Raw genomic sequence first — 72089 nt, forward strand, 5'->3', positions numbered from 1 at the left:
AAAGACAGGAAAAAGTGACAGCCCTCACCCAAAGAGCTTATCATCTATTGAGGTGGATAGTGCATGCAGGATGTGTTGGGGTTTGAGAGGATATATTTACTGAGGTATGTTAGCTGTTGCGGGCTTGGTGAGAAGAGTGAGAGTTGAGGAGGGATTTGAATAAAGGGTGGAGGAGGTGTTGGACCAGGGAGAGAGCTCCAAACACAGAGGTGGCTACATAAAATGAGGAATAAACAAAAAAGAGAGTGAGTCTCCAGTGTTGCCACATTGTATAAACACCATAATGTGTGCAATACTGTATTATATCAATTCACAATTACACTGCAGGGTTCAAACAAGCTGATGGGACCCAAATTGTCTGACAACTGCATGAAATTATAAAGAGACTGAAATCTTTCACTCTGTGTATAGTATCAGAGGGGTAGCCGTGTTAGTCTGGTTCTGTAGAAGCAGCAAAGAATCCTGTGGCACCTTATAGACTAACAGACGTTTTGCAGCATGAGCTTTCGTGGATGAATACCCACTTCTTCGGGTGCAAGCAGTGGAAATTTCCAGGGGCAGGTGTGTATATATAAGCAAGCAAGAAGCAAGCTAGAGATAACGAGGTTAGATCAATCAGGGAGGATTAGGCCCTGTTCCAGCAGCTGAGGTGTGAAAACCAAGGGAGGAGAAACTGGTTCTGTAATTGGCAAGCCATTCACAGTCTTTGTTTAGTCCTAAGGTGATGGTGTTAAATTTGCAGATGAACTGGAGCTCAGCAGTTTCTCTTTGAAGTCTGGTCCTAAAGTTTTTTTTTGCTGTAGGATGGCCACCTTAAGATCTGCTATTGTGTGGCCAGGGAGGTTGAAGTGTTCTCCTACAGGTTTTTGTATATTGCCATTCCTAATGTCTGATTTGTGTCCATTTATCCTTTTCCTTAGAGACTGTCCAGTTTGGCCGATGTACATAGCAGAGGGGCATTGCTGGCATATGATGGCATATATTACATTGGTGGACGTACAGGTGAATGAACCGGTGATGGTGTGGCTGATCTGGTTAGGTCCTGTGATGGTGTTGCTGGTGTAGATATGTGGGCAGAGTTGGCATCGAGGTTTGTTGCATGGGTTGGTTCCTGAGCTAGAGTTACTATGGTGCGGTGTGCAGTTGTTGGTGAGAATATGCTTCAGGTTGGCAGGTTGTCTGTGGGTGAGGACTGGCCTGCCACCCAAGGCCTGTGAAAGTGTGGGATCATTGTCCAGGATGGGTTGTAGATCCCTGATGATGCGTTGGAGGGGTTTTAGCTGGGGACTGTATGTGATGGCCAGTGGAGTCCTATCTCTGGAAAATAAGGAGGTTTATCCTCCCACTTTTTGGTCCTTTCTGTCCAGCTCACATGAATTTATACCAGAAGCTGTTCCAGCTCGGATATCTGCTATTTGCAGTATAAGGATATAAAAGTTGCAATGGACGTCTCCTCAAGTAAAGCATATACATTAGTCGGGATCTTGCCGTGGGCAAGCCGAGTTGGGCTACAAGTATTGTCCCAGCTCTCAGAAGACAGCACATCCATCCATCTTCTAAACATTTTGGGTTCCATCTTCAATAACTTTGCCATTTAGGGTGATCTTGGCGTTCTGTTTGTTGTCGCTAGTTTCCTGATCAGTGCACTCTGGAAGTTCCAGATCATCATATCTTTTCCTATACACCACCCTTGAGATCAGTGTTATCAGAAACATTTCCATTATGAGGAGCTGTTGGTTCATATCTGGCAAAAAAAGAAATCCTGTCAGTACTGGGGAAGAAGAGAACAGTAGGTTTAACTCATCCCCATTTGCCCAAAGGGCATAGGCACTGACTTTTATTTTTCCCTGGGGGTGCTCCACCCCTGCTCTGCCCCAAGGCCCTGCCCCCACTCCACCCCTTCCCCTGAGGCCCCACCCTTGCTCCGCCTCTTCCCATCCCCGCTCCGCCCTCTCCCTGAGGCTCTGCCCTCGCTCTGCCTCTTCCCGCCCTCGCTTCAATCCCTCCCCTGGGGGCCCCCACCCACCTGCTGCTATCCGCCCTCCCCTGAGAGCCTCTCCACAGCCGCCAAACAGCTGATCAGTGGCGCCACTGGGTGTGGCTGGTGGGTGCTGAGCACCCACTATTTTTCCCCCAAGGATGCTTTAGCCCTGGAGCACTCAGGGAGTCAGCACCTATGCCAAGGGAAGCAGCTTCCTCCTAAGCCAGCAAGTGGCTGTTGTAGCCCAGGTGGGATTCACCCCTGCAGAGGGTAGCCAGGATTTGCAGGCTAAGCTGCTAAAGAGCCACAGACGCTCTATAGGCAAAAGTTGCCTTGGGATGGGTTGAATCAGCACATCTCCTGGATGCCCAGGCCTCCCCCGTCCCTAGCAAGTGTTGGCTTGGGGAGGGTTGGGGGAAGGTTCCTTGTTCTTGGCTCCTTCCAAGGATGAGACTGGTGCTACTGCCTCCCATTTCTGGGTGAGTTGCAGCTGGGAGCCCTGGTTCAGGGTTACAGTGCTGGGAGATGGGAGTGAAGGTCTAAAGCCTGGTTTACACTTAGGTTGACATAGCTATGGAGCTCAGGGATGTGAAAAATCCACAGCCCCAAGCGCCCTAGCTATGCCAACTTAGCCCCTGATGTAGATGCAGCCTTGTTGATGGAACAATTCTTCCATCGACCTAGCTATCACCACTGAGGCAGGTAGATGACCGACAGCAATAGAAAATCCTTTTCCATCACTGTAGGAAGCATCTACTTTACCTCCAGTAGATTTGTGGGTGTCCAGCTTCAGAAACCTTTGAAGGGGCCTAATTTTCAAAGGCTCGATGTTCAGTACTTTATGAGAGCAGACCCTTTAACACATCTCAAGTTAGACACTCAAAATCATGAGTCATTTTTCAAAACGTACAGTACTGCCAACCTCAAGTATTCAAAAATCATAAAATGGGCCCCAAAAAAACATGGGAAAGTTTTTTTTTTTAAAATCTCATGATTTTTAATCCTAATATGTGTTGGATTTTTTTTTCTTTGACATCTGGTTTCTGAGTCATTATCACTTATCTCTGTAACCAGGAGAGATAGAAAGGTTTTTCTGGGAAAACTGAAATGCTCATGTAACTGCAAGATGCCAGGAAACAGATGTTTAAGGGAAATGCCAAAATGTCACAAGGCACACATTAAAATCGAGAGTGTTGGCAACACCGATTTCCAGGCCTTTATACATTTAAAAAAATAACCCTTCCCCACTCTACCGCCCTCCAAAAGAACCTACATGCTCCTCTTGCTAAAGAAGCCAGAGGTGGTGCACAGGGAATAACTCCTAGCAGAGCCAGGATATTGATGATGGCTGCCTGGAGATGGCTCAGAATGAGGACAAACTGTGAGGAGAAACAAAGAAAAGGAGATTGATACTTCAGTACTACAGAAAGGTTGTATTTTAGCACTGTGATCTTGCTTTCATGAAGAATATAAAAATCCTCTTCCACCTTGTTTCTCTCCTCTCCTCATCTCCTTCCCCTGCCTCCCCTGCAGAATAAATCTTTTGGTGGAGGCGATATGGTGCACAGCTTGAAAATTAAAGCAAACTTCCTAGCTGTAAAATAGGCTTGACCTCAGCTCTTCGGTCCAAAGGTGCAATGTCTGTGAGGCTTCCATTTGGGGTATCAATCAATATTTACTGCTTCATATCAGAATAAAACATAAGAAAAATGGAGTCTTACCAGCACTGTAATTAATAATTTGTACCCACCTGTAACAAGGGGGCAAGATTCTTCTGTTGCACTACTCTAGTATGAGGTTTTGGAAAACACACACACAGAGCACGGAGATGCTGACTGATTCCTGCTAACTCACTGTGGCAGGGGTGAATTTTAAACCGTCCCCTAGTTAGAAGGGAAGTGGCTTTTGGTGCAGAAGAAACTAGATTCTAGGACAGAGATGTCTTTGCAGTGGAACTCTAGGAAAGTCAAGCTGGGGGAAGAAAGAGCGGGGTGGTGTGTGCGTGTTGTTGTTGTTGTTGTTTGAGTAACCAATAAAGCCAATACATTGGGAAGGGAGTAAATTTGGACTAAATTCTGGGGACCAGCTTTACAAAGCTTTATCAGATTCACAGACACGCCTAAACAGATTAGGGCCCAGATTTTTAAAGGTATTTAGGCACTGCTGTGCTCAATGTAAAAATCTAATTGATTTAGGAGCCTAGCTCTCATTTTCAAAAGGGATTTAGACACACACAAATCTAAATCCCATTGATAGTCAATGGGCAACACATTTAAAATCTGGGCCTTGGTGCCTAACTCCTATTGAAGCCATTGTAGGCACCTGGCCTGCTTAGGTGCTTCTGAAAATCCCATTAGGTGCCTATCTGCATCTTCATGCACCTAAATACCCTTGTAAATCTGGCCTTTTGTGTATAAATTCTTCTTAAAGCATGGTAGAAACACGGCCTGCTCCCTTGAACTTTTCTTGAACTGTTCCTGACCTGAGAACTCTCCCCCTGTACTAGTCAGCGTCGCACTAAGGAGTTCTTTCTGAGCCCATGTCTCTAGTTGGTGTGTGACCAGATCATTTTTTAAATCAGCCAGGAAAACTGAGCTTTGCATACATTTAGTGCAGAGCGTTCACTGTCTTAGCATGTTCTCAGCCCTGCCCACAAAGTAATCAGTAAACAGATGTAAAAATCAAGAAATTCTTTAAGGCCAGTGAGAACAGAATAGCGTTCAACTGCTTTCTTGGGAACTGATAAGTGTGGAGGAGGGAAAGAAAATCTGTGGTTCAAAATAACATTATAAAATCCATTGCATAGGTTAAAATGATCTGAACTCCCTCATGAATACATTTCCCATAAAAATGCAAAGACAAAAATGTTCTCATTCACCTCAGTTATTATTGTCTTTACTAGTTTAGTGCTGACAGTGTGCAGGACACAGAGAAAGACATAGTTCCCGTCCTAAGGCTTTTGTAATCTAAGGGCCTGAAGCACGTCATATGAGGTGTAATATTCACTTCTGTGAGTAGTGCCTTGAGTTTAATGGGACTCCTTGTGGTAGTAAGTCTGACTACTGGACGTAATGTGAAGGCCAGCTGTGATCATGCAGACCAGATTTCAGGTCCAGGTCATCAGGATGAATCACCCGATGAAGTAATGTTTAAAAACAAACAAATGTATGTGATCTCAGAATAGAGAGAGGTGCGACACCTCTTCGTCTGTGCTGGCCCTAGCCATATATCTTGGTGGGCATCCAAAATATTTACAGGATACATATGGAGTATCAGTGACTCACTCGCTTGAAACTGTGTTTAATTCTGTGTTGAAGGAAAGGTACAGGCTGACTTCAGTTAAATAGGGTTGGGGGAACTAGCTTTAAAACTATCAGACATAGATCTACACCTGAGAGCAAGATCCAGTGAAAATTACGTGCTGCTTTTGTACTGTGTTAGATGGTGCAAATCCTAAATACCAGAGTGAATTTAAAACTGTACTGGTCCCAGATCCCAAATAAACTGCCATCTCCACCCTGCCAGACAAACAGCAATATCTGACGTGTTGCTGGATGGCATCCAGCTGCTGCCTGCCTCCTACCTGTTCCTTCAGGTCATGTACTGACTACTTGTGAGTACCTCATGCACACAGGCTGCACCTCCTCATTGACAGCATGTGGCCAGAGAGACTATGCAGCCTGCTATACACTGGCCTAAGCCTTCTCTACACTGAGTGTATACCCCTAGCATAGACACACTGTACTAGTGCGTAACCCCTTTGGGGTTTAGAGAGAATGGCCCTTTTTAAATCTTTGTCCTGAGGGGAGGAAGTGCTGATTGTTCCAGGAAGAGGAAGTTCTGTTTTGAGGGAGTGGGCATGGAGAGAAGGGAAACGACAGGGTGTATGTGTGTCTGTAGCTCCAGACAGAAGGGCTGCAGCAAGCGGGACCTCACACAGTGAAGCAGCCTAAAGCCTGGGAGGGACAGAGCGGCCGATCGGGGACATGACACCCCAGGACAGGAGCCAGGAGGAGCCCTGTGCCAGGGTGGAATCACCTGAGAAACAGGAGCTGGACTCAGGATCACTGTTGCCCAGAGCTGTATGGCGCAGTGAGTACTGGATCTTGTGACTTTACATTGGGAATAAGGGGAGAGGCGGTAGCTAGCTAAGTGGGGAGGTTGCCACTCTGTCTGGGTTTGCAAAGAGTGACAGGAGAGGTCACTGGAGGGGTTTGTTGGGGAAAGTTCACTGATGCCCAAGATGACCAGGAGCACCCAAGACTCACTGCCCGACTGGAACTCTGCCCAGGACTCCTGAACTCTGAGTGCAGACGTAGTGCTCAGTGTCTGCTCTTTCAGACTGTGGTACCGCTGGGCCTGTGAGGCCTCGTGGTAGGTGTAACCTTGTTTTACCACTGCCCCATCTTCCCTCTTCTTGTTGTTCTCCATTCATCTCTCTGTAAATCAATATTTCCCTCTCCTGTATTCATTGTACTATTCCGGTGTGCATGTGTTCACAGCGGGGCGGGGAGGGGGGGAGTGGAACAACATACCCCTGGGGCGGACTTTCCCTGCTGCGTTCCTGCATGCGCCTTTTCTTAGCCAGAGCTGTCTACAGAGCAGGCTCCATCTTGGCCATTAGGGCACTAAAGTTACAACTTAGTGTGACTTGCACTAGGGCAACTTAGTGAGCTAAGCTGCCCAGGTGTGAGTCATGGTTTACAGTTCTGGCCATTGCATTTACACTAAGGTTTTTCGCCGATGGCTAAAACCTAACACAGACAAGGCCTTACAGCACCACCTCCTAGGGATGCCCACAGATGGCAGGACCCAAATAAAAGGATCCTGCCTCAGTCCTTTCCTGAGGATGGCGGTATCTTTCATGGGTTTCTTTAATATGGAAAATGGATAGAACTAAATCGGCCCCACTCTATTATTTAGTGGTTTCCTACCAATGTTTTTATTATTGTCTTATTCTCATTTGTAGACTGGCCAAGAAAAATAACTAACATCATAGAAACAGCAGCATGTTGCAACAATTGAAACAAGACCCCCCCCCCCTTACTCCCCTAGTTCCAGAACCCTTCCCATCTGTTAAAGTACACACTAGAATTTTAACATTGTATTACAGGATACACCATCTACTATATGAGGCTTCCTTTATGCTGAGAAAAGAAAGTTCAGCTATGTGCTATTTTTCCCCAGAGCCCAAGGAAGAATGGATTATAAACATTTCTCAATTCTCCAGCATTATATAAACACCAGATGCAAGTTAATACAAGCTGAGAATGAATAAGAACAACACTTCAAAGAGAAACTACATCTTTAACCAATCAAAGGGCGTGCCTTTGTACAGTAAGTTTTAAATTACAGTCTTTGAACTGAGAAGCAATAAGCTGTACCAAATTCTGCCCAGGACTTGGGTTATTCTATATCAACAGCAATGCAAATTCTGAACTGAAATGTAAAGATTCTCACCTGATAAAGTGCAAACTTAGGGACGATCTTCTTATAGTTAAGAAGAACTCGAACTTGTTGAAACATGATTCCAATTGGCCAAAGAGCAATGAATGTAAGGACAGCAACGAAGCAGTTAATCCATATTGCAGCTCCATTAGGAGATAACTAAAAAGCAAGTTGAACAGGCATATGGATAAGACTTGGCAACTGTGAAAACATGCAAAAAATAAAATGTTTGTTTCTATTTTTATGAAAGCTGAAATCAACAGCAGAGGCTACTGGGATTAGCACTGGAAACTGCTCTGAGGACACTGCCAACAGAAGGGATAATACAGAATGCAGTACTTGTTCAACAAGCAGCCAGTGACCTGCAAAACTGGTAGGACCTGGGAAGGTGACGAAAAGCTAAATTCTTCCAGGACCTGAGCACCGTCCCCCTCCCAACAACACCAAAGGGAATTGCAGGTGCTCAGCATGTTGCAGGATCAAGCCCAGAATGACTCACCAAAAGCTTCTTCTGAAAGCCAAATTGTCAGCAGCCTCAAAGATATTTTACAAAAAAAACCAAGGAGTCCGGTGGCACCTTAAAGACTAACAGATTTATTTGGGCATAAGCTTTCATGGGTAAAAAAAACCTCACTTCTTCAGATGCATGGAGTGAAAATTGCAGATCCAGAGAACCTCATGTGTCAGTATAATAATGCCTGCATCTGTAATTTTCACTCCATTCATCTGATGAAGTGGGTTTTTTACCCATGAAAGCTTATGCCCAAATAAGTCTGTTAGTCTTTAAGGTGCCACTGGACTCCTTGTTGCTTTTGTGGATACAGACTAACATGGCTACTCCCTGATACTTGACAAGATATTTTAAGTTATATTTCTATTGCTGTAAAATAAAACAAAAGGCTTTTTTATTACCACTCTGACTCGTGCATCATGTCATTTTTGAGGTGCAAACTTTTCAGTAGATGTAGCCATTTAGATTCCAGGCCAGTACTCAGCACCTACTGATCCTGTGACCAGGGAGCCCATCAAGTGAAGTACGGCTTACAGTGGCCATTCTTTTAACATATTTTGAGAGGCTCCTTATTTTGAAGTTTGCAGGGGACCCTTTGGGATAGTCCTGTTTGCAAAACTTTTCCCAGGTACCTCCTTTGCTGGAGTTTTCACCTACAAATAATTGCATTTTTGCTACAGTGGAAAGAGATAAAAATTTGGCTTGCAAACAGTCTTTTTGGTTTTTGTGAATGGGAGAGAACATGCTGAGTCCCTGGCTTTAGCAATGGTGTAATTGTCCAGAGATTTCTAGCCTTTTGGTTTTTACCAATCCATTCAAGTTTACAGGACAGAGCCAATACAACAGGCAATTCAGATTTACCTTTATTCATTTGCTTCTCAGCTTGGTGTTTTTACAGAGAACATTAAAATCAGTTCCTTCATTCAAGGAAGGCCAGGGGGATCTTACCACAGATGGGGTAATCCTCCAGGGTGCCACCAGACACTGGGAAGGAGAAGCAGGCAGTGGCCTATGTGGAGTGAGTTGCATGATGGGTGCCACAGAAATGTGTGAATGGAATCAGAGGAGGATTAAAGGGAAGGGAAGGTGGTTGTCTGATGATGATTTTGAATCCACAAGTGGAGCTGGCTGGCATTTTTCAAACTAAATCCCTTAGAAATCTGAACTTTTTACAAAAATAGAATGTTTCACAAATACTTTTTTTGTAATTTTCCATTTTTTAAAAAAAATTTCAGTGGAAATGTTTTATGAAAAAAAATAGTCCTTGAGGGGCAGCATTGTCTAGTGGGTAGGGCTGGAGTGTGAGGTAGGAAACCGGGGTTCTATTCCTGGTTCTGCCATTGACATGCTCTGTGACCTTGAACAAGTAATTTCTGCTTAGTATGCCTCAGTTTGCCTTCCTACCTCTGGTCTGCCCTATCTGTTTAGACTGTGAACTCTCCCAGTCAGGGACCATCTCTCACTATGTGTTTGTACAGTACCCAGCACCTGGGGCCCTGATCTTGGTTGTGGCTGCTAAAGGTACGTCTACACAGCAAGTGGCAGCCCAGAGCTGCAAGTCTACACAGACCTGAGCTTGTGCTACCATGCCAAAAATAACTGTGTAGACAGTGCTTTTTAGTTGTGACTCTAGCTGGAGCTTGGGCTCTGAAGCCCACCCCTCTCCCTAGGCTTTAGAGCCTGAACTCCAACCGGAGCTGCAACATCTACACGGCTACTTTTAGCACGGTAGTGCAAGCTCCTCAAGGCCAAGTCTGTTGACCTAGGCTCGGAAGCTTGCCACTGCGGGTTGTGTAGACATACCCTAAGTGCTATATAAGATAAATACATAATAGCCACTTGGTTAGTCGTCAGAATATTTGAGGGGCTTGAAGATCTTCTATTGCCAATTTGAAGTGATCAGATGAACCACGTGATGGGATTTTTCCAAAACTGAAAAATGAGAACATGAAAAATCTGATCATTGCAAAATACAATGGAATGGAAAACTCATTCGAATGTGCAGAACTTTCTAAGAGAGAGAGGTTGTATTTTTCACCCAGCTGTGAGATGATGTCTACCTCAAGCAGTGGGCCGCACTACAAAAAAGTTTGAGAAGCCTTGTTTGGGGCATGGTTAATGTGGACTCTACCATTTAAGTAAATTCTGTGACAGTGCTAGTGCTGTCTAAATGGTCCTGATTCTTGGTTCAACACATTTGTTTAAACACACTGAGCCCATTCTCTGTGGTCTTGCATCTTATGTACCGGTAATTATTATTGTAAGGAACTCAAAGAGCCTGTTCAGAGTTTGTAATTGAATTAGTATAGCTTGCCCCTTATTGGTCATTGCCCACCCGAGGCCGTCCATGCCAGCTGAATAGTACTCAGCGAGTGCCAGTCCGTGGCTGCACAATGCCATAGTCCCTGGCTCCTCACCTGCTAGGTACTGTGCTCTTAGAATAAAGCTGGACACTCCTTCAGCTAAACTTGAACCTGTTGTGAGCGTTATCTTGTTGCATGACAACCGGCAGCCATGCAAAGTGAATGTAAAATGCTACTTTACACTGAGTTCACACAAGTATAAATGACAGCACAATATGCAGCGGAATGATGACTTGGGTCTGCTGTTTATAGGATGCTGGTTGGTACATAAACCTGGCCTTTTAGATACTAATTGTCAAGCCAAAGCGTACAAGCTTGGTGAGCAATGGCTGATTAGAATATTTACTTACATCAGAAAGGTTGTAGTTTCCATTGGTCCAAAGCACTATTGACAGAAACATTAACACAGGTCGAAGAAAAGCAAGTTGAAAGGTCCCCAACTTCAGCAGAAACAGGGTTCGTCTGACAAGTCAAAAAAACCACCACTGCTCAATACCTTGGTAATAAGCTTAACAAAACTTCACTAGATATTGTTTAATGGTAGAGGCCCCACATTTTCCATATATACTGTACATGGGTGAAATCTGGCAAGGAACATCATCTAGAACCTAAATAGCTTGTCTAGAAGTCTCTACTTTTTCACAGCATATTGAAAGATGTAGACATGAACTTAGCAGAACAGGCGCAAAATAATGTTTTTTGCTCCATTGCTGGTTCTGCAGCAGCAGTTAAATAACTAATGGAGCTGTGCAAAAGGTGATGTATTAGGGTCTACTGGGGAGCCAATGGCAAAATAGCTAGCACCTGAAATATGCCATTAGCTTCTCCGCTGCAGCTATACTATCCCAACCTTCTGCTACAGTGGGCAAGTTGGTGCTTCACTACCAGCATTAAACTTAATGGCAAGTTACCATAGATCTTTAATCCTTGTCTAGAAAAACAGTGTCACATATGGTCTTCCTGATTAGCGAACCCCCAATCTTGCGGTAGTCCAGGAAAGCAGGGGTTTTGCAGGATCAGGAGAGAGGAGCAGCATTTTCCGGAGTATTCCTCCATGAACATTCTTCAACAGCCATCCACTTTTCCTCCTAGGTTAGAGGAAATCATCCACCTTTGATCACAACACTACCTAGCCTCAGCAGGACAGCTGGTGCACGCTTCCCTCTCTTCAGTGAGTCATAATCACAGGCCCAAAAAACAGCCTTCAGATTTTAATGCTGTTTTAAAAATACCATAAGGAAAGGGCGGGGGGAGGGAAGGGGAACAGTGGTGAGCTGGAGCCGGTTCCCACCGATTTGCGAGAACCGGTTGTTAAATTTAGAAACCCTTTCAGAACCGGTTGTAAAGGGCTTTTAAAATTTAACAAAAGCTCCAGCTGCTCCCTGCCCTGCCCTGCCCCCGGCCCCAGCTCACCTGGCTCCAGCCCTGCCTCTGCCTCCTCCTCTGAAGGCTCCCCCTCCAGGCTTCCCACCAATCAGCTGTTAGCGCAGGAAACCTGGGAGGGCTGAGAAGGAAGCAGCAGCTTCCTGCAGGTGAGCTGGGGTGGGGGGCACGAGGAGGGCTCTAGGTGCTGTGCGTCTCTGGCCCCGGCCCCAACTCCGGCTGGGTGGCGCGGCTCCAGGCCGGCCCCCGGCTCTGGCCTGGCCAGTGGCTCTGGGCCGGCCTCGACTCCGGGCCAGCCCCCAACTCCAGCCCCCAGCTCTGGGCTGGCCCCCGGTCCCGACTGCGGGCCGGCCCCCAATTTCAGGCTGGCCAGCGGCTCTGGCCCGGCCCCCAACTCCGGCCCGGCGCCAGCGGCTCCCAGCCTCAACTCTGGGTGGCGCAGCCCCCATCTCCAGGCAGTGCGGTTAGAGGGGCAGGGAACAGGGAGGAGGTGTTGGATAGAGGGCGGGGGGTAGATTAGGGTCAGGACTCGGGGTGGTTAGAGGGCAGGGAAATTGAATGGGGGCAAGAGTCCCGGGGGGCAATCAGGAAGGACCAGGGGTTGGATGGGGCAGTGGAAGGCAGTCAGGGGCAGGGGTTCCAGGGACAGTCGGGACAGAGAGAAGGGGTGGTTGAATGGGGAGGGGTCCCAGGAGGCCATCAGGAATAAGAGGAGGGGTTGGATGGGGCAGCAGGGGGCAGTTAGGGGACAGGGAAGGGGAGTGGATGGGGCAGGGGTCCTGGGGGTGGGGTGTCAAGGAACGTGGGAGGTTGGATGGGGCAGGAATCCTGGGGGGCGAGGCTGGAGTCCCGGGGGGTGGGGGAGGGCACGACCCCCGCATGGGGAGAGGAGGAGGGAACCGGTTGTTAATATTTTGGCAGCTCATCACTGAAGGGGAAGACACTTGCCACTCAGATACATGAAAGCTGGTATACCTGAACTATCTAAGTGCACACTGGGCAAGGTCCAGCCAGGGGAGGCTCTAGGCATTTTGCCGCCCCAAGCACGGCAGGCAGGCTGCCTTCAGCAGCTTGCCTGCGGGAGGTCCCCAGTCCTGCGAATTCAGCAGCAGCCTGCGGGAGGTCCGCCGAAGCTGCGGGACCAGTGGACCCTCCGTAGGCAAGCCGCCAAAGGCAACCTGCCTGCCGCCCTCGCAGCGACTGGCAGAGCGCCCCCCTGTGGCTTGGAGCGCTGGTGCCTGTAGCCTCCCCTGGGTCCAGCTCCTGCTCCCCTTTCCTTTGTTAACTTTATTATTCCTCATCTATTTCCCAGCTCTTGCTCTCTCTGGTTATTTCGGTCTTCGCTGTTGTGCCCTTGGCCTGTCAGACACGCTACCTAATGAAGGCTCCGTAGCCAGCCAGCTGCCATTTAATGTGTAATGTGATATATTAATGAACCTTGATTTATTATAATTGCTCAATTAATACAGCCATAATTACATCATTACAGTGGTAATTTTACTCCCGCAAATAATTACAGAACTATAAACGGTACAAACAAGTGTGAAATGGGCTGAGACAGGTCACCCGATTAGTGTATTTGCCCTTTCAAGCATTTGGAGAATTGTGTGACAACAGAGCAATTGTTGCTGATAGAAAGCTGTTACTGTACCTTCCTCTGTTCCTGACCCTTATCACTCTTATCTGCACTAGCCTGTCTTATCTATCATCCTTATTTGTTATTTAAAAAAAAAGGAAGTTCAACCAAACAAGAGACACCTGCAGGAGGGGCCAGAGGAGGATGACATTTTCAAGAAGTCATCCTCTGTACAGGAAGAAGCTTAGCGAGCTCAAGAGTAGGTAGAAGGCAAGGCCTCCCAACCCTAGGTACCGATGAGAAGGAGCCCAACACAGGTCTACAGAGCTAGGAGCAGGGGTGAAAGTAACTTAAAGGACTTACCGGTACACAGGAGTCCTGAGCGGGGGCGTGGCCTCAGCCGGAAGAGGCGGGGCCTTTTGAGATTTAAATCACCCGGAGCTATCAGCTGCAGAGGCGGCTGGGAGCCCCGGGGCTCAGGGGCGAATTAAAGGGCCCAGCACTCCAGCCGCCGCGGAGCTCCGGGCCCTTTAAATCACTGCGGGAGCCTGGCTGCTGGAGCTCCGGCAGCATTTCAAAGGGCCCGGGGCTTCCCGCGGTGGCAGGAGCCCTGGGCCCTTTAAATCACCGCTGCGGAAGCCAGTCCAGTCTGGCATGATGTACTGGCTCTTGCTGGCATGCCGGACCGGACCAGACTGGCTTACTTTCACCTCTGGGTAGGAGCCATCCTACAAAGACAGCCATCCTTCCACCCACTGGCAGCACGACTCCAGCAACAGCCTCACTTTCACTGAAAGGCTGAATGTCCACTGGGTTGACCAAGAATGATGCTACAGAGATTGTCTGGTCCCCAGCTCCAAGCCCTTGCACCCCAAAACAGTGGAGGATAGCCATATGGGGCAAGCTGAAAGAATAAATGTTGATGTGGCCCCATGATAATACACCTTAAAATAGCCAGCATGAGATACAGCGGTGACGCATTCAAAATGTGCCGGGTGCAAGTTTTCTCTGGAGCGGGAAGGCCCAGTATTGTATGTGTGGCTCTGCTAAGTTGCTGGTTTCTGACACCAGTACTCTAGCTGGGGAGCTCTAAAGCGAAACTCACCGAGTGATGTGTACGTAAGGGAGGCAAAGGCAACAGCAACAGCAAGGACCTGTGCTGATCTTGAAACGATCATTTGCAAATCTCCTGAGAAATAACTTTTGACCTCCACACTCTTTAATCATCATCAGCATGAACTTGTGGATCACAATGGCAAAAAAACTACAAGAGAAAAAATATCAGGTTAAACATACACAAAGTGCATGTGCTCTTTGTAAACCATCCCACTACAGGAATTTACAGTGCTGACATTTCCGAACGTCATTAATAGTAATATTTAGCGCTAACTGCACAGAAACATTACTTTATAAGGGCAGGCTGAGTTAAGCATTAATTTCATTTTACAGAGAAGGAAATCGAGACAGAGCAACTAACTAAGACCACGTAGCATGTAGATGGGAGAGTCAGCATCAGAATGCAGGAGCTCCTGGCTACCACCCTAGTGCTCTATCCATTAGACCAGTGGTTCTCAAAGCTGGTCCGCCGCTTGTTCAGGGAAAGCCCCTGGCGGGCCGGGCCGGTTTGTTTACCTGCCACATCCACAGGTTCAGCTGATCACGGCTCCCAACGTTGCTTCCTGCAGCCCCCATTGGCCTGGAGCAGCGAACCACGGCCAGTGGGAGCCGTGATCGGCCGAACCTGTGGACACGACAGGTAAACAAACCGGCCCAGCCCGGCCCGCCAGGGGCTTTCCCTGAACAAGCAGCGGACCAGTTTTGAGAAGCACTGCATTAGACTATGCTAGCCTATGATTGGCATTTGATTTGATGGGCAGGGATGCTGTCCCTAGTCTCTGTTGCCAGAAGCTGGGAATGAGTATCAGGGGATGGATCACTTGATGACTACCTGTTCTGTTCATTCCCTCTGGGGCACCTGGCATTGGCCACTGTCAGAAGACAGGATACTGGGCTAGATGGACCTTTGCTCTGACCCATGTCACAGAGTGTGGGGGAGTCAGGGCCTTGCACCCCCCACTTCCTGAGATTCACCGTGACTCTCAGCCAGCCAGTAAAACAGAAGGTTTATTAGACGACAGGAACACAGTCCAAAACAGAACTTGTAGGTACAGACAACAGGACCCCCTCAGTCAGGTCCATCTTGGGGGGGCAGGGAGCCTAGACCCCGGCCTTGGGTCTCCCTCCATTTTCCCAGCCAGCTCCAAACTGAAACCCCCTCCAGCCCATCCCCTGGCCTTTGTCTCTTCCCCAGGCCAGGAGGCCACCTGATCTCTTTGTTCTCCAACACCTGCAGTTGGCACTTGCAGGGGAGGGGCCCAGGCCATCAGTTGCCAGGAGACAGGGTGTCGGTCATTCTCTGTGCAGACAGCATCACCAGGGCCGGCTCCAGGCACCAGCTCAGCAAGCAGGTGCTTGGGGTGGCCAACGGAAAGGGGCGGCACGTCTGGCTCGGCGGCGGCAATTTGGCAGCGGGTCCCTCAGTCCCTCTCGGAGGGAAGGACCTTCCGCCGAATTGCCACTGAAGAATGAAGCAGTGGCAGGAGAGCTGCCGCCGAAGTGCCGCCGATCGCGGCTTTTTTTCCCCCCCCCCACCGCTTGGGGCGGCAAAAACGCTGGAGCCAGCCCTGAGCATCACACTGGTCTTCTTACCCTTATCCCACCACCTAGATATTAAGAAATGCATAGGGGAAACTGAGGCACCCACACAGTATTCAGAAAAAACATTAAGAACATTCCCACTTCATCACAACAAGTATCGCCATTCTTATGATTTTGTTTTCTTTTTATATGTATTTTTAGCATCACGCATACTTCTACAGTTAGACAAAGTTGGGAATCTAATAATATGACAGAGACTTGCATGGTTTTATCTCAGACACAGATTAAGCCAGTGAGAATTTGCATTTACCATCCAAATAAAAACAACTTAACTAATTAGCATTGCTCCATCTTGTTTTATTCCATCTCAGACTCTTAGTTAATGCATCCAGAAGTCACGAGGAGTTAAAGGGGAGATTTGCAAAAACATTTATGTGATTTAGGAGCACAAATCCCATTGACTTACCAATGGAACTTGTGCTCCTAAATCACTTAGACAGCTTTGAAAATCCCACATTGTAGCCTTCAACCTTTCAGCCTCTGCCTTAAAATTAGAGGGTTGCACCATTACCTCTAGGAAGCAGAGACCACAATTCTTCATCCTCCCCTTTACATGTCAGAGCTGTCAAACCCTCACACAAAGCTTTTATCAGGACATGTATGGAACATTTTCTCACTGATATACGCATTGAAGGTTCACTTGCCATCATTAATAAAAGGCCCATACAGTGTATCATTAATAAAAGCACAGTGAAAAGTCATAGGTCAGAGTCTCATTCTACCTGGCATTGAGAGAGATACAGGAATGACTCTACTACTTCAACGCTGCTGCCAATCAAAGGGATCAATTATTTTCTTTCATTCTGCAGTTCCCACACTAAGGGGGCTGTAATACTGGGAATTCATTTTTTTATTTTCCTCCCTCCCCACTAAAACAGCTGCCAAGAGATTTCATCTCAAACTAAAAATCCATTATTAAATTTACAAAATGACTATGTTTACCTAGTGCTAGAGGCTGTTTAAAGGTGGGAAATTCAGGGTTCAGAGAAACAAGAATACATACACTGCTGCAGTGAAATCTGTAAACATTGTTGAGCGAGGAATCCACATCCCGATGCATGATGTAGTAGCTATCACCTAGACAGAAAGACAGGAGGGTGTCAGAGGGGCAGAGATAAAAAGAGGTTTGTGCATTAACTACAGCATCTTTAGAGAAAGGGTCTTTTCGATATTCAGTTGAATTTCTTTCTCCCCCCTCTTACCGGAGCTGCTGCATTTATCCAAATAAAAATCGTCCTTTTAGAGGAGGGGGTTTTCCTGTAGATATAGAACACTTCCTCTACAAACACCAGGTTGGCTATTAGTGTCATTACAGTCAAGATGGCAAAGAGAAATATACCTGTTAGATCAAGGCCTGCAAAAAAAGAAAAGACATTTTATTTTAGGAGTGTAACATGTTCAATGTAAGAAAGTGCCTCAGAAAGAAGTTTGAGGTCCCACTCCTGCAAAGGCTTTCTTAACTTGACGCACTTACATTGACTTCAATGGGATGCCTCACAGTGCGTCAGGTTAAGCTCATGAGCAAGTCTTTGCAGGATCTGGGCCTCAGGCTTCATATTCATTTTAGTGCATACACAGGTAGCTCCAGCAGCAAAGTGTAGTGTTTAGGGCCCCATACATCCTAAGGACAGCCCTGTCCTTCTCTTCTCCCCTTCCCTCCACCAGGGGAAGAGTTAAAAAAAAATCTCAGGCAGCCCTTAGTTGGAATCAGCTGTAACTCCCTCTCAGCTGATCCTGACTGATCTCTGGTAACCCCTTCTCAGCTGAACCTGATTGACCTGTAGTCACCCAGCCCCAGTTTGAAAGGGAGGAGGGCCTTCAAACCTTCCAGAACTGCTTTTTACCCACCCCGTCTCCCTCCACAGCCGTTTGTCCTGAGTTTATCACAGTAGAAAGAATGTATCTCTGTTTTTGTGTGATATCTGCAAAAATCCCCTTAAGATTCCTGAACACAGACTTTGACATGCCTGCAATAGAGACATTCCTTGAGGATTAATCCATGCTGGTTCTCATGAAGGAAGGATCAGAAATGCATGTTGGGACAAGATTCTAGGACAAGTACTCTTGTATGAATCTAAATAAATAACATCAAATATTCTAGGAGATTTACTCACTCCAGCTGGCCCATAAGCAAAGCTGTTTTTATTCAGTATTAGTTCCTTACCTTAACAATGAGTTTAAGGGGCTATTCCTGCATGCCTTGGGCATTCAAAATTCCCATGGGTCTGTGTGGGAGTTTTATCTGCACAAGAAATGCATTAATCATAGATTCCCAGGGGCTGGGATACAACTGCCTCTTTCTGACCAGGTTAAATTATCATTGTGTTTCTCCTTCTCGGCACTGGGTATTGACATTAATATTTACCTCTGGCTCAGTGTAAGGCCCGGTCTATACTACTTGGTTAGGTCAACAAAAAGGCACTTTACGTCAACCTAGTTGTGCATGTGTCTACACTCATGTGTCTCCCGCCACTATGCTGAGATAGTAACACCACCTCCCTGAGCAGCGTAGAGTCACAGTGAATGTATTTAGGTCAATACAGGGTAAGTGTAGATACTGCATTACTTGTGTCGACCCTCCAGCAGCTGTCCCACAATAACCCACAGTGACAGTTCCACTGCCCAGGGGTCACAGAGCCCAAAAGCCCTCCTCTCCCTTTAAAACCCCACACATTTTTTAAATTCCTTTTCCTGATTGTCCAGCTTGGCAAGCACACCCAGCAGCTCTCCATTGCCCTGTGCAACTGCCCAGCTGACCCCGCTGGCTGCACGCTCCAGATGCGCCCCTGCCTGCCATAGACGGGAGATATTGGTCTGTGGGAAAAGAGGCTGTGAAGGCACAGATCCAATCCAGCCATAGAAACGCCGACATATGCGAGCAGATTGCTGGGGTGATGCAGGAGAAGGGCTACACCAGGGACCAGCAGCAGGGCCACGTGAAAGCCAACAAGCTGTGGCCAGTATACAAGAAGACCAGAGAGGCCAGCGATCTGGTGCCAAACCTCAGACCTGCCGCTTTTACAAAGAGCTGCATGCCTATCCTCGGCAGAGACCCCACTACCCCACCCCACAGCACTTTGTGGATACCTCCAAGAAGCCCGAATCATAAGCCCCTTCCATGAACAGCAGGGAGGAGGAGGAGCTGGTGGAAGAGGACAAGGAGGAGGAGGAGTATGGGGGACAGGTGACGGGGGATCCAGCTGCGCAGTGAGCCAGGATCCATTTTTAACTCCACTGCAGTCTAGCCAGTCCCACCAGTAGAGCAAGGGCAAGCACGATACAGGGGAAGGAACCTCAGGTAAGCGTGTAGATAAGTTTTCAATGACAGGCACGGCCCCCCAGAGTAGCAGGACACTTCTTTTGACTTTTCATCAATTTACTTGTGCTAGAAGAGGCAGTGACACAACTCTGCTTTTCAGACCCCTTTACAGTTAGGCAGGGGTGAAGTGTGGGGAGGATGGCATGCAGAGCAGTTTGTTTATGGACAAACAGGGATGTCCCTTAAATCCTCCTGAAAGATCTTGATGAAACTTTCATGGAGTTATTCTGCAATCCTTTGCCCATGGTTTTTAGGGAGGGCTGCTTTATTTCTTCTCCACAGTAGGACACTCCCACACCACTCAGCCATAACTTCAGCAAACCCCATTGCAGTACACAGGCTAGCAGCGTACAGGCCTGGGCGGCTTCGGGACACCAGCAGCAGCCTTTGAGACCTTCAGGAATGAGACATCAGCTAAAATCACCACTGCCTGTGGAAAATGGTGCCAGTATTCCTATACTTGCCCTATACTACTAGAATCATACGACCAAGCAATTCCTCCTCATTTCCCCTGCCCCTGGGGGGCAATACTCACCATGGCTGGTGCTGTGACTGGTGCCGTGCACAAGCAATCCCAAGCAGAAGTGAGAAGGTCGTGCTTAAAACTTGTGGGGAGCAAGGGGAGTGAGTTCAGCATCTTCAGTTTCTCATTCTGCAGTGAATATGCTGACAATGGTACCTCTGTGTGTGTCATCTTCAGCTGCTGCCACTGCAGCCTTCAGGTCTCCCCCTCTCCACCTGCTGACCACCTGAGCCAGATAAGGAGGAATGGCTCCTATGGTGCTCTGATCAGATTTTAGTTGGGTTTTGGAAAGCTGACAAACGAATTAGCAGAAAATGGCAATTCTACATGAATTAGCTTTTAAGATTCACTAAGAGACCAGTGCAGAACTTAATAAGATATATATTAAGGGAAGAAGGACAACTTAATTCAGATTGATTATAGACTTTGGTACAGACAGCTGGAGTTCAAATGAAACTGAAAAAGAACTTCTATACACTTCAAAGAATGCTAAGCAGATGTCTGAAATAATTATTGTAAGTTGCTTCTACACAATCCAAAAGCACCATAGCAATGAAATAGTAAACCATTGACACACCGCAGTGAAGACACTGTGGTAAGTAGATCTAAATACGTTGACTTCAACTATGTTATTCATGTAGCTGAAGTTGCGGAACTTAGATCGATCCCCCACGGTAGTGTAGCCCAGCCCTGTGATAACTCAGTTCAAGGGTAAATACTTCCTGCACCTTTACACTATAAAACACAGAGTATGGCCCTGAGTTCCCAGAAATAATTTTATCCCACATTGCAGGCACCTCTCAGCACAAACCCCTACATAACAGAACCATACAGTGACTACTTTACTGAAACAATCCCATCTTTGCCTTTTACAGTAAGGACTGCACCACTGCAGCACAGCTGCCTCTCAGCAGCAGTTGTACCAAAATGACTAATTGTTGAATACAGCAGACTTTTATAAATAGTGTATTCTCTTCCAGCTTCCCTTAGTTCAGAACAGAATCACTGTCAGAACAGGTCACTGATGTTTAATTCCAATAGCCTCTAAATATATATATATTACAAACTACTAAATTACATGCAATAATTCAGTGACACTTTAAGCTCACCGCGATACACAATATGGCTTTTTATTTATCAGAGTTTACTTATTTTTTTGCTCTGATGATAAAAATAGCACAACTAAGATTTAGCAAATTCTTTTAAGGAAGATCTTGCTTTTACCTCAGTTAGAGGAGGGATGCCCAGGGGACAAGGAGAGCAAATGGATACAGAAAGTCATTTAGTAGCAGCTGATAAGCAGTTCAATACACTTCTCACCTGAAGAGATCCGAGTTCAAATTCTGCTCAATTCACAAATAAAAAGGAAGACAATCTCTAGCGAACATGTCTCAGAAGTTAGCCACAATTGTCAGTCACTGCTTCAGAAAGACTGGACTAAGCAATGTGTGATGCAGGCTTGGCTGCCAAGTTGAGAAAACACTTACACGATGGGCATGTCTCTCTCTCACTGGTGCTCTTTCCTTCACAATTTCATAATCACAATTTTAATCATTTTTTAAATAAAAGAGTGCACAGTTTATTTCAGAAAACAAGAAAACCTGGATCGGTGCCAAAGGATGGGAGAAGGCAAAAGCAGACATGCATATGGTTGCGTTAATGGTTCTTAATTGGTTAGAGGCTAATATTCCAGCAACATTTTATTTATTTGGTTTTACCTAATGCCTGCTTGTATATAGTTTATTATATACGGTTTAATATAACACAAGTTGTACAAATAGCAGAGACAAAAGGCTTTAAAAGTAAACCTAAACTTTCCAAGGAATTTCTTTACATTAAGAATCTTAAAAACAGTATTTTGTATCCAATATACAAGTTTCCTGCTATAAAGATACTTAATTGAAATGTTTAAAAGTGAAGATGCAGCAGCTAAAACCAGTTTAAGAGGTCTTGATAGTTTTCAAAGTAAGTTCACCTACAGATAGGAAAGCACAGGATTTATCTGACTAAATAGGAAGTTCTGACCATAGTTTCACAGTTAGCTATCCTCAAGTTGCTCTCTCTATGAGCTGATAGAGGAGAACAAAGCACTCCTCAGAATGGAGTTACTTGAAAACAGGACTAAAGTGCAGCTCTCATTTTGGGTGTCCCTGCAAAGGAGGGCTGGGGCAAGCTCAGCACACAGATCCAGGAATGTGGCTTTGAGCATCTGAAAGTTCTGCCGCCACTGCTCATCATCCCATACCCGCATTATGATGCAATCCCACCACTCAGTGCTTGTTTCTCAGGCGGAGAAGTGGTGCTCCACCATGTGCAGCTGCTCCATGAATGCCAGCAACAACTTTGAAATGGCTCTTCCTATGTTCCACAGCACTCTGTCCTCCAAGAAATTGTTATGTTGCCCACTCATTCAATTCTTCCTGCAGCTCTGCAAACGCTCCAGGATCGTGTACCCTGTGCTTGCAATGCTCATGACAACAGTGCAGAGCTGTGCAGGCTCCTTGCTTCTGTCAGAGATGACAGATAGCAAGGAGGCCTGTGCGGGTTTGTGGGATTTTGAAAAAAAGGCACAAAAATGATGGGATACTGATAACATTATGGGATGGAGATAGTTGCAAACTCGGAAGTTGACCCCATATTCCCAGTCACCCTACACGACTTGTTTCAGTCCCATCATGCATTGCCAAAATTTCCAAAAACACAGTGCGCTGGACAGGGTCAAGTTGCACAATGGGATACCTAACCATAGTGCACTGCACTCTGCATTGACTCAAGCACTCCTGGTGAGTACATGCACTGCCAACACAAAGTGCCAAGTATGCATGCACACAAGCAAAGCACTAACTCTGGCAACTGTTTGCCAACGAACTTGAGTCAACATATGTAGCCCTGGCCTAAGAGATATACTCTCTCAAAGACAGGTGCTGCCTGAGATAGGTGAAAAAATTCAATGACACCACATCCCATTCAAATAGGAACCCATTCATCTATCAAGGCTCACTGGTACTGCTTTGCTCTAGGCTAGAGAATGTTTGAGAAGGTGTTAAATGGTGTCTACACAAGTGCTAAGGGGACTTCCCTGTCATTTTAAGATAGCTCAGCTGAAAAAAAAAAGTGCCTTTACTTTCTTGTGTAGATTGGGCTGTAGACTTAAGTGGAAATACTTTGAATCTACCCCAATGTGACTGGGATCAAAATTTAGGATTTGGGTCAAGGGAGCGAGGTGACGTTTATCAGGATTGCTTCACTTTCTCTCTCAGTAGTTGTCTCCCTTCCATTCTATGATCCAAACACCATCCTGGCTCCAAGCAGGCAGTAAGGAGTGACCATGCTGGCATCACGTCCTTCCCCCTCCCCAGGGGCGAGAGGCAGTAAAGCCAGCATCATGGCAACCAGTTTCATCAAGCCCAGGAGCCCATTGTCAGGCCTTCAACGAGGGCTGATTGGTTAGCAGCACTTGGCAAAGGACTGATTCTCTCACTCTGCCTCTTTACTACTGCAGGGAGTGAGATGTGCTGGACAGCACAGTGTCTCATATTCATTTCTGGACTGTATATTCAAAAGCTGCCAAGATTTTTTCTTCAAGCCTAGGACATTATTAGATTCGGACACTAGGAGCTTGAGTCTTTTCTCATGTGACGCCTGTAACTCAGTTGGAACAGCACTGAAGTCAGTCGAATGACACCAGTGCATTATTTAGTGCAACTGGAAAACAGCTAACACTCCCCATAACAGTTAGCAAAGTCTCACTTCCCTTTACACAGGACCCACTCTAGATGGGTGCTGAGCAGCCACAATTCCCCACACGTGTTAAAGGGAGCTGCAGCTCTCCTCAGAAGTTTGCTGACTGACTATCTGTGGTTTCTCCATTGGTAGGTAACATCTAGCCTTGTTTTCTGGTCTGTGAGGCAGCAGCAAAACTGTTTGCCATGGATAGGAAGCACTCAGTAATTAGTTTACAGTGTTTGAATGTTTTTGCACCAAACACCAATTTGTGAAACTCCTGCTTTTGCTGGTTTTACAGCATATGAGATAGCCTGACCTTTCGGCAGGGAACATTCACCTTGATTCAGTAAAACAAAAACTGTCTTTCTTGCCCCATAACTCCTTGTGTGTCAAAATATAACAATGGACAAAGGCTTTATTAAGCTTCATACACTGGAATTTATGTACAGTCGAACCCATTTATCTCGACCTCGGTTAACTTGCCAATCCTATTAAGTCGACGTTTTACAAGTGGAACCGCCAAACTCCCTCTTTGTCTTATGGGTTTCTCATCCGATTCGCCGAACCCTAATATCTCGAGCCCGGCTCCCCGCGTCCCCAACCCAACGTGTCCCCAGCCGCCCGCTCCCCGGCTCTCCAGCCGCGCGGTTCCCCAGCCGCCCGCTCCCCGCGTCCCCAGCCGCCCGGCTCCCCGCGTCCCCGACCCACCGTGTCCCCAGCCGCCCGGCCCCGCATACCCGGTCCCTGCCCGGCCCCGCCCGGCCCCGCATACCTGGTCCCCGCTTCGCCTGCCGCCCCCCCGCCCGGCTCCGCTTCGCCGGTCCCCGCTTCACCGCCCGTCCGCCCGGCTCCGCTTCGCCGGTCCCCGCTTCACCGCCCGTCCGCCCGGCTCCGCTTCGCCGGTCCCCGCTTCACCGCCCGCCCGTCCGCCCGGCTCCGCTTCGCCGCCCGCCCGGCCCCTCATACCTGGTCCCTGCCCGGCCCCGCCCGGCCCCGCATACCTGGTCCCCGCTTCGCCTGCCGCCCGCCCGCCCAGCTCCGCTTCGCCGGTCCCCGCTTCGCCGCCCGCCCGCCCGGCCCCGCTTCCCCGGTCCCCGCCCGGCCGCCCGGCCCCGCTTACCCGGTCCCCGCTTCGCCTGCCGCCCGCCCGCCCGGCCCCGCTTACCCGGTCCCCGCTTCACCTGTCGCCCGGCCCCGCTTACCCGGTCCCGCTTCGCCTGCCGCCCAGCCCGCTTACCGGGTCCCGCTTCTTTGGCTGCCCGGCTCCGGGTCCCCGTCCCGCTTCGCCGGATCCAGCCACGTGCAGGCACTGCGGTAAGGGGGCAGGGAGGGGGTGTTGGAGAGAGGGCAGGGGAGTTCAGGGGTGGGGGGGTGGATAGGGGTTTATCTCGATCATCGGTTATCTCGACGCTTTTTGGCAAACCCCTAGGCCGGCGACATAACAGGGTTCAACTGTATATAAATTTCTAGCCATTGGGAGGCCCCTGAGTCTCAGGCTTGGTTGATCCAAGCCAGATCTGTTAAACTAGTCAGTTACGTTGCCCTGCTGCACAGCAATTTACTTAGAAGGTTGCCTGAGTGCATCTGCCACTGAATCTCTGGCTCAGAATTTCACACTCTATTTTATCTCGTTAGGCAATTTTCCTGACATTCAGCCTGAGTTTTCCTCTTCCCATTAAACACCATAAACAATTCCACTTCCTCCTTGGCCTTTAGTAGAGCAGTGTGAAACGCCTGTTCCTAACCTGAAATCAGTCTGGTCTCACTTATTGTTCTTTATTTGTACTGCAAATATTTTGCGCTTGTAGGTCCCAGTCACTGATCCCCATTTAGCTAGGCACTGCGTACACGTACGAAAAAGAAAGAACCATTGGAACAAACCTGATCTGGCTTTCATCAAAATTTTATTTTTAAACATTGGACTCATCAAGCAGCATTTATAGCTTACCAGAGCATCTTGTCTCTGTAGCCTTTGTCTCCCCTATCCCCCTATTATCATCACTGAACACATTTTGTGTAAGATTAGAGGTAAGATCCTTCGGGCAAGGGCCTTGCTTTTTCTTTGATCTATACAGCCTAATGCACAGTTATACCACTGCATAAATGATTAATAAATGTAGGTACATTTTTTTTAAAAACCCATCAGCTTGTGCTTTCAAACACAGTCGTTGCCGCAGTCTACAAAAGCGGGATTCCCGGTTGTCCTGGAGTTTGACAAAAATATCAGTGTGCAGGCCCACTGTATGCGGTGTACAGTCTGGTTTATGCAGGACAGAACTAAAACATAATTCCATCTTTCATTCGTCACTCTGTTTCATGCAGTCATCTGCATCATTGCAAGTTTGCAGAATGACCACTGGGAACAGGTCAAGCAGCACCCTAGAAAGGGTTAAGGGATCCCTTTTTATCAAATGGCTGTGCAGGGTGTGTAAGGAAGCTGAAGATAGGAACACAGGTAAGTCCTGGCTGTGGATTGTGTCCAGCATTTCTGTTGAGTTGTTTATCCTTTGTTATACATGATAAACCATGATCTGATGAAAGGACCTTAACAAGGACTTGGCCTGGGCATTTGCTTCCCTTTCCTGGCTGGTGAAACAGCATAGCAGCCTACAGTCACTCACTGTGTACATGACTAGGAGATTAAGTGTGAGTAATGAATAAGTAAGGGAATCCAGAGACAACAGCTGTAAACAATACCATGAAATCCAAGACGCTGTTTTTTTACAGGAAATATTTCAGCTGTCTTCAGAAGAGACGGGAAATGCTATGCCAGACCGAAGTGGTGGCCCATCTAACTTCTGCTCCTCTCTCTCTGACAGCGGCTAGTACCACATGCTTCAGGAGCAGAAACTACACACTAGACAACTGTGGAATAAACTGCCCAAAGAGGAAGTGTCTTTCTAACCCCATCAGTTAGTCTTCTGTCCTGACATACGAGGGTTCCCATCCCGTGTTAAAGCAAACATTTCAGTCCTGTGGATGTTCTCATTATCTACATAAATATCTCTGCTTTTTCTGAACCCTAAGAACCTTGTGTCCGAGCGCTTCATAATGGGCACAACAATGGGCAGTAGGAAAAGATTCTTTACTTTCTCAATTCATTGCTCTGACTGTAGTAACGGCTTCCACAGTTTTCAGTTTTAAATCCTTACTCCAAACACACTGATGATTCCATTCTGGAACTGGTCACCATTGCAACATCCGGGCCAGGGGCGGCTCCAGGCACCAGCGCAGCAAGCTTGTGCCTGGGGCGGCAAGCCACAGGGGGCGGCAGTCAGGCAGGCTTCGGCGGCACGGCTGCGGGAGGTTCGCCGGTCCTGCGGCTTTGGCGGCAATTCGGCGGCAGTTACGCCGAAGGCGCGGGAGCAGCACAGAATCGCCGAATCCGCATGACCAGCGGACCCCCCGCAGGCCTGACTGCCGTGCCTGGGGTGGCAAAAAATATAGAGCCGCCCCTGATCCTGGCAGAGGTCATCTGTGTTGTGAAGAGCCATGCACTGACTTGTACGTTCTTAAGGTAGCTGGGTAATTTAGCTGAGGGTGTGTCCACACCTGAAATGCTACAGTGGCAGAGCTGCTGTAGTGCTTCCCTGCAGATGCTACCTAAGCCGACGGGAGGGGTTCTCCTGTCAGCACAGGTAATCCACCTGCCCCAGAGCTGGTAGCTAATTCCATGGAAGAATTCTTCCATCAACCTAGCGCTGTCTACATTGGGACTTCACTTGGCTTAACTATGTTGCTCAGGAGTGTGGATTTTTAACACCCCTGAGGGACGTAGTTGGGTCAATATCATTTTCTAGCATAGACCAACCCTGAGTCTGCAGTCTCCTCAGACCCTGCGATCCTCCAGGAGGAAGAAATAAGGCGTGTTTTCTTTTGCCAGCCCTAACATCCTGGCTCACTGCCTTCACACACTCTAGAACTATCCTCTTTCTAATGCAGTGCCAGTTCAGTGGGGGGGATAATCCGATGCTGGACTATGTGTAACCACACTGACATGATTTAAGGTGTGCTCACTATTGGGTTATGTTGTATGTTGAAAAAAATAATAAGAAAATACAGTTTATCAAGATGGTGGCCTTTATTCAGCAAACTGCTCATCTTAGTAGTCCTCTATCATAGACTAGCAGTCAAATTTTATTAGCAGCAAGGGCCTTTTGTTAGCACGCTTAGGGCATGGCTACATATGAGTTAGGAGGTGTGGTTCCCAGCTCACACAGACATACCCGCACTAGCTTTGCTCAAGCTAGCACCTAAAACTAGCAGTGCGTCTTCAGCAGGCTGGGCTAGCCAGCTAGGGACGTATCCAGGAGCCAGGCAGGATTGCACTAGCTTAAGTGGCCACCCATGTCATCCTGGACACACTGCTTCTTTTAGGTGCTAGCTTGAGCAGAGCTAGCATGGCTACATCTACATGAACTGGGAATCACACCTCCCAGCTTAAATGTAGACGTACTCTGAAAACCCTCACACTTCACTCCCACATCCCTCCAAGTCACACGTTCAATGGCACTTTCGTGTCATTTTTGTCTTATCTTTTTACAAGAATAACATAAATAGCAGAATGTTAGTGAGAGCAGCTTTCCCCTCCAGCTCTAGTTCCCCCAGGCCAGCTGGACTGACAGCCTCACTCAGTCCCCCACTACAACCAGCACACAAGGCACCCACTTCCCCTTGCCCTGTGTCAAGGCTGCCCCTCTTCTAGGCTATGTTTAGGATACTATCTTGGCAGCTGAGCCATGACCACAGAAGCCGTGTTACAGACCCTCCAAGACGATGATTCAAATTAGAGTACTAGACAAGAGATGAAGATTCAGAGCCCGTCTACTAAAAGGTACATGACATGTCATACAGTACCCAGTGTGCAGGAACATCACCTCCAGATTCCTGAGTGGGATTTGGACAACAAAGAAATGAAATACAAGCACCTCTTCCCTGGATCCATCCATCTCAGGTTTTATAGTGACCCCAGTGCACTGTGGAACAGGAGTTAATGTTGCCAATCCCAAGCATGCAAAACTCAGGAGTCAGGAAACAAAAACTCATGAGCTTGACTTAAAAATCAAGGAATTTAAAAAAATAATAAATGGAGGGTTGATTTTATTTGCTTTCTAGTTTTGAAGACTTTAGGACGCATGCTTTTACACGTTCCTCTACAACTATTATGCAAGAAATTTCCTTTTTTTTAATGAAAGGTGAGAGTCTCGCTGTCACACGATTCCAGAGATGGGGCAATACAAAAAATGCCAACTATCACGAGACTCGTGATACTACCGCAAGAGTTGGAAATAGTGTCTGTACTCCCATGCCCAAGTTAGCTTTCATCTAGCTAGCTCAAGTGACAACAGCAGTGAAGCCATGGGAGCACGGCTGGTGGCTACTTGAATATGTACCCAGGGTGCTGGGTGGGCAGGACAAGCTTGTGCTACTGCCTGGGCTGCTGTGGCTTCAAAGCTATTGTGCTGACATGGTATAAATCCCATAGTTTTATACTCACTATCAAAACTCAGCCTTTGTGTACATAGTAAATTGCACTGGTCAAAATGAACTCAGATTTAAAACCACTTTAGTTAAACTGTTGCAAGATACTCGTTTGGAGCCTCTTAACCCATTTTAAAACTGGCTTGTATCAATTAAATCAATTCCTTTCTGACTTAAGCTAAAGCACCACAAAACAGGTTACATTGTCTTTAAGTGTTTGTCTTTAGGCTGGCTCCCTGGAGGTTTTTCACCTTCCTCTGCAGTATGGGGCACGGGTCACTTGCTGGAGGATTCTCTGCAGCTTGAGGTCTTCAAACCACAATTTGAGGACTTCAGTAACTCAGAAATAGGTTAGAGGTTTGTTATTGAAGTGGGTGGGTGAGATTCTGTGGCCTGCATTGTGCAGGAGGTCAGACTAGATGATCATAATGATCCCTTCTGACCTTAAAGTCTATGAGTCTATGACTGGCTAAGCAGCAGTTCTGCAGAAAAGGACCTGGGGATTACAGCGGATGAGAAGCTGGATGTGCCCTTGTTGCCAAGAAGGCTAATGGCATATTGGGATTTATAAGTAGGAGCACTGCCAGCAGATCGAGGGAAGTGATTATTCCCCTCTATTCAGCACTGGTGAGGCCACATCTGGAGTGATGCATCCAGTTTTGCCCCCCGAGAAAGAATGTGGACAAATTGGAGGGCAACGGAAATGATCAGGGGGCTGGGGCACATGACTTACGAGGTGAGGCTGAAGGAACTGCGGTTATTATTTAGTCTGCAGAAGAGAAGAGTGAGGGGGGATTTGATAGCAACCTTCAACTACCTGAAGGGGGGTTCCAAAGAGGATGGAGCTCGGCTGTTCTCAGTGGTAGCAGATGACGGAACAAGGAGCAATGGTCTCAAGTTGCTGTGGGGAAGGCCTAGGTTGGATATTAGGAAACACTATTTCACTAGGAGGGTGGTGAAGCACTGGAATGGGTTAACTAGGGAGATAGTGGAATCCCCTTCCTTAGAGGTTTTTAAAGTCAGGATTGACAAAGCCCTGGCTGGGATGATTTAGTTGGGGTTGGTCCTGAGGTCCCTTCCAACCCTGATATTCTATGATTCTATGGTGACCCTAGCCTCTGTTTGCCAGAAGCTGGGAACAGGGGCAGCATCTTATATGGGCTCGAGGTGCTTAAGCACCAGGAATATTCAAGGCTGAGGGCTCTGCTCCACCAATATTTGGAGCTGGGTTTCTCCCCTGCCCCGCCTCGGAGCTTCCCTGCCTGAAAGAAAACAGTCAGTGCCTCTCTCCTTTGTTTGTGCTGCTTCTGCCTAAGGCTGTAGAGATCAGCAGCCGGCAGCCTCTTGGATCACCGGGGGAGGGGAAGAGGGAGAGAGGAGGAGGAAGGAGGCACACAGGTGCTTGGGAGCTCTCTCCCCCTCCCCCGGCACCCAGGGGCAGCAGCAGGGGTGGGGAGGCCACACATGATGGCAACCCCCCCCGCCCCGGTGTGATGAACTGGGAATGTTCTTAATGTTTTCTCTGAATACTGTGTTGGTGCCTCAGTGTCCCCTATGCAGTTCTTAAGTATCTAGGTGGTGGATCAGGGTGTGTGATTGCTACAGAGCAAAGGGCCAGTGCACCTAAATGCCTGACACTGTCTCCTAGCAACTGATGGCCTGGGCCCCTCCTCTGCAAAGGTGCCAGCTGAAGGTGTTTGCAGACAAAGAGGTCAGGTGACCTTCTGGCCCGGGAAAGGAACTGAGCAGAGAGGAGGGGAGACTGGAGGGGGTTTGGGAGTCTGGAGCTGGCTGGGGACGAGGAGTGAAGTGCAGACAGGGGGGGTCTGGCTCACTGCCCCCACAATGGACCTGGCCGAGGGGTCTGGTTCACTGTACCTACAAGCTCTGTTTTAGACCATGTTCCTGTCATCGAATAAACCTCTGTTTTACTGGCTGGCTGAGAGTCACGTGTGACTGCAAAGTGGGGGTGCAGGACCCTGTGGCTTCCCCAGGACCCTGCCAGGGCGGGCTCACTGTGGGAAGGGCACGGAGGGGCAGAGGATGCTGAATGCTCCAAGGAGAGACCCAGGAGGTGAAGCCGTGTGAGCTTCTTGCCCTGAAAAAGTCTGCTCCAAGGGAGAGGAGGCTCCCCAAAGTCCTGACTGGCTTGGTGGGGAGCAGTTCCAGAGCATCGCCCGGTGACTCTGTGACACCCACTACCCACCATAGGGGAGGCGAGTGGGCTTTCTGGACCTGAGAGAGTCCCTAGGAGCATGTGCAGTGACTGTGGTGCAGAGTGAGTGTGCTGAGGGGGAGGAAGGGAGGGGTCCCTCCCCTGGAGCTTGCTGCTGCCAGTAACAGGGTGGGGGGGGAGTCCTCTCTGGCCATAGCCCTGGGGCAGCCTGTCTGCATCCCAAGTTCCTTATCCCCAGTCCTGCCCCACCCCAGAGCCTGCCCCCCCAGCACCCCAACCCTGAGCACCATCCTGCACTGTGAACCCCTCATCCCCAGCCCCACCCCAAAGCCCTCACCTGAGGGGAAAAACGTGCAACTTAAATTTGGAGGTCAGAGTATCATTGTGTTTAGCACAATACTTGATTATTTTACACCCCTTTAAAGTATATAACTAGTCGTATACAGGTGTTACAAAGTGGGAATGTTCTTAATGTTTTCTCTGAATACTGTGTGGGTGCCTCAGTTTCCCCTATGCATTTCTCAAGGATCTAGATGGTGGGATAAGGGGGTATGATTGTTGTAGAGCCCTAGAGTGCCAGTGTGATGCCGTCTGCACAGAGAATGGCTGAAACCCTGTCTCTGGGCTACTGATGGCCTGGGCCACTCTCCTGCAAGCTGCCAACTGAAGGTGTTGGAGAACAAAGAGATCAGGTGGCCTCCTAATTCCTGGAAAAGAGACAAAGGCCAGAGGAGGGAGTGTCAGTGCCTGTGCGGACTTCCGGGAAGTGCATGGCGTGGAAGGGGATGCTGGGATGCTTTGGAACTACTCCATACAAAGCCAGTCAGGACTCTGGGGGAGCTTCCTCTCTCTGAGCAGGGCCGGCTCCAGACCCCAGCACGGCAAGCACACACGTGGGGCGGCCCTTTCCCGGGGGGGCGGCAGGCTGGGCCGGCGGACCTGCCGCAGTCATGCCTGCGGGAGGTCCACCGGAGCCCCGGGATGACCGGACCTGCCGCAGGCATGACTGCGGACGGTTCGCTGGTCCCGCGGCTCGGCTGGACCTCCCGCAGGCATGCCTGCGGCAGCTGAAGCAGAGCCGCCGGACCTGCGAACCGTCCGCAGCTGCGGGAGGTCCAGCCGAGCCGCGTGACCAGCGGACCCTCCGCAGTCATGCCCGCGGGAGGTCCGCTGCTCCCGCGGCTCCGGGGCGCCTCCCACGCATGACTGCTTGGGGCGGCCAAAAAGGTAGAGCCGCCCCTGTCTCTGAGCATACTGTCTCCAGGGCAAGAAGCTTACACCTACCTGGGTCTGACCTCGGAGCATTCAGCATGCCCTTCCACACCGTGCGCTTTCCGCAGCGAGTCTGCCCAGGCAGGTCCTGGGGCAACCAGAGGTCCCTGCACCCCAACTCTGCAGTCAGATGTGACTCTCAGCCAGCCGGTAAAAACAGAAGGTTTATTAGATGACAGGGATACAGTCTAAAACAGAGCTTGTAGGTACAGAAAACAGGACCCCTCAGTCAGGTCCATCTTGGGGGGTGGGGAGCCCAGACCCAAGTTCTGGGCCTCTCCCCATTTCCCCAGCCAGCTCCAAACTGACACTCCCTCCTCTGGCCTCTGTGTCTCTTCCGGACAAGGAGGCCACCTGATCTCTTTGTCCCCAACACCTTCAGTTGCCACCTTGCAGGGGAAACTGAGGCACCCACACAGTATTCAGAGAAAACATTAAGAACATTCCCACTTTGTCACAACAGGTGCAACAAAATTTAATACCGTATATTGAAGCAGGCAAGTGTTGCTTCTGACTTTCCACTTTTAATTGACCCTTGTAATCTTGTGGTGCTGACGGGTTGTAGCTTCATTTTATATCGGCTTACAGGGCGAGAGCGGGGGGGGTATGACCACCATTTTGGGCACCACCAAAAATTATACAAACCTGCCGCCTATGGCTAGGAATGAGTGACAGGGGATGGATCACTTGATCATTATCTGTTCTGTTCATTCCCTCTTGGTCACCTGGCACTGGCCACTGTTGGAAGACAGGATACTGGGCTAGATGGATCTTTGCTCTGACCCAGTACGGCCGTTCCTATGTAACCCACCACAGTATAAGCACTTGGTCTTGTAATAAATGTCTGCAGGATCAAGCCCTTAATGTTTTACTTTTATAGCATCAAAATTACAATACAGCATAGATTATATTTAGCTTGGCCATTACATTTCTGTTACTCTGGTGAACTACTTTAGTACTAAAAAAATTACCTCCAAATATTAATAATTATCACACACTTTAACAGTGGTTCATTTTTTAGCCTTTTTAGTTATTGGAATCCCTTTCAAACGCTAACCCAGCTTCCACATACTACATATCACTAAAATGAAACGGAAAACTAGTGCCCGGGTATTTAGACGCACATAGTCTGCAACGAGGAAACAGGGCTTTCAGTCCAGACACGTTTTCAACTAAGAAATCTTCCTGGAAAATCCCCCTCCCCGCGCGCGCACACACACACAGAGTTTTTAAAGCAGCAGCAAAACTTACTTCCGATAATGTTGCGAGAGAAGGGAGGCTCATTTGCCTTGCATACAGGATCGGTCCCGTTCTCCATTTCTTGAGCTTCTGTTAAGACTTGTCTCCTCCCTGAGGGGTTGCTTCCTTTTCAGTGTCCCCGCTCCCCAGAGGCGGGGGAATGGCTGAGTTACAAAGCCCTTCTACTTCTTCGCTTTTCCAGTAAGGCGCTGAGGCTTGCTGCCAAATGTCAGTTTCAGCCCAAGCGCCTTTCGATTGGCTAAATGCTTGACAGTCCCACTAGCCAGCTCTTTCTCTCTCCGTTCAAACACTGCTGCAGAATGAGGCGCCAGTGAAAGATCCCTCAAGGAAACGACTCTGGGTGGCGAAGTCCTCTTGAGCGGTGCCCACACACAGTAACGCGTGTTACAATTTACACTCTTGCCTTGTGCGGTAGCAACATCCTGTCGGCAGGGAAGTTCCACACGGACACCCATACGCTTGTGTCCGTGTCCCCCCTACTGTTGTGTTATTTATTTGCTAGGTGCTGTTAAAGACATACAGTAAAGATGTCCCTGCTCCACAAGACACACGGAAAGACGGAGCTCCCTAAGGCACACAGCGTTAACACTTACCGTGCAAGTTCCAAGCTGCAGAATTTCACTCTCTTCTTCACGCACACCCCAGCACCAGACAGCACGTCCCACACACCACCTGAAATGTCAGCGATAGTCACTTTTGCGAGGCTTTGAGAGAAACAGTTTAACCTATGAGCAAGAGAGGCATATGTACTGCACTCCGCATTTACCCCTCTGTGTGAAGTTAGGGGCGGGGGAGAGCAATGGATACATTTCGGACCAAATCATGGTCCTATTAAAGTGGAAAACTACCATAGACTTCACCCCTAAAGGAACCAAAAATGGGGAAAAGCAAGTGAAAATTAAACTTTTTACCTCATGTTTAAAAACGATTTAACAGGAGAGCTGGATTTTACTCAGCGCTTAAACAAACAAACAACCACACCATTTTGATCCAGTTTTGCGAGTTGTTGCCATATAAACCAAAACTACTTTTTGCATACAAAGGGGAGGGGAGGGGAGAGTTACATTACAATGAAAGCAGATTTATAAACGTCAAGAAAACAACATAAAGTAGCAGAATTTTTCAATTTGATCTCTGTAGCAGGTAGAGCGGGTTGGGAATTTTTGTTGGAATTATTTTTCAAAGGAAAACTCATTTTGCACAAAATTGACATTTTCCACAGGAGAATGTCAATTAAGCTGCCATTTTGATTTTCTATTAGGAAAACAAAATGGAAATGTTTCCTTTTGGGTTGGTTTCACCTGATTCTGAATATTTGGGATTGTTGAAAGCCAAGGCTCTTTGTTTGGAGCCAGTTCAACATTAAACTGCATTTTCCTAATTGTGACACATTGTTTTATGGAAGCTGTAGTTTGGGCTCATGTTTCTCCCATGGGCTGAGCTCCCTGGCCAGACTACATTTCTCATGATGCAATACAGTCTACCCTTTGACTGAGCATGATACATCATAAAAGTCCCATAACTACAGGTGCATGATGGGAGATCAGTGGTGTAGTGGTAAAAAAAGAAAATGGGCAAACTAGCCTATGAGAAGTGGGTCTACTCTGTTTACCCAAGTTTACCATCAACTACACTACTGTGGGAGATGTAGTCTGGCCAGGGAACCTGGCCCATAGGAGATAATCTGAGGTACAACACCCCCAAGACAATGCATCACAACAGGGAAACATAGTTTAAGGCTGAAATTGACTCAAAAATGAAGCATTTATGGTCCGTTCAACAAACCAGAATGAAACATTTTGATTCAGAAATGTCAACATTTTATTTTTTATCAGCGATGCTGAAGTGAAATATTTCAGCCTTTCCCAAATGAAACATTTTTTGGAACTTTTCATTAATAGAAAAATGTTGATACTTCATTTTTTCATTCTGACTCAGGACAAAAGCAAATGTTGAACATCAGAACTTTCTACAGGATCTCAGCTCTACTAGCGCCCCCTTTTCTGGGTATTCATCACCTTGGGATCTTCAGCACAGACCTCTAACACTTGAGCTAAAGGGGTAAGATAAGGGTATGTCCTATTGACAAACATGCAGCCACAGGTACAAACCAAACCAATGGCCTTTCTGAAGATATAGGCCCAACTTTTCTTCTTGAGCAAGATCTGATCAATGCAGTGGGGGAAGGGGAAAGGGAGTTGCCAAGGAACTGGTTAGAGTTTCCTGAGTCTCCACCCGCAGTCCATGTTAGATCACCTTGATGACTGCTCTAACCTACACCAGCTGGCAACATTCCCCAAGCAACCTGAAGACACCTGAAGACAGCTGAAGTGCAGTACACTCCAGCCATAGCCCCTCCCTGACCCAGACACAGCCTCTATGCTGGAGTTGTGGCTTTAAACCCACTAGAGACTCCCTCATACAAGGAAGTCCCTAGAAGAGGGGATCCGAGCAGTTTCCACTCTCTTTGTGCCACCTGTGTAGCAGAAAATAATATTTCATAGTCAGTTAAAAAGGACAAGCTCAATCATGTTGATGGATTTGGTTGTTTTAAAAAATATATGAGAGCTGATGGTCATTCAATGAAATTAAATGACAAGGACATTTAAAAGAAAGAAAAGAAAATATTTATTCACACAGTGCAGAGCCTGTCCAGCAATTTATTCATTGTCACAGGAGATCTTGGAGTTAAATATTTAGCTTGAATTTTAAAACTGGCTGGGTAGTTTTATGACTGATAATAAAATTTATTGTTCCACATGCTTAAGTGGGGTAATAAAATCTTATGCTTCAAACAATACACAGATTGCTGCAAAGGTCAAGGAGAACATTTTTTTCTCTAGTATTCAGTGTCATGCAATTGGCCAAGGGCATTATCGGTTTGTTTGTTTTGTTGCCTCCTTTCAAACATCCTATCAGCCACCATCAGAGGCAGGAAACCACCCCGGAAGGATCAATATTCTCGCGCACTATGGAAAATCCTTTCTTTGTAATTAGCTTTTTACCCTACCATACAATTCAATGTGCTAATGCATAACATCCTTCAAACAAATTATCACAAGATGCTGTACAGTGAGGGAGGCTAGAGAAATGTTGTGCAGGGCTGCTCAGAGGATTCAGGGAGCCTGGGGCAAAACAATTTCAGGGGCCCCTTCCATAAAAAAAAGTTGCAATACTATAGAACACTATATGCTCGTGGGGGCCCCTGCGGGGCCTGGGGCCTGGGGCAAATTGCCCCACTTCCCCCCCCCCCCCGGCGGCCCTGATGTTGTGCAAAATTGGACGAACCAACTTGAATGCAAGCAGAAAGGGAAGTGATGCCTAGAGATGGCGCAGGGGACAAGAAAGAAAGCTGAAATTTCAAAGCAAGAATTAATCCTATGTGTACGTACAGAGGACTGACCCACTTTCACAGGGCGAATATCTCCCTTCCTAGCTGCCTTAGGCCTGGTCTACACTAGGGGGGGGAGTTCGATCTGGAGGATGGTGTGGACTGCACCCTTAGCAAGTTTGCAGATGACACTAAACTGGGAGGAGTGGTTGATACGCTGGAGGGTAGGGATAGGATACAGAGGGACCTAGACAAATTAGAGGATTGGGCCAAAAGAAATCTGATGAGGTTCAACAAGGACAAGTGCAGAGTCCTGCACTTAGGACGGAAGAATCCCATGCACTGCTACAGACTAGGGACCGAATGGCTGGGCAGCAGTTCTGCAGAAAAGGACCTAGGGGTTATGGTGGACGAAAAGCTGAATATGAGTCAACAGTGTGCCCTTGTTGCCAAGAAGGCTAATGGCATTTTGGGTTGTATAAGTAGGGGCATTTCCAGCAGATCAAGGGATGTGATCATTCCCCTCTACTCAGCACTGGTGAGGCCTCATTTGGAGTACTGTGTCCAGTTTTGGGCCCCACACTACAAGAAGGATGTGGATAAATTGGAGAGAGTCCAGCGGAGGGCAACAAAAATGATTAGGGGGCTGGAGCACATGACTTATGAGGAGAGGCTGAGGGAACTGGGATTGTTTAGTCTGCAGAAGAGAAGAATGAGGGGGGATTTGATAGCTGCTTTCAACTACCTGAAAGGGTGTTCCAAAGAGGATGGATCTAGACTGTTCTCAGTGGCAGAAGATGACAGAACAAGGAGTAATGGTCTCAAGTTGCAGAGGGGGAGGTTTAGGTTGGATATTAGGAAAAACTTTTTCACTAGTAGGGTGGTGAAGAACTGGAATGGGTTACCTAGGGAGGTAGTGGAATCTCCTTCCTTAGAGGTTTTTAAGGTCAGGCTTGACAAAGCCCTGGCTGGGATGATTTAGTTGGGTTTGGTCCTGCTTTGAGCAGGGGGTTGGACTAGATGACCTCCTGAGGTCCCTTCCAACCCTGAGATTCTATGATTCTATGATACGCAAGTTCAGCTACGCAAATAGCGTAGCTGAACTCGAAGTACCTTAGTTCGAAGTACTTACCCATCCTCACTGCGTGGGATCGAAGTCTGCGGCTCCCCCGTCGACTCCGCCACTGCCGTTCGCGGAGGTGGAGTTCTGGAGTCGACGGGAGCGCGTTCGGAGTTCGATATATCGCGTCTAGATGAGACGCGATATATTGAACTCCGAGAAGTCGATCACTACCCGCCAACCCGGGCGGGTAGTATGGACGTACAGAGACACTTTCCCTGGACTCAAAGAGGGCTACACATAGTCAAGACTCATGCATTGGAACAGTGATATTGGATGAGGTGAGGTGCTGGAGGAGGATTCAGAGAAGAAGCATATCCTTCCTACCAAACAGCCAACTTCATGCAGGAAATCCACAAAAACATTAACATAGCCTGAGGCAGAGTAATTTCCTTTGTGGCACCCTCTCTGCACTGTACATAAGAACATAAGAATGGCCCTACTGGGTCAGACCAAAGGTTCATCTAGCCCAGTATCCTGTCTTCCGACAGTAGCCAGTACCAGGTGCCCCAGAGGGAATGAACAGAACAGATAATCATCAAGTGATCCATCCCCTGTCACTCATTCCCAACTTCTGGCAAACAGAGGCTAGAGACACCATTCCTGCCCATCCTGGCTAATAGCTATTGATGGACCTATCCTCCATGAATTTATCTAGTTCTTTTTTGAACCCTGTTATGGTCTTGGCCGTCACAACATCCTCTGTCAAGGAGTTCCACAGGTTGACTGTGTGAAGAACAACTTCATTTTGTTTGTGTTAAACCTGCTGCCTATTAATTTCATTTGGTGACCCCTAGTTCTTGTGTTATGAGAAGTAGTAATCAAAACTTCCTTATCTATTTTCTCTACACCCGTCATGATTTTATAGACTTCAATCACATCTCCCGTTAGCCATCTCTTTTCCAAGCTGAAAAGTCCCATATTAATCTCTCCTCATATGGAAGCCGTTCCATACCCCCTAATCATTTTTGTTGCCGTTTTCTGAACCTTTTCCAATTCCAATATTTTTTTTTGAGATGGCATGACCACATCTGCACACAGTATTCCAGATGTGGGCATACCATGGATTAATATAGCGGCAACATGATATTTTATGTCCTATTACCTATCCCTTTCTTAATTATTCCCAGCATTATGTTCACTTTTTTGGCTGCTGCGGCACATTGAGTGGATGTTTTCAGAGAACTATCCACAATGACTCCAAGATCTCTTTCTTGAGTAGTAACAGCTAATTTAGATCCCCTCGTTTTATATGAGTAGTTGGGATTATGCTTTCCAATGTGCTTTACTTTGCATTTATAAACATTAAATTTCATCTGCCATTTTGTTGCCCAGTCACCCAGTTTTGAGAGATCCTTTTGTAGCTCTTCGCAGTCGGCCTGGGACTTAACTATCTTTAGTAATTTTGTATCATCTGTAAATTTTGCCACCTCACTGTTTACCCCTTTTTCCAGATCATTTATGAATATGTTGAATAGGACTGGTCCCAGAACAGACCCCTGGGGAACACCATTATTTACCTCTCTCCATTCTGAAAACTGTAGAACCTGCAGCCTCTCCTTAAGGAAGTATTTCAGGAGCAGTGGCTTGGTAGAGGGAAGAGGTAGGGTCCCTGAAATCTGTGCACCCAAAGCCTCTCCAGAGATAGCTCCATCCCCTGCAGCTTCATGGGATTTACTGTTCCATGGAGGACAGAATAAATTGGACAACTTGACCCAGGATCCAAAATGCCACCAATTAAAGTGCACACAGAGAAGAACCACGATCAATGTGGCCTAGATGCTGAGCTACTGAAGAAACTGATATATCAGGCAAGACACTTGGATGAGAAGATATTGATGCCTTCTGAAAAGCCTAATAGCTGAACTTGGGAGCAAGTCAGTAGAAACCACAAGTTAGTGAGTACTGTTATTGATGGTCAATACTGTTATAAATAGAAAGGTACATATGGTGCTGATGAACCAAAACAATTCTCTGTCACTGAATCCTCGCTATTATTGTTCACACCTTTTTTTCAGTAGCTCATCACCATTTAAATGTAATGGAAGGACATTTGGTGGGAATTTTGTGACATCAAGCAGCAGGAGGCAGGGTGGTATCTTAGCTGTATTTATAGACTTCCCAGAGTGTCAGACATCCAAGCCATCTCAGTCTCTCTTTTCTAGAGAAAAGATGCCAGCACACCCTGAAGTAGTAATTGCCCAGCTGGGGAGAAAATAGCCACTAAAACATCCTGCTTTCCCTCCCAGGTTACATCAGCAGGCTCAGAAGACCTCTTTACTGAAGTTGTGTCATCAGGAAATGTTAAGACAATCACATGTGTTAAAACATGACTCAAAGTGCAATTCTGTGTTTGCTGACATGGAAAGCTGGCCTTGGGCTTCTGAAAGCTCTTTCTGAGAAGTGTCAATAGGGGCCCATCTGTTCCCAGGATGTGTGCCAACATCCTGCATTCACTGAACATATGGATGAAAAATCCCACTTCTGTGAATTCCTTGCTTGAATTAGACTAGAACATTGTTTCTTGTTTGACTTCATTCGGATTCAAATAATGGTGCCCGGTGGAGGAGTTGGAGTACACATGTATATTTTATATTATTTTTATCAGATTTTAAAAGAAAGTTTTTAACAGTTTCTGGGACAACCCACATGGGTGGAAGTTTTATGGTTGGTTGTGTCAATGTTAGCACATGAAGCTGATTCCAATACCCATGTGGAACAGACAAAAAAAAAATTACAGCATATGGCAAATGTATTGCATTAGAGCCTTTCCTGCCTTATTAAGATGTACAAATGTGATTGGCCCATGCATAAGAGTTAGCAAATTAGCTATCCTGAGATATTGTCACTTCTCCAGTGCTTAATTTGTAATGAAAGAGGTGCCATGGCTCAAGCAATTTTTTTACATTCATAACTGATGCAGCAAGCCCAGAGGTGCTGGGGCTATGAACTGCCGAGCCTAGAGGTGCCGGGGCTCAGCCTTGGGAAGTCCTGGCACAAAGTAAGTATTGAGGAAATCCTGACCCAGCCTAACTGGTTTGTAAAAGGTAGACTCTAAAAAACAACAGCTTCCAAAAGGATTTCTGCATTAGTGCCCATTCCTCTCCTTTCCCCCAGATTTATGAAGTAACCTTAAATAAAAGGGAACTTTTGCCCTTGTGATAGCGTTAGGGTATGGGGAAGCTGTGGAAGCTTTGCAGAGCCATCTTGGCAACAGGGGTGTGGAAGCAATAAACAAGCTGCCACCTTGGCCTGATTCAATGTCATAAGAACGGCCATACTGGGTCAGAGCAAAGGTCCATCTAGCCCAGTATCTTGTCTTCCAACAGTGGCCAATGCCAGGTGCCCCAGAGGGAATGAACAGAACAGATAATCATCAAGTGATCCATTCCCTGTCGCCCAGTCCCAGCTTTTGGCAAACAGAGGCTGGGGACACCACCTCTGCTCATCCTGACTAATAGCCATTGATGGACCTATCCTCCATGAACTTATCTGCACATCTGTGTCACACAGAACAGGATTCTGCCCAAAATATGATTATCTCGTTACACATTTGTGTCTGCAGAAGTGCTAATAAGGTAGATTGAATCACAACACTGCAATGGAATCATCCAGGCATAATAATAGCAATGTAAAAAGGCCGTGTAACAGGGTGGCTTGTCTTGGTGGAGGGCTGGGTGCTAACCAACCCTGATTACCATAGGAGGTACACCTGTGTGAGAGTAGCTGATCCCCTAAAAGAGCACTAGGTAGCTGTAGTGAGGGGGAGATGGTCAGGCAGCAGGAGCTTGAGGAGCTAGTGCTGGCTTGAAGCAGCAGCTTCAGGGAGCAAGTTTGGCTCCTGCAGAGACACTGCACTGTGACCTAGCTCTGAGACAGAGGCCTGAAAACCCCCTCCAACTAAGGGGAGAGAGATACTGAATGGGGGTTGGGAGCTGGCAGGCCGGCATGTACCTGAGGACAGAATAAATTGGACCCCAAGTGAAGAATGTTTTAATTTCCTCTGCACTATGTTGAGTGAGTTTCAGGAGCCCTGAAGAAGGGGGAAAACAGAGGCAGGGGGCCATAGAGTGACCTTTGGCCACAAGAGGGTAGACAGGACGCAGAAACCACATTACAGGAAGCACGTTCAAGTGAAGATCTAGATTTCAGGAAATTATCAAAGACCTTACAAACTAAGGCCATGTCTACCCTATAGACTTATGTTGACGCAAGTTATGTTGGATACAGCCACCACAGCTAGTACATAAGTAGTGCATATGCAGGCCTGGTGGCCTGAGTTGGGAGTGCACGTACTCACCAGGAGTGCTTGCACCAACACGGGTAGGCGAGCAACTCGCTAACGTCTGTCTTTTGGGAAGTTTTGGCAATGCACGATGGGGCCAAAAGAAGTCGTGCAGGGTGATTGGAAACACAGGGTGAACTTCCCAGCATGCAGCTGTCTCCAACTCCATCCCATAATGTTATATGTATCACATAATTTTCACACCTTTATTTCAAAATCCCACCTGTACTGACTACAGAGAGGGAAGATGCCTCGGTGCTAGCAGTCAGAGCCTGCACCTTCCACATATCCCGTTCCTTCTCCAAGTCAGGAATTGTACTCCCAGGTGGAACCACCCATGGCATACAGGGGTCTGCCCCTTTCTTTTGGAGCCATTCTAACAACACCCCAGGCGGCAGCGCCGCTCCCCAAGGGGGGTGGTGTAGTCTTGCTCGGGCTGCTTCACCTTTTTCTTTCCCTTGCCCCACAGTGGCATACTTAGCAGTGGCGTCCTTTTCTCCCTGCAGTGGGTTGCTACCCTACCACCTTCTACACAGGCTCGAGCCAGACCCACTCAAGAAACTATTAGGGGCACCAGGGGATTTACATCTAATTCTTTCTCTTGCCCTACACTGGCACTCAACAGTGGCGTCCTTTTCTCCCAGCAGTGGGTTGCTAGCCTACCACCTTTTCATGCAGGCTCGAGCCAGACCCACACAAGAGACCACCAGGGGGCACCAGGGGACCCCTACTCTTGGGTCAAATCCTCCACTAAGCTGCCCATATTCTCCACCATTAATGTTACCTGAAATTGGGCCAGCTAGTAAGCTTAGGGAGGACTAATGACCCACCAGAGTTTGGCAGAAAGCAGCATGTTTATTATACTGAGAGCTAAGCTCAAAAGAAGGGGGGGGGGTCACACTCACACTTGCATACTCATGCTCCCAGGACAGGCATGGTACTGGAGATGTTAGGATCATAAGAACATAAGAACAGCCGTACCCGGTCAGACCAAAGGTCCATCTAGTCCAGTATCCTGTCTACCGACAGAGGCCAATGCCAGGTGCCCCAGAGGGAGTGGACCTAATAGGCAATGATCAAGTGATCTCTCTCCTGCCATCCATCTCCATCCTCTGTCAAACAGAGGCTAGGGACACCATTCCTTACCCATCCTGGCTAACAGCCATTTATGGACTTAACCACCATGAATGTATCCAGGTCTCTTTTAAACACTGTTATAGTCCTAGCCTTCACAACCTCCTCAGGTATGGAGTTCCACAAGTTGATTGTGATCCTTGAAGGTAAGTGTCCCATAGTGCAGTGATGGACGGTGTGATGAAGGTAAGTCTTCCCAAGGCACGATGGAATGTAACGCAGCGAGCCACTGGCCAGGCGGTCCGGGCAAAGGGCCTCCACAGGAGGTACAAGCTTGTGAGTGCACTCCTGAGCACACAGCCCCTTCCCCTTTTAAGGACCTGCTCCTCATGCCCTGTGACTAGAGATGACTTGGCCACGCCTGGTTGGTCACACTCCACCTCAGGCAGTGTCCATGCATTCGGTGTGTGAGTGCTGCCTAATTAGAGTCCCAGACACCTTTTCTACCTGGGAGCTCTTCTGATCTTCCAGCTGTTCAACCAGCCCATTCATCCCACAAGCATTCCAGGAGGGAGGGGGAGGGAGAAAGCCCTTCACAGGTATTCAAAGAGGGAGAGGAGACATGAGGCGGTGGGGGAGGGGAGTGTAACAGACCTTTTGAGCATACAGGTTATACATAGCATACAGATCACTGGTGCTCCTACAACAGAAGGGTTGCTGGCATTGTTTATTCACCAGAATGGATCTCAGTGAGAAAAATATCCCAATGGTTTATAGCTGCCTGCTGCGTCCTGCATTATATTTGTGAAGCAAAGGGGGAAAAGTTTCCGCTGGGGTGGAGGTGGAGTGGCTGTCTGCTGAATCTGAACAGCCAAATACAAGGGCTAATGGAAGAGCTCCACACAGAGCTAGATGGCTCAGAGATGCTTTGAAAGAATATTTTTAAAGTGAGGCAGTAGCAGTTGTTAGTGTAGTGTGTTTTACCTGGCCCTGCTCTTTTGTGACCTGGTAGGAATTGAGTGGTGATCACTGTACATGTAAGAATATAATTGTCAATGCACTTCTTAATTTTATTTGTGAATGATCATATGAGTTGTGTGACATTGTGCAGTAACACCTAATTGGTTGCTTTCAGAACTGTTGCACACTTGGCAGCATATGTGGTGAACTAATAAAGATGAATGAAGTTCCAAATGATAGAATTTTCTTCTGTAACAAATCAGTGCAAAATAACCTCTGCAATTTTAAAACACATATGTTACAAATTTCATAAATTAAGAGAGCAGAACTTATGAAAGAGAATGAACATTCATGTCCATTTCAGCTACACATACACCAACTGTGGCTTTCACAAGTCAGTGTAAGTCAGTGGTCCCCAACGTGGTGCCCGCAGGTGCCGTGGCGCCCGCCGGGGCATTTATGTGCACCCACCTAGTGCCCAGCAGGGGAGAGAAGCCGCAGCCCCGCGCCTGCCAGGGACAGAGAACTGCGCGAGTCTGCAGCTTCTCTCCAGCTTCTCCGAGGCTGTAGGCGCTGGTGTTCTCTGTCCCCGGCAGGGGCGGGGCCGTGGCTTCTCTCCGGCTTCGAACCTGGAGAGAAGCAACAGCCCGGTGCTTGCCGGGGACAGAGAACTCTGGGGCCGCAGGCTGCAGGCGCCGGTGTTCTCAGTCCCTGGCAGGCGCTGGGCCGCGGCTTAAGCCGGAGAGAAACTGGGGGCCTGTGCCTGCCAGGGACAGAGAATTCCGGGGCTGCAGGCTTCATTCTATGTTAAAGTAAGAATAATAAATATATTTGGACCAGCAGTTCAACAATGTTTAACTTTTTTAAAATAAGATGAAAACTGTTTATGATATTTATTTTGTAAAAACTCCTTAATTTTTCTTACAGGTAGATAAAAAAGAGCAAATTCACATGATAAGATGAAAGAGTAATTGCCGAATAATTTAATTAATACCTTTTACATGTAAAATTACCCTTTTTATCTTATGGATTCATATATTATGTATATTAAATATGATTTTTTTGTATTATTTAATATACAAATACAAAATAAGCCTTGAAAAATTGTTGGCGCCTGCCATAATCTTCTGAAAACATGGATGTGCTACTGGCCACAAAAAGGTTGGGGACCACTGGTGTAAGTGAAACAGTAATTGTCTTTAATGTCGAGGGTGGAGTGGCTGGCATAGTGCAGCGACCCCTGGTGCCATGTGGAATGTTGAAGGGGTGTATAGGGAGGTCTCAATATTGAGTTTGTTGCTGGCTCAAAGGGCCCGAGGAAAAGCAACAGCACCAGGCCTGCATATGCACTACTTATGTACTAGCTGTGGTGGCTGTATCCAACATAACTTGCGTCAACATAAGTCTATAGGGTAGACACTGCCTCTTTTAGCACAAGTAAATTAATGAAAAGTCAAAAGATGTGTCCTGATACTGTGTTGGTCCCATCCCTGTAACTGAAAGATTTAGCCACACGCTTACCTGAGGTTCCTTCCCCTGCATCGGGCTTTCCCTTGCTCAATGAGCAGCCCTGGCTGGACTGCGGTAGAGTCAAAAACAGCTCACTGTCCAGCTGGATCCCCTGATTGCTTGTCCCCCATATTCTTCTCCTCCTCTGCTTTGTCCATCATCTTCTCCTCCTCTCTGTTCTCAGCAGGGGGTGGAGGGGGGGGCTATGACTCAGACTTATTAGAGGCAGAGGTGCTGACTTTGTGAGTTCCTGGGGGGGTGCTTGACCCCCAACTGTTGCGTCTCGGTGCCTCTCAAGCGGGCATGAACAAAGCTCTTCAGTCAGTATGATTGGCAGCTAAGTCATTTATTTCTCTCCAGCATATTTCATTTATACAATTAATGCAGGCAATCAAGCAATTGCTAATTGGTTAATAAGGTGCAGACAGGCACAGCTGTAACTTCATTGGCTATTTAACATCCTGGCCAACCCTTTAATTTATTATCCTGTTATTGTCTCCCAGCAGATAAGAACTAGCTTCATCCTTGAAACTTGCATGTCAGTTTCTCACACTCTTATGCAAAACAATCCGACACTTCCCCCCTTTTCTCATAATAAAAAAGGGAAGGCACAGCAAAACATTCCCAACTTATAGCATCACATTACTACAATCTATTACACAGCAAGACTAAAAGCAAATCTAAACACCAGCTGCCTAACTAAACCGTAACAATATCTTCCGCAGTGCCCTACTTTTACCTAAACATCCCTCCTCCAGGTAACGCAAGTGGCCCAAGGGGCCAGGAGGGTTCTGCCAATGTGCAAACACCCACAAAGCAGGTTTCCAATAAGGGCTTCCACTGCAGCAACATGGGGCAGCAAGCAGAAGGCCATAATATTTATGGCACTCTGCGCCAAAATCAGCCAAGGCCGGACCCACTTCGCCGGAATCCACCTGGCTTACTGTCTTCCCATTTCCCATGCACCGTATCTGATCCAGTTAGGCCACCTGGCCTTTGCCTCGCTCTGGCAGTTCCCTACTTTCTCATAACAACTTTATCTCATCCCTCTGTTCTTGTAACCACGCTGCTGTAATTTTCCACCAAGGCAGCATAGGGAAGATGCAACCGGACATCTCCCCCCTATTCCTAAACACATAAAAAATTAACAATAACCAATTAAGCAAAACAAAACTAAAAGCCAAATAATGCTTCCTCAATGTATAAGGCTTATCCATAACCATGCAATTCATAACATACAACACCAACAACATCAAACAAAACAAACATAAATACACAAAATCAAACACATAAATGGTATAAATTCTGCAGGGTTCCCCCAATCTCTATTGCACACCAAATCGTGACAAATTTCTATTACCAATCCATCCCCCATGTGTCAGGTGATCAAACTGACACTGAGGGGGGGAGGGGTCCTAGCAGAAAAAACACAACATAAACCACATAAACATTTTAACAAAATCACAATTCTTTCTGGCCAGAAACACATATCACAAACAAACATAAAACATGAAACATAAATTTAAACTCCATAAATAATTACATGGTACATTAAATGCTATGCAGCTAACACCAATTTTCTTTAATATCTAAAAAACAAAAACAAAACTACCCCTACTGGGCAATTAATCATTACTTAAAATATACCAAAACCCTATATAGCTAGCAGGCAAAACAAAAAAATTACTTCATCAGGTAAATCATTTACATTAATACAATTGCTTCCTAGCTTACTCCTAAAATTCAAAGCTAATCACAGCTTAAAATTTCTTACTATTAGCTCCTAATTTTAAACACTAAAAAAAAACATCACCACTTATATGCCCTTAGCCTAATACAATTACAATTACATAGCACAATATACAATCTTCAACTAATGCAACAAAATATTCATGGCCAAACAATTGCAAACTAATTTCTTGCCTAAATTTATTTACAAACATTTCAAAACACCAAAAACTTTTCTCTAAGCATTTTTACAAAATTCAACCTTTATTCCCTCTGGCAACCATAGAGTTAAACTTTTAGTCTCGCTACGCCCTCAAGAGTTTTTCAGCCAGCTTTCCAAGCCTTATCTGTTGCCTGTCCGCTTGGGCCCAATCCTGTTTTCCCTTCCAAATACGCTGTCTATTATAGTATAGACCACATCTAATATCAAGCAGTCTACAACGGCCAATAATCAGCACATAACACAAAATTAACAAAAAATCTAAATAGACTAACAAAGGCACTTTACATAAAAATTTTTAGGGTCACATAAATTCAAAGCCATTCTCCCAAATTACCTAAATTTATGCCTAAATAACACACAATTCCCCCCTTGAGAATACTCAACAAACCTTTTGGCTGAGTTTTCTCAAACTTGAAAAACAACAAACAATTAAACTCTAAAAAGCTGGGGTAAATAATTTCACATTCATCCTCCCCATGAACCCGGCAGGGTTCGATATGTAAAAGCCCTCACCCCCCAACTCAACCGGTTTACATGCTGGGGAGGGGCACTGCAAATATTTACACTTTTACTTAAACAGTGTCTAAATATATTTTTACAACTCCAGATCAAATGGTACTCCTAATATATTTGTAAGGGCAGTGGGCTATCCTGGCGCTCAAAATCACTCCGAATGGCCATCAGCTGGCCATTCAAAAATTCAAACATACTAGCTCCCACGGCAATGCTTTCTCAGCCTCAATAAAAAAAGGACATATCATTTACAATCCAATTAGGGTGGGCTATACATACTGAAGGATTTATCCAAAACACAGGGCGCAGCCTGTAGAATAAACCCCGAAATTCAATTAATACCACAGTTCCAAACATAAGTCCCACAAATTTCGTCCTGCCAGTGTGTAATTCTTTGTTTCTTCACCAGGGTCAGTTCTCAATGTCCTTTTAATCAGGAATTTCTGGACTTTGGCAATATCAACAACATAAGTGTTTTTTCTTGTTTTCCACCACCGGCATGGTTCAGCTTCTATGGGGGAAATTTACCAGGACACCATCCCGTAGTAATTTTGCTTCTTTCAAAAAACAACAACAAAAAAAAATTCCAAATAACACAATGGGGCTGCCAAGGGACACCTTGTCCCTTTTTCATGCTGTCCAAAAACACAATAGGACTAAAAAATTACATAGGCCAATCATCAGTAGAAAAATTCTTCTAATGTGGAGGGGTCTTTCTGCAGTAAAAATCATGGGTCCAAGCAGTCAGTCTTTTTTGTAGCGTTTCTTTACCCATAAGAAAAGAAATCTGACACATTCCGGTAATGCCAGGCCGAGTTTTACAGCTATTCCAGCGGCCTGAGCACAGTCAAGCCCCCCCCTTTCTCTTGGCCGTTCGCCAAGTCTTAGTTGCAAGCAATGTCCTTGGCTGGGCCAAAAAAAAGGAATGAGCTTTCTTGCCTTGTTAACTCATGCTGTTCCTTTTCCTTCCCTGCTTGGCTTCTTTTAATCTGTAAATCCTGTGTCAGCTATCGCTGCTCATACCGGAGAAGCATAATGGTTTTCCCAGCACTGTCCCAGGCTCAAACCAGCCAGCGTGGGATGCCTTCTCCGGGCTTCTGTAGGTCCGAACGACCTCCGGGGCCCCGGCACAAGCCTCTACCTGCGCCGTGCACTCCAACGTCTTCCCGTCCAGGGCTCGCTTCCAGCGGAGCACCTCCTCGTCCTGTGCCCGAAGGCCGGTCAGGAGGAGCCTCCACAACTCCCCCTCTCTTCTTAATAAGTGAATCAGTGCAGCAGGGAAGATCTTTTCCCTTTGTCGATTCATAATGTGCAAATAAAACTTCTATGTTATCTTTTCTTCAGCTGATACAGCGGTACTCATATCTGAGCTTGGGTGCGCCTCTCTTTTCGGACGCTCGCCCCTGAGCTCAGGCGCGCGTCTCTGTTGGACGCCCGGGGGCGTCTCCGGCACTCTCCCCTGCGGCTCCCAGCCGCTCACCGCGTCTCTGTTGGACGCCCGGGGGCTTCTGTGTTATCTTTTGTTCCGCTGATGCAGCGGTTCCCATATTAGCCGCTCACCTCTGAGCTCAGATGCGCCTCTCCTTTGGACGCCCGGGGGCCGGCCCTTCTTCAGCACTCCCCGCCGCGGCTCTTCTGCCTGGAACAGGCCACCGAGACTAGGCCACCGACACTTTCAGCATTCGATACGAATCACGTCGGATAGGCACTCCCCGCCTCTGGGCTCAGGCTCCTGGCCGTTCGCCTCTGGGCTCAGGCTCCCGACACTATCATGATTCAATACGAATCACGTCGGGGTCACCATTTGTTGCGTCTCGGTGCCTCTCAAGCGGGCATGAACAAAGCTCTTCAGTCAGTATGATTGGCAGCTAAGTCATTTATTTCTCTCCAGCATATTTCATTTATACAATTAATGCAGGCAATCAAGCAATTGCTAATTGGTTAATAAGGTGCAGACAGGCACAGCTGTAACTTCATTGGCTATTTAACATCCTGGCCAACCCTTTAATTTATTATCCTGTTATTGTCTCCCAGCAGATAAGAACTAGCTTCATCCTTGAAACTTGCATGTCAGTTTCTCACACTCTTATGCAAAACAATCCGACACCCAACTACATCCCAGGCCCTACCCACACTCCACCCCTTCCCCCCCAAGGCCACACCCCACCTTTTCCTGCCCTGCTCTGCCCCGATGCCACTTCTTCCCACCCCCTTTCAGCCCTCCCTCAAGCATGCTGTCCCCCCACTCCTCTCCCCCCCAACACTTCCTGCACACTGCTGAACAGCTGATCACAGCAGGCAGGAGGTGCTGGCAAGGAGTGGGAGGAGCTGATCTGCAGGGCTACCAGTGGGTGCTGAGCACCTACTATTTTTTTTTTCCATAGGTGCTCCAGCTACAGAGCACCCATGGAATCAGCACCTATGTTTGGAGGTATCCACAGTGCTTTGGGAGGTGGTAATTGGGTCTCTGCCAAGGATGACATGCAGCTCTTTGTAAAAGCAACAGGTCCGGGGCTCAGCACCACATCGCTTGTTGACCTCTGTCAAGGTTCCTTCCCCACTCTGAACTCTAGGGTACAGACATGGGGACCCGCATGAAAGACCCCCTAAGCTTATTTCTACCAGCTTAGGTTAAAAACTCCCCAAGGCACAGTTTCTCTCTTATACCTTGGATTAAGTAATGCTGCCACCACCAAGTGATTTAATCAAACATTTAAGGAGGGCCACTTGGAGCCCTATCTTCCCCTAACATCCCCCCAAGCCTCTACACCCCTTTCCTGGGGAGGCTTGAGAATAATCCCCTCACTAATTGGTACAGGTGAACACAGACCCAAACCCTTGGATCTTAAAACAATGAAAAATCAATCAGGTTCTTTAAAAGAAGAATTTTAATTAAAGAAAAGGTAAAAGAATCACCTCTGTAAAATCGGGATGGTAAGTACTTTACAGAATAACAAAAGACTCAAGAACACAGAGGATCTCCCCTCTAGGCAAAACCTTAAAGTTACAAAACCAGGCATAAACCTGCCTCTTACACAAAGGAAAACACATGCCAAAATAAAAGTAAACTAACGCATTTCCTTGCTAAATACTTACTAACTTTATAGGAGCTGGATTGCTTGATTCCTTGATCTGTGTCCAGCAAAAACACAGAACAGACAGACAAAGCCTGTTTCTCCCCCAGATTTGAAAGTATCTTGTCCCCTCATTGGTCCTTTTGGTCAGGTGTCAGCTAGGTTACCTGAGTTTCTTAACCCTTTACAGGTAAAAGAGGAATTAACCCCTTACAGGGTAAAGAGGGATTTTGTGCTACGCTTAGCTGTATGTTTATGACAACCTCCCTGTTGGGATCAAGGAGACGCGGAGTCAAGAGGTTTGTCAAGCAGGCGTCCCGAGCTCTCTTGAGCTGGGTTTTTATTAGTAATTAGAACAAAGAGCATGAGATCATAGTTACTTGTAACATATTGATTGGTTCACCCATAGCCATCTCCCCTTGTGCAATATATCATAATTGGTGAAGGGACTACGTGAGCTATTGGAGGGGCTACATGCGCTATTGCCTAGTCTGTGCTTAATCAATAACCTGAGCATTGCTTTACCTTAAGCCAGGAGTAAATGTAATAAACATGTGTGTGGTTTGCCAGCACAGCATATTTTACTACATCTCCCCCTTTTTGTTTTTAAGCAATTTGCAGGCATAATGAATGCTCTGTTTTGTATTAAGTCGTTGCCAAGGGCAGCCTTGGACAAATAGGCTAATAAGTGAAGGAATACACTGTAATATGTAGCAACAAAGTATTAATCCTGCAACTATAACAATAACATATGCAAACATTTGCTTTAGCCAGGATAGGTCTGGCAGCCATCCAGTAAGCCAGTCCCAGAATCCTGAAAAACCAACATCCATAGTAACTTCTTTTGTTAAATTATGTAGTTTTACAATTTGGTTGTGCACTGCTTTTTCATTATTGCTTAGGTTAAAGCAACACATACCATCCAATTTTTCACACCCATAATGATGTTGCATTAAAAGATAATCTATGGCCGCTCTGTTCTGCAAAAGTCCATGTCTTAATTCGCCCTGTTCCTCATTTAACAAGGCTAGAGCTTTAGAAGTTGTATTTAAGGCTTTTACTGCCGAGCAGGCTAAGGCGTTAATGTTTTTACTGTTTCGCGCCGCCAGACCGGGCACTCCAACCAGGGATACGGCCAGCGCGACGTATTCGGCCTTACTAATTAGGGCCGCGTGACTATCACAGCTTTCATCAAGGAATACACTTCGTTTTGTTTTAGTAAGTGGTGTACCCTTAGCTTCCTTTTGAGGCAAAACCAAAGACAGCCTACTAAGACAGCATGGAGTTTCATGACTGATGTTGGCTGGAATGTAGTTAAAGGTATATCCGGGGCAGGACCAGAACCAGCCCCTTGGCAATTGTAGGTACTCATACATATATGAAATATTAACCATACTTGAGCAATTGAAGTTCCCTTTTGGGAATTGAATACAAGTCTTTTTGGTACAATTAACCATTCTAGCACAACTAACATTAAAACTAGCAACATGCGGTGTCAACAGGGTAACGGCAAAACGCGGTTTGTGCGTTAGTCGATCTCCCCAATTATGGTACCCGGGGTACCCTAAGGCCCTAAGGGTAGAATTTTGTTCTAGAGAATTATAAAACCATGTATCATTGTTGATGTCTTTGGGATTATGGCATACTGGTATTAGGCAAGATCCTAGCACCTCCCCCACCGCCCTCTGCTCCGTTAAGCAGAAGGTACTTTGGTTTAAAGTCTTTGCAAATACCTCCCATATATTAAGATGAACCCCCCCCAGTCACTATCGCCCCCCCTTCCGTAGGGACAGTAGTTAAACTGAAAATAATTATTGTTAACAAAAGTACAGAATTGGCATTTAATGAGGCTATTAATGCCATCATATAGTTCTCTGCCGTTTTCTCTTGTCCTGTTTTTTCCAACAGTTGTTCAGCCTGATTAGCTAGGTTCTTTACTTGGCCCCATGTGGCAGGTGCATTTCGTTGGCCCCCTCGTTTTCGGCCCGTTGTCACTTTTCCTTGTTCATCATATAAGTGTATGTTGAAGTCAGGGATGGGGTTGCTCAGTCCCTGATGCCACGCCATCCTTGTATGGTCGAACGTATCGTGCAGGCACCCAGAGCGGGCCGCTCGGTGTTGATACAGCTGTGTAACCGTGCCCCCAGGTGATTAGTGGCACAGGTTCGCTCCACTCCGGGCCAGGTAGCTGACGATAGGTTACCTTTGGAGCAGGAAGAACTTCGGTTGTCTGATAATGCCGTTGTGCCCTGGTGAAAAACTGAGAATTGAAAGGTAATAGATTTAAATGATTGAGTGTAAACAGTACTTGAGCCAGCCATTCTTCCTTTTCTGTCAGGCTGCCGGGGACAATTCCCCCTTTTTGTTTTTGCCGCAGGAGAGCAGTTTTTAATGTGCGATTAGCTCGTTCTACAATGGCTTGTCCCTGGAAATTGTATGGGATGCAAAAGGTATGCGTGATTCCCCATCGCGTGCAGAACGCTGCCATTGCCGAAGAGCAATAGGCTGGGCCGTTGTCAGTTTTTAAAGCTGATGGCTTTCCCATCACTGCAAAGGAACGAATGAGGTGATTACAGACGTGTTTGGCTTTTTCCCCTTTTTGTGGCGTTGCCCATATATAGCCAGAATAAGTGTCTATGACTACATGCAAATAGGACCAGGGAGCTAATGGTGGGAACCGAGTGACGTCCATTTGCCACAATTGGTTTGCACCTAGCCCCCGAGGATTTACCCCGATAGCGGGTCCTGCGAGGTTTCCAGTACACTCAGGGCACTGCTGAATAATCGCTTGTGCATCAGATAGTGGTATGGAAAATTGCTTGGCCAATGCCCTAGCATTTTGGTGATGTAAGGAGTGACTTTCCATAGGAGAGCAGGGGAAAGCCTTTAAGGCGTTATCAGCATAGGCATTGCCTTGCGAGATTTCTCCGGGGAAAGGCTGATGACTTCTAACATGTGCGATAAAAAATAGATGTCGTCGGTGACGTAATATCAGTTGTAGGGAAAGAAATAAACCAAGCAAATTATTATCCAAAGATGCAGTAACACAACTAGAAGCAATATTACTAACAACATTGGCAGCATACAAACTGTCTGTGATGAGGTTAACTGGTTGATCAGAAAATGTGTTAAAGGCAAGAATTAACGCAGCCAGCTCCGCACGCTGAGGAGAGCGTTGCGGTAAGGTAAACTGGGATTTCCACTGGTCATTTTTCTTCCAAGCAACCACCCCTCTGGAGGGGCCACCATCGGTGAAAATGGTAAGAGCTTCTGTTATGGGAACGGGAGATACCAAGTAAAATACTTTCAGCGGAATATGCTGAGCAACTTGGAGACGAGGATCCTTGGGAGTATGGTAAGTTACGGACCCAACATAATTGGCTAGGGCTATTTGCACCTCCTCCGAGTGCATACATGCAACTTCCCAGGTGGCGATGGGGATGGGGATAATAATGTTTACTAAATCCATGGCAAACAAGTTTAGTGCTCGATTGCGTCCTTTAGTGATTAATTGAGCAAACATTCCAGACAATGGGACGAGTGTGTTTTTGTGTGTGTGTGGTAAATACATCCACTCGAGGATAAATTCTCTCTCACTTGTATGTTGAAGTAATGCCCCCATGAATTGCTTAGTGTCCCCAAGAATGATTAAGGACGGGGGCACGTCAGGTACTGCTCTATCTACCCACCTTTCTGCCATGGCTTCGTTGACCTTATGCACTACCTCCCGTTGTTCGTTTGTTAGTGATATTATGTCTCCCGGTTGCTTTCCTAATTTTAGGGCATTAAACAGTGGAGTTAGCATAGATGTGGGAATCTTGTAATACGGTCTTATCCAATTTATGGATCCCAGAATTTGCTGTAGTACTACATATGTTAACTTTTTTGGCAAGGTAAGTTTCGGAAGTATGGGCATGGAGTATGCTGCAAGCATTTTATGACCTAAATATTGAAAAGGTTCGGCTTCCTGTATTTTTTCCGGGGCTACTACCAGACCCGATTGACTTAAGATAGCCGTTAACTCACTTTTCCATGTGGTGGGTAGGGGCCTACCGGCTATTAAGATATCATCCATATAATGGTATACAAGTAGCGTTTTGAACTTATTTCTGAAAGGTTGAAGAGCAGTGTTTACAAAATACTGACACATGGTAGGGCTATTTAACATGCCCTGGGGTAACACTTTCCAATGATAACGTGTTGTGGGTTGGGCGTTGTTCAGGACTGGCACTGTGAATGCAAAATACTTTCTATCCTTTTCCTGTAACGGTATTGTAAAGAAACAATCCTTTAAATCAATTATTGCCACCTGGTAGTCATAAGGGATTAAATTTGGATTGGGGAGGCCACACTGCAGGGGGCCCATTGGTTCTAATATTTTATTAATTTCCCGCAAATCGTGAAGGAGCCTCCATTTTCCTGATTTTTTCTTAATTACAAAAACAGGAGTATTGTACGGGCTTGTAGTATGCTCAATGTGTTCATCTTTCAATTGTTGCTCAACTAATTGCTGCAAAGCTTCTAATTTTCCTTTAGGTAATGGCCATTGTTCTACCCAGACTGGTTTATCAGTTTTCCACTGTAACGGAAGAGCCTGAGGCTTACTCATCTTCCAAAACCAGTTTTGCCCCTATCTGTTCTAACAAATCTCTTCCCCAAATGTTAAACTGTAAAGGCAATATGCAGGGTTGAATATATGCTATTATGGGACCTTGTTCCTGGGATTTTACCGGTAACCATTGAGAGCTCTTTTTAGATGCTTGGCTTCCTCCTACCCCAAATACCGCAGGGGCTATCTCAGAGGGCCATTTAGGTTCCCAATCCTTTTCAGCTATGACAGAAACATCCGCCCCTGTGTCCAACAAACCGGTCAGCCACTTACCTTGGAGGTTATACTTACGTTGAGGTTTGTGCAGGGATATTCGGTGTACCAACGCCGCCACCTGTGGGTGAAAGGAAGAGTCGCTGTCGCCTTCAGTACGGGTGGATCCAAAGCCTCCTGTACGTGTTACCTGTGATTTTTCTCCAGGGAGCTCATATGGCAACAGTATCATTTGTGCCCAGGAGTCCCCTCGTCTTAAAGTAAAAGGCAGGTGACTCCAATACTGAACATATATTTTTCCCTGATAATCAGCATCAATCACTCCTGGAACTACCATAATTCCTTGTTTACTTGCTGATGACCGAGGGAGTATAATGCCCACCGTCCCTTCAGGAAGGGGCCCTTTTAGTTGAGTAGGCATTAAAAGAACTTCCCCCGGTAAGAATGAGGATTTTTCTTCTTGATTATACAAGTCTATCCCAGCACTGCCGGTCGTTGCCGGTTGCGCTCTAGTCAATTCTTCCGCCCCCATTGTTTTTCCGGGGCCCGGGGAGAGCCCGATCACTGGTTTCCCTGCCCCAGTCCTGATCGACATTGATTTGCCCAATGATACCCCTTGTTGCATTTAGGACATTTTTTGGAGGGCCTACCCCCTTCCTGGGCTCTTCCTTTATGTGCTCCCCCTCCAGGTGCCCTACACTGGCTTTTAAAGTGACCCGGTTTTTTGCAATTAAAACAATTTCCTGTGGGTTTATTACCTTGTCTTATAGCCCCCGCCAAAAGAGCCATAGCATGGGTTTGACTACCGACATCCGCGCAAGCCTGAATCATGTCCGCTAAAGTGTACGAGGGGCGATGTATTATAGATTGCAGTACCTTCTTGCAATCAGCATTAGCTTGCTCATAGGCCAGTCGCCGTAAAAGCTCTGTCTGTGCCTCCTCGTTATCAACCTGCCGCTGTACTGCTTCCTTGAGCCTATCTATGAACTGCGGATACGGCTCTGTAGGCTGCTGCCGGGTGGCTGTGAAAGACCTAGTCGGTTTCCCACTTACGGGAACCCTTCTGAAAGCTCTCATAACACTAAGTTTAGTACGAATATATGTGTCTGGGTCTAACTCCAACTGTCCCTCTATAGTGCTAAATTGGCCTGCTCCATAAATCTGGTCAGGCGTGGCAGCTGGGGTTGAGTATCCTACAGCAGCTAACCTGAACTCACTGTCCCACACCATATACTGGGCGGGGGTCAGCACCATACGAAATAAGTCTTTCCAATCTTGTGTAGCCATTTCCAATCCCTTCTAAGATGCCTGCCACGAAATTAGACCTGATGCCTGTCTCCGTGATAGCTTTTCTCACCTCCCTCAGTACTGTATACGGTAGCGCCGTCCACTCTCTGGCGGCATTGCCCTGTGCATCGACTCCTGCCGCTATAGGCATTAGCATGGGCAACTCTCCCTCCCACTGATGTTCTTCCTCCAAACTCAATTCCCCCGTCTCACACGCCAACGCAACCGCCGCCCGGACGCAGCCCCCACGATTCCCCCGGAAACAAGGCTGATCAGTTCCTTTATTAACGGAGGGATCCGAGGGCCGCTGCCCCGTATCCGACACCGCAGGTGCTGGTGGTAGCACCCACGGGTACGGAGGCGGTGTCGTCAGCGCGAGAAGCGGGGCGGCAGTGAGAGACGCCTGTGGCCCCAGTTTTCCCACTGCCTCAGTACAGCGCTGCCACATAAGCAGGTGCTGTACTGCTGCTCTCGGTTTCTCAAAGAGCTGTGTTCCTATCTTTTGCCAATCTTCTTGCTGCAGGGACCCCTCTTCGGGATACCAGGGGCATTGACATTCTATTTCCTTAACAAAATCCTCTACATGCCGCAGCGTAACCACTGGGCAACCGCTCCCCTCAATGAGCTTAAATAATTCCTTAGCATGAGCCTTTTGTGGCACTGATAAATCGCTCCCCATACTCACGAGTGGCTGTTTCCAGCGGGTGCACCTAGACTATTCCAGTCAGATGAGCAGGGGTCCTCGGGATCCGGTGAATCACGTCGGGGTCACCAGATGTTGGGATCAAGGAGACGCGGAGTCAAGAGGTTTGTCAAGCAGGCGTCCCGAGCTCTCTTGAGCTGGGTTTTTATTAGTAATTAGAACAAAGAGCATGAGATCATAGTTACTTGTAACATATTGATTGGTTCACCCATAGCCATCTCCCCTTGTGCAATATATCATAATTGGTGAAGGGACTACGTGAGCTATTGGAGGGGCTACGTGCGCTATTGCCTAGTCTGTGCTTAATCAATAACCTGAGCATTGCTTTACCTTAAGCCAGGAGTAAATGTAATAAACATGTGTGTGGTTTGCCAGCACAGCATATTTTACTACACCTCCCTGGCCACCTTGTCACAGCTCCTTGGCTTTCACACAGCACTGCTGATGATCCCTGTCACACCCCTGCTTCTGCATCCCCTGAGCAATCTGTTCAAAGATGTTGATGTTCCTACACCTGGTGCATAGCTGTGCCTGCACATCCTCTTCTCCCAAGAGGCCCAGCAGATCCAACATCTCCTGTCTACTCCCGGCAGCAACACATCTTGAGAGTGTAGCTGGCATGGTCACTTGTGCTCAACAATGGAGAGCTGCTAGGTGTGCTCACCAAGCCAGGCAATCAGGAAAAGGAATTTCAAAAAGTCACAGGGCTTTGAAAGGTGGGGGGGGGGAGGCTTCCCATCTCTGTGATCCCTGGGCAGTGGAGGTCACAATGGTGACCAGAGAGGTCATTGTGGGACAGCTGCTGAAGGACAGTTAGGGTTGATATAAATAACACTGTCTACACTCGCACTGCATCAACCTAAGTACATCAACCATGGTTCTATGCTGCTCCAGGAGTTATTGAATCCCATGCCGGAGTGGCAGAAGCTCCCTAAAAGTGTGTGTGTGTGGGACCCACTGGCCCTAGTGCCCAAACCATGGCCCTGCCCCCACTTGCCACCCCTACCCTCCTAGGCCCTGACCCCATGCCACCCCTTATCCTCGAGCCCCCACCCTTGTGCCACCCCTTTTCCTGAGGCCCAGCTCTCATGCTGCCACTTTCCCTCAAAATCCTGCCCCCCGCTCACTCCCTCTCCCCACCGTTGCTCATGCTTATGGCCAGTAAAAAGTGATGGGGCCATAGCCCCTGGTCCCCCCTGTTCCAGCGTCCCTGATCCCATGATTGTTGATGCCAAAAACATATCAGGTGATCTTGGTTACGGCAGAGAGAGCAAAAGCTGCCATTAAATCCAGAGCTGGACATTGTTTTGACTTTCTCACTCACAAAATGGCAAATCAATTTTGTTAAACACTGGGGCATTCTTTTATTTGCCCCTCACACACACACAAAAAAACAAAAAACAGTCAAATCTCAATATAAGGTTGAAGAATAAACAAACCAAATCAAACCAAACAAATCATACCAAATCATACTGAGTCACATATTAACCAGTGTTTGAGTAAATGATTGTCTTGATTTATCCTTTAAAAGTAATTCTTGCGCAACTGGAAATGATACAATGACACTAAGGAAATCCACAGCATTTCACACTGGACTAGAGGAGCTGACAGGGAAATTTATAAAATTCAGATCCAAAATTGGCAGTAAGGTGGGTAATCAGTGATCAGCAATGAATGGTAGGTCAGAGGAAGTGATGTTTTTCTTCAGTCACTATGGTAAAGTACACATTGTTACTCCTGGGGGAATTCTGTGTCACTGTGCAATGTAGAATTTGCACAGAATTAATGTATTAATGAGCTGCACCCTGTTAGCCACTGCTTTCTGGGAGGGGAGACTGAGGGTAAGGGGCAGGTTGCTGGGGGGAGCATGCCTTGAGCTGTTCCAGGGGTGGCCAAACCTACAAATTCTGCCCTGCCCCACCCCACTATCAGCAGGTATGGATTGTCTCTGCTCAGCAAGACAGTAATGAAGCTGCATGGAGCGGAGCCTGTGGCTGGGCTTTGTGGGGTTGGAGGTGCAGTCGTCTGGGCCAGGGGTCGTCCCAGGGCTGGGCTCAGGGGACTGTGTGCGGGTGTCTGGCCCCATGGCTTGGCTCTGGGGGAGAGTGGGGGCAGGTATCTGGGTTGGGGGGAGCCTATGCAGCCCCTTCCACCATCACCCAAATACCCTCTTCCAGTACACACAGACCTCTCCAGCACCCCAAAATACCCCCTTCCAGCACCTCCCAAATACTGTACTTCCTCCCAGTACGCACACACCTCCAACACCCTCCAAATACCCCCTCCAACAGCCCAACTAGCCCCTCCCACTACATACACCCCTTCAGCACCCCCCAACTGTACCCAAAAGATCCCCTGTTCCCCTCCCCACAGCAGTGCCCTCCTATCTGGGAACTTGAAATATGGTAACCTTATGGGGTGTAGTAAGATGAGGCCCTGAGACATAAACCTTTGGTATCAGAGGCCCGGTATGAGTCCTGAGGCCTGAACTGAAGTAATGGTCAAGATGCTGCTAACATAAAGCAAAGTTAGGCTGTGGGCCAGAGGCAGGCCCTGCTCACAGAAGTTGGCAAGAGGAAGGCTGCTAAAAGAACGTGTGCCAGGACGGCACCAGAACAGCCAGGTATGAACCCATCCCACACAGATAACAAGGAACAGGCAGACCCAGCCTAAAGACAGTGTAAAAGGACAATATGATGGATAGACAATATGAAAGGACAATATGATGGATAGACAGCATGATGGATAGACTTGTTTGGTCGAACCAACCTGTACCAGGAGAAGGCAGCATCCTAATGCATAGAGGGGCTGTACCTCAGTGCGTTCAATGATGCGTAACCTGTTTGTACAGGTATAAAAATGCATCCCTCAGTGGACGTCTTTGTCTGGCCTAGGGGGCAGTGGAGAGTCCCGCCACTGACTGAGCTGGTCCATTGTCAGGGAGCACATATTGGTAGTATGTCCTGTGAGGAACTATTACTGTGCTTCATTTGACAATAAACCTGGCCGGGTGCCTTTGTACCTTATCGGAGTCTGTGGTCATTGGGGGTTCTCTCGGGGTCTGCTGTGCCAGTGATCTGCAGAGTCAGGGTAGCACACAGAGGGAACACACGCACACGGCCGACTGTTATCAACATTGAACAGAGCAGAGCACCACACCGGTAGCATCTGACGACACAGGGGCAGGGCAGAAAAGTGAGAACAGACTAAAAGACCAGAGGGTTAGAGTTTTCCCCCAAGATGTGCCCAGCTGGCACATGTGACACACCCAAACTGAGGTGACTGGCAAAAGCAGAATAGAGACAACGGAACTGGGTTGTCATAGAGGGTTCTTTAACTCCTGGGGGAATCTTTTTTGTTGTCTGTATTGTTACAGATATACTTGCTGACACATATTTTCAAATAAATTACCAAAATAATTGAAACTGGTGTGATTATATTGTGTTATTTTGACAAATAAAATATGCAGAATTTTAAAATATTATGTGCAGATTTTTTATTTTATTTTTGGATGCAGAATTTTTAATTTTTTGGAGCAGAATTTCCCCAGGAGTAACACATACTTGGATTGCAGTGCCTTTCACAGCAAGGAGACTTTTTTCAGTGGAGCAGGGGGGATGAGCGGTAGGACAAATATGTCTAGAGGGCATATGGAGTGTGTTCTAATGTTTTTAAATGTTCTTTGCCAGAGATTCCTCTCCAGCTGCTGAGTAACTGTTCATATCTGTTCCTCCCTCCCTGCCCTGCACTTTCAAGACCCTGCATTACAGCCACTCTCTTCATGGCTAAGGACAAAATCGAACTCTCTTCCAAAGCCCTTAGCGTTGCTCCTTAATTGGCTGAAGCAGTTGTTGTCAAGCACTCTCTGATTAGGGGCTGTCTCCACAGCACTCAGAGCCCTTGTGAGGTAACTCATTAAACGAATGTTCTATCTTGCCAAGGATTTCAGCAAGACAGGTCTGGCTTTTCAGCCCCCGGTGCCCCCCGTCCAGGGGGAGGGGGAGAGAGAACACACCTGAGTGCAACTTATAATACAATTTAAAGGGGGAAAAAAACAGATAAACAAACCAAGCATGTAGCTACCACATCTAGAACGATGATCCTCTCAAAGACAGCCAGACCAAACATTAGGTATTTGACACATCAGTATGGAGCAGAAGAGTCACATATACTTATTTATAATAGGACTTGTCAACACTGGTGTTTTAGCCCCTAGTGTAATTACATCAGCAGAAGAACATCAGTAGCTAAAAATACCCTGCATTGACAAAGCCTTAGATACATACACACAAAACCAAAGCCACATCCCTCAGAGTCTACCTGCCAACTCCACACAAAGTTGATTTTGGTGGATTTAATGTGCCTGTAGCCACAGGCTGTGAATTTCTGAGAGTCCTTATCAAACCCACTCTGTCCATTGTACAAGCAAGATGTAACCATCACACAGGATGGAAGGTGATCGGTGGGCTGGAGCAGAGTCCAGGCTGTCTGGGGGAGTTTAAGTGTGTGTTTCCTTTTTTTGACTACCATCCCTGCAAAGTGAAATGAACTGACTTCCTATGCAACATTTGGAAAAGATATAATAGTCTTAAGGATTTTTCCCTCTGAAGTGACCAATAGATAACAAATAAAGACTATTCCCACTTATAAAACATTATTAGAGTTTGATTTATTCATCTCCAAGCCTGAAACTGTCTTTAAGTACATGAGAAATTCAACTATTTTGGCAACTTATTTAAAACCCACAGACAATGTATGAGTTTGAAGTGAACAGTGGATTTTTGAGTTAGCTTAAATACAATTCATTTATAAATGTATGGCTTGCAATTCATACACAATCTGAACCAACAGGAACAGCAGCAAACGATCTAGCATAAAAAGGCAAAAAAAGAACCAATGACTGGAAGTTAAAGCCAGACAAATTCAAATTAGTAATAGGGCATGAGTTCCTAACAGTGAGGATGATTAATTACTGGAACAAACTACCAAGGGAAGGGGTGGATTCTCCATCTTGAAGTCTACTAATCAAGACTGGATGCCTCTCTCGAAGGTTGCTTTAGTCAAACAAGTTGTTGGACTCACTACAAGGGTAACAGGCTAGATGAAATTCTATGGTCTGTGTTCTACAGGAGGGCAGACTAGAGATGATCTAAAGGACAAGGGATGTATCAGTCAATTGCCCAGCTCTGTGTTCATTTCCTCTGAAGCATCTGGTACTGGCCACTGTCAGAAGACAAGATACTGGGCTAGAAGGACCTTTGGTCTGACCTAGTGTGGTCATTCTTATGTCCCCCTGGCCTTAAAAAAATGTTTTATGAAAAAGTCACAAAATGCTGTATTGAATATAATGGGGAAGATTTGTTTAGTTCTACCCACAACTCTTGTCCTCAGTGAAAATTGTGTACACACATCAGAGAGTATGATTTGGGCTACTGTGTTCTCAATATTACACAGTCAAGCTGTGTGCCTTTAAGTATTTGCTGTAGAATTATAGAAATACGCAATTTTACAGCTAATCAAAGCAGCAAGAACAGACAATACTACAATAGACATGTTAGGATGCAGGCAATGGTAATAAAATAGGAAAAGACATACACGAATATGGAGAGGAGGGGACTAGCAGGAGGGGAAAAGCAGAAGGGTTAGATGGAATGGCAGTTTGGCATTCTTTGAGCCATCTCACCATTTGTATCTGTAAAGGGGTCCCATTCACCACAGATGTACCTTCTCGTGGTTGGGTCTGGGAATTAGCTTTTGCTCCGTAAGGGGCTCCCCTTCCATCAGTTGCTCATACTGATGCCCTCTCTCTCTCTCAGTGACTCGGGGCATACCCTCAGCATGATCTAGCCCTCTGGGCCTGTGTGGGTGTCCACCCTATCATAGCATCCATATGCATCTAGAAATGGGGTCCCAATTTCTTCAAATTCATATACAGTAATTGCTCTCTAAAGTGATAAGTTGTTCTTTCTTTGGCTGCTGACTCAGAAGTGAAACATGCAGTAGTTGAAAACACAGACGCTGTAAGTCATTTATCGTCTTATACTTTTCATTGTCTTTTTTATAAAAAATAATTTAAGAAATAAAGTAATGTGTTATTGGATGAATTGTCAGTCAGTAAACTTTCTGTTGGAAAAGAAGCTCTCGGTGTACAGACTCCAGTCCTGCGTCTCCACTGTATCTGCAAGTATTTGGAGATGAAGGATGCTCTTGTGGTTACAGCGCAGGCCTAAGTGTCAGAATATTTATGTTCTGTTCCTGGTTCTGCCAAATGACTTCCTACCTAACCTTGCACAAGCCATGTAATTTCGTTGTGCCTCAGTTTCCAATAATATTTGCCTACACTGCAGAGGTATTGCAAGGTTCAATTCATCAATGTTTGCAAATAGAATGTGCTATTAATAAATGAATGTTTCTTTGTGGCAAGAAGTAGACGTGAATTTTCTATAGCTATTAAAATGAACGTGTATCCCTCACAAGCTAATATATGTTTTCCCCAAGAAATGTATTGGACATACAGCTTACTGGAAATAGGTTTTTTAGATTTGGTTCCCAGGTGGGGAAAGTTGGCTTTATAATTTACTCTGAAGTATACTACTTGAAACATTATTTACACCATCTCCAAGAGACAATGCCCAGTATGTGATCCTGGGTTGATGCTGGTTAAAGGATGGGCTCAGATCAGATCACTTCTTGCACACTTAGATGCCAGACTCTGCAGCTACAAATCAGTCTAGATGGCGTGAAAGGCAAGAAGAGATGCAAAAATTCATTACCTAATAACTAAAAGATTAGACTAATACCAACTCTTTGAAAAATAAATAGAGCTAGTGCATCAAGTACAGTTTCTACATTTACAGGTTTCATTTTCCTCTGGCCTCCCCCACAAAGATATAAATGGCAATTCATTTCTGGTGTTTTCAATAAATATGCCACAAAGATGCTACCTTCTCTCCTAATGTAGCTCTGCCTAGGGCAGTCTTTCTTGACCTTTTTAATACCAGGGACCAGCTTGCTGCCTTCCTAAACTGACAGGGGTCTCCCAGAGACCGGCGCCGGTCCATGGACTGGTTGTTGAGAAATACTGCCTAGGGAACCCTGACATTATACTGTTAGCAGCATTAGTACTCAGAGTCCCTGAACATTGAAGATTATGCATTGATTAAATTAGAGAAGACCTGCCAAAAATTACAGGCATTTGGAGTGGAATAAATGGAACTGCTATTGTCCCCTACATGAATATCTGGGCTGGCCTTTAAATTCTGTTTTATTTTAAAGCATTTTTTTTGCAGCTCACATATGTTTAATTTTGTTGACTTTAGTTAAAAATGTTAATTCAACATTCTCTTTCAATACACACACCCCAATCATCTGTGGGACTGAAACCTGCAGTCTTGTGAACAGCTGTTTGGTGAAGATGGTTTAGGAAGACTGTTGTATGCAGGGTCCTTAGGGAGACAGGGCCAAAACTAAACAGGGGTTTATAGACCTTGGCTTGTAGCTAAACTGTTTTAACCGAGACATGGTTTCTTGAACAAGGAACTGATAACGACTTACTTGGGCGATGCTGGCACCTTCCCTTCCACAAGGAAGCAATCATAGTCTCCAACACAAGGACAGAGGACTCTGCACCTCTTACTAGGTTTTACTAGCCATAAACATCAGTTGTCCAATGTGCAGAATGCAGCCACACTAGCACTTCCCGAATAGGGTGACCAGACAGCAAGTGTGAAAAATCGGGACGGGGGTGGGTGGTTATAGGAGCCTATATAAGAAAAAGACCCCAAAATCAGGACTGTCCCTATAAAATCAGGCCATCTGGTCATCCTATTCCCAAACCTCCACAATTTAAATAGACTGCTCTTGGGAAAGGGCAAATAGCTGATTTTCATATTTGCCATACTTTGAAAGTTATATGTTCTGGGCGTGGGCCTGCACTTTGAACAAAGGCTGGGCTCACTATTACCCTCCCCTGGTACTAAAGCTAGCCTTACTCTGCACTCTGGATATCATGTTCAGATATTTTATGAGAGTATATGGGTAGGGGCAAATTACGGGCAAGCTACAAACTAGGGAGAGCACTTCTACTGCCCAGGCATGTGATGCATTTTGCACTAATCACTAACCCCAAATCTGGGGCTGATCTCTAGTTACAGCTCCCTGAGTAACAAGCTAGGAAGGTTCCTTTTGTCTCAGGTAGCATGTACAGCTCTGCAGTCATTGATTACAGGGGTACGGACCTAGTAAACCCCATCAAATCCACAAAGCAATCTGAAGTGATGGAATGGTGGGGGATAAAGCAGGCAGATATGCTGTGGTGCTCCCTCTGCAGTGTCTGGACATTTTGCAGGCAGAATAGGGAGCTGAAGTGAGCCTTGCTTGAACTCAAGAAAGGAGGTAAGTGGTGTTTGTTTGACTCTGGTTATAAAAGATGGCTGCTGATGATCATGCTGCTGCTGCCCAAGGTTTAGTGGAAGGATATTTTTTTCCAAGCCACATTTATGAGAGAGACAAGGTGGGTGAGATAATATCTTTTATTGGACCAACTTCCGTTGGTGAGAGAGACAAGCTGTCAAGCTTCGCAGAGCTCTTCTTCAGGTCAGTTGTGCAAGCTCAAAAACTTGTCTCTCTCACCAACGGAAGTTGGTCCAATAAAAAGCACTACCTCACCCACCCAGTCTATCAACACAGCTACAAGAAAACTGCAAATCATGTTTATGTCTTTCCAAGCTTACTCCTGGTGTGGTAGCTATGGAAAGGAGGTGTGAGCTCATTCAATTCCACAGGATTTTTGCCTGAGTAAGGTCTGCAGGAGCAGGCTCTCAGGAAGCAAGCACATCCAGGATGTGGAGTTTACTTTCAGTATCTGCAAAGCCAGTCTGATTCCTGCTCAGGAGTACAGTTCCTCCATTCTTTCACTGAAACGCTGCTTAACCCTGGAACTGGATATGATTAAACTTCTGTGTTTCTTTTAGTCTCGCTTCCAGGACAAATTTGTCCAGTTCAAGATCTCCTCCTGGGCAGCAGGGAATTGATAGATCCGTAGGTTCCAAGGCCAGAAGAGGTCATTATGATCATCTATCGGACCTCTTGTATTACACAGGTCACAGAGCTTCCCTCAGAATAATTCCTATCTTTTAGAAAAACATCCAATCTTCATTTAAAAATGGTCAATGATGGAGAATCCACCATGACCCTTGGTAAATTGTTCCAAAGGTTCCTTACTGTCACTGTTAAAAACTTATGCGTTACTTCCAGCAATCTGATTTTGTCTAGCTTCACCTTCCAGCCATTGGACTGTGTTATACTTTTCAATGCTAGAATGAAGAGGCCACTATTAAATATTTGTTTCCCATGTAGATACTTACAGACTGTGATCTAGTCACCCCTTAATCTTCACTTTAAGGTAAATAGATTAAGCTCCCTGACTCTATCCCTAAGGCATGTTTTCTAATCCTTTAATTATTCTTGTGGCTCATCTTTGAATCCTCTCCAATTTATCAACATCAGTTCTGGTGTTCACAATATTTTAGCAATGATCTCATTGGTGCCAAATTCAGAGATAAAATCACCTCTCTAGTACTATAGAAGATTTCCCTGTTTATATATCCAACGATCACATTCACCCTTTTGGCCACAACATCACACTGGGAGCTCATGTTCAGCTGATTATCCACCACAACCCCCAACTCTTTTTCAGAGTCACTGCTTCCCAGGATAGGGTCCACCATTGTGTAAGTATGGCCTACATTCAGTATACTTTTCAGCTGCTATAAAATGTACTGTTGGCAGCTTTGATTTTCATGAACCATTTTCAAAATAGCTGTTAGGCATTCCTCCTACATCTCATCATCTAATTTCAGTGAAATTTATAGCAGCAGTATCTTCGTCTGTTGCTACTAGAATTCCTGAGAAAAGAAATGCTTTGAAAAAAAAAACCACAATAGATGTATTGTGTGTTAGTGACATTTTAACAGTTATATTACTTTTCCCAAGAAAGCTTGCAGCTCAGATGCAGCAAGGAAGGGCCTGCTTTTTACCCACATCATTCATATTCCCAATGTCGTGGTTCCCTAATCCTTTATTTTATTAAAATCTTTTCATTCTATGGGATCAACCATTGTTTTCATGTTTAACTTGCGCCTGATGAGATACAGCTCAGACCCAAGCATGCTGTTTGTCTGTTAGTTCCCATGGTAGCATCTATTAGCTCTCAACTACTCAAACACCTTATTTTTCATTTACCTCCACTAGCCACTTATATTATCTCCTCCTGCCACCCATTTCCCCTTTCCTTGCATTTGACAAGCCATGTGGCAGCTTCACATAGCTGTCCACACCAATCTCGCAGCTCTTCCAGCATGCCTCACTTCTTTCTGATGGTTGGATAATATGCTATACATCTAGCCTTCAAAAATGTAGACCCAAGGGAATAATTTAGAGACAATAATTTACTGAATGGTATTTGCATCTTTTTTCTGTTCTCAAATTGTCTGCAAGCAGTTTACAATTTTCTCATATTTACTTACTGGCATTTAATTCTCACTTTGCAGATTGTGAGCAATTAGTAGCAGGGATGCAAATTTTGAATCACATGGTATTTTTATTGGACATACAGGTCACATGGTATGTTTTGGTTTCCTGACAGGATGAGTGCAGTTCTCATAGCCAGATTTCCAATGCAAATACTTTCATAAATTCTAAAGTTACTTTCCACAAATATTATTCAATATTTGCTTTGAAGTTACTGTTGCTAAAAATATTCCTGTCCATAAAACCCAATGCATAGAATAATTACAATAAACCATATTACCAGCTCTCACGATCTTATCAGAAGTCTTGTGATACTTGGCATTTTTCTTAAAGCCCCAGTTCCTGAAGTAATGAGATTCAAAAATCAGAGGGCAAATGAAAAGAACCCATTTTTTTTAAATCATTTGGTTGCAGGTGCTGAGTCATGATTTTTGAACACTTGGGGCTGGGAATACTGAGAAAAAATGCCATAGAAGCAAAAAAAATTTAAAGTGTTGGAATATTTTTTCTTTATTTATTCAACCTGTTCTTTTTTTAAAATTGTATAATGCATCACCTGTTTAAAAACTTTGGGTTATATTGTCCCAAAATACAGCATCAGGCCTTATTAACATTATTATTAATTTATTACAGCCTCAGCCTGTATTAACTTGCTCTGATTTTCCTTCCAGGTCTGGGAGGGATTGAATCCAAAACAGGGATGTTTTGATGCAGCTATTTGCATGCTGTCTGCAGTTCTCATTGGATAAGGCATTCTATATTCAGGTTGTTTAACACCCCAGAAGTGGCTGAATATAATTATTTATAATTATAAAATTATACAAAGGTCACAGAGCGATTTGGGATCCTGAGAGATGAAAGGTTCTATAATAGTCCATGATTCTGTAAGGAAGTCAATGGGATGCTCTACTGACACGTTTGAAGTTAGGCACATGCTTAAGCACCTTGCTGAACTGGGGCCATAGTGATCACGGGTAGCATCTGCTAAGGTTAAGGTGGAGTTCCAATACCTGTTCTCCTCTCTCCCCACGGCAGTTCTCTCCCATACAACACAAACAGTTGTATTGTATTGTGTTAGAGAAATAATACATGATCACATAGTTGAAGACTAGCATACCACATACAGTGTAATATACAAGGAGACAAAAATAATTTTGCATGTTAAACCATAAAATTGGAATATCTTAACTTTTGAGTGCTTAACTGTTATGGTGGATAACCAGCTGACCATGAGCTGTGGCCACAAGGGCCAATACGATCTTGGGATGTACAAACTTGGGAATCTCCAGTAGGAGGGAGACCTCTGTATTTAGCACTGGTGAGACCACTTCTGGAATACTGGCTCCAGTTCTGATGTCCACAATTCAAGAAGGATATTGATAAATTGGAGAGAGTTCAGCAAAGAGCCACAAGAATAATTAAAGGATTAGAGAACATGCCTTGCAGTGATTGAACTCCTTGAGTCTATCTATTTATCTTAATAAAGAGAGGATTAAGGGGTGACTAGATCACAGTCTATAAGGAAAAAATATTTAATAATATTTAATACTTATTTTTCAGTCTACCAGAGAAAGGTAGACACAATCCAATGGCTGGAAAGTGAAGCTATACAAATTCAGATTGGAAATAAGGCCTACATTAACAGTGAGAGTAATCAACCATTGGAACAACTTACCAAGAGTCATGGTGGATTCTCTCTCACTGACCATTTTTCAATCAAGATTGAGTGTTTTTCTAAATGATCTTTTAGGAATTATTTGGGGGAAAGTTCTGTGACCTGTGCTATACAGAAGGTCAGTTTAGATGATCACAATGGTCCCTTTTGACCTTGGAAACTATGAATCTATGAACCTTGACAGTGCCTCAGTATAGTTTTTTGCATGCCTGTGTATCCCTGTATACCATATATACACTATCATTCAAATAACCATCCATTTGCCTACAGGCACATGTGCATATAAATATAACCATATTGAGATATATACTAATCAATAAGAATAAAAATACAGAACAATAGAAATATAGGGCTTGAAGGGACCTTGAGAAGTCATCAAGTCCAGCCCCCTGCACTGTGGGAGGACCAAGAAAACCTAAACAATCCCTGACATGTTTATCCAACCTGTTTTTAAAAACGTCCAGTGACGAGGAATCCACAACTTCCCTTGGAAGCCTATTCCAAAGCTTAACTATCCTTGTAGTTAGAACATTTTTCCTAATATCTACCCAAATCTCCCTTGCAGCAGATTATGCCCATTACTTCTTGTCCTACCTTCAGTGGAGGTGGAGAACAATTGATCGCCATCCTCTTTTTAGCAGCCCTTAACATATTTGAAGATTGTGATCAGCCCCTCCCTTCAATCTTCTTTTCTCAAGACTTAAAATACCCAGTTTTTTAACCTTTCCTCATGGGTCAGGTTTTCTAAACCTTTTATCATTTTTGTTGCTCTACTCTGGCCTCTTTCCAATTTGTTCACATCTTTCCTATGGTGTGGCACTCAGAACTGCACACAGTACTCCAGCTGAAGCTTCACCAGTGCCAAGTAGAGCACTACAATTACCTCCTGTGATTACATACGACATTTCTGTTAATACACCTCAGAATATTAGCCTTTTTTGCAGCTGAATCACATTGTTGACTCATATTCAATTTTGATCCACTATAACCCCAGATCTTTTTGAGCAGTACTACCACCTTGCCAGTTGTTCCCTATTTTGTAGTTGTGCATTTGATTTTTTTCCTTCCTAAGTGAAGTACTTTGCACTTGTCTGTTATTGAATTTCATCTTCTTGGATTCAGACCAATTCTCCAATTTGTCAACATGATTTTGAATTCTAATAGTGTCCTCCAAAGTGCTAGCAACCCCACCCATCTTGGTGTCATCTGCAAATTTTATAATCATTCTCTCCACTCCATCCACTATGCAAGTCAGTAATGAAAATATTGAATAATACTAGACCCAGGACTCACCCCTGTGGGACACCACTAGACACACCCTCCCAGTTTGACAGTGAACCATTGATACCTACTCTTTCAGTAGGTTGTGCATCCACCTTATAGCACCTATCTTAATCACATTTCCCTAGTTTGCTTATGAGAATGTCCTGTGGGACTCTGCCAAAAGCCTTAAAAAAAGCAAGATATATTATAGGAACATACGAACGGCCATATTGGTTCAGACCAATGGTCCATCTA

General features: G+C 46.2%; 1 protein-coding gene across 3 annotated transcripts; it reads right to left on the reverse strand.

Annotated features, from left to right (window-relative positions):
• Positions 1-1188: 1188 nt before the first annotated feature.
• LOC123366437 (organic solute transporter subunit alpha-like) lies at positions 1189-34467 on the reverse strand. 3 transcript variants are annotated; one of them, XM_045009930.1, is made up of 8 exons: positions 34331-34467; positions 17183-17334; positions 16984-17057; positions 14368-14526; positions 10654-10765; positions 7442-7588; positions 3255-3360; positions 1189-1744 (listed from the first exon to the last, which is right to left on the reverse strand). In XM_045009930.1, exons 2-8 carry the CDS (start codon positions 17288-17290, stop codon positions 1557-1559), a joined length of 894 nt encoding a protein of 297 aa, XP_044865865.1. In that variant the 5' UTR covers positions 17291-17334; positions 34331-34467; the 3' UTR covers positions 1189-1556. The 3 variants fall into 3 exon arrangements, with proteins under 3 accessions (XP_044865865.1, XP_044865851.1, XP_044865860.1); XM_045009916.1 differs by lacking the exon at positions 34331-34467 and adding an exon at positions 33729-34157; XM_045009925.1 differs by lacking the exon at positions 34331-34467 and adding an exon at positions 17455-17589.
• Positions 34468-72089: the final 37622 nt, after the last annotated feature.

The sequence above is a fragment of the Mauremys mutica genome, chromosome 1 (genome assembly GCF_020497125.1).
Source record: "Mauremys mutica isolate MM-2020 ecotype Southern chromosome 1, ASM2049712v1, whole genome shotgun sequence".
NCBI classification, from domain to species: domain Eukaryota; kingdom Metazoa; phylum Chordata; order Testudines; family Geoemydidae; genus Mauremys; species Mauremys mutica.

Coding starts and splice junctions, on each gene's coding strand:
- LOC123366437 (XM_045009916.1), bottom strand. CDS start 33,795: ATGGAGAACGGGACCGATCCTGTATGCAAGGCAAATGAGCCTCCCTTC. Junction 17,335..33,728: donor CTCTCGCAACATTATCGGAA/GTAAGTTTTGCT, acceptor CTTTTTTTGCAG/GCCTTGATCTAACAGGTATA. Junction 10,766..14,367: donor CCTTACGTACACATCACTCG/GTGAGTTTCGCT, acceptor TTGACTTGTCAG/ACGAACCCTGTTTCTGCTGA.